Here is a 64267-nt window from a genome sequence, read left to right as displayed (position 1 = left end):
TCTGGGAGGAGATCCCTCAGGAGACCATCCGCCACCTCATCAGGAGCATGCCCAGGCGTTGTAGGGAGGTCATACAGGCACGTGGAGGCCACACACACTACTGAGCCTCATTTTGACTTGTTTTAAGGACATTACATCAAAGTTGGATCAGCATGTAGTGTGGTTTTCCACTTTAATTTTGAGTGTGACTCCAAATCCAGACCTCCATGGGTTGATAAATTGGATTTCCATTGATTATTTTTGTGTGATTTTGTTGTCAGCACATTCAACTATGTAACGAAAAAAGTATTTAATAAGATTATTTCATTCATTCAGATCTAGGATGTGTTATTTTAGTGTTCCCTTTATTTTTTTGAGCAGTGTATAAAGAGTTTCATTCCAAAATCCTATACACTGACTGTACAAAACCTTAGGAACACCTTCCTAATAGTTGCACCCCATTTTTCCCTCAGAACAGCCTCAATTCATCAGGGCATTGACTCTACGAGGTTTATAAAGCATTCTACAGGGATGCTGGCCCATGTTATCTCCCATGCTTCCCACAGTTGTGTCAAGTTGGCTGGGTGTTTGTCACGCCCTGACTTGAGAGAGACGGTTTAATTCTATATTTTGTTAGGTCAGGGTGTGAGGTGGGCATTCTATGTTTTGTATTTCTTTGTTTTGGGCCGAGTATGGTTCCTAATCAGAGGCAGCTGTCTATCGTTGTCTCTGATTAGGAATCATACTTAGGCAGCCTTTTCCCACCTGTGTTTGTGGGTAGTTGTTTTCTGTTTTGTGATCTGTTACCTGACAGAACTGTTGGCTTTTCATTGTTGTTATTTTTGTTCTAGTGTTCTCAGTATTAAATAATTATGAACACTTACCATGCTGCGCTTTGGTCCCCTCTCTACGACAGCCATTACAGAACTACCCATCACAACTGGATCAAGCAGCGTGCCCGGGAGGAGATGGATTCCTGGTCTCTGGAGGAGTTGCGAGAGAGGATAGACTGGACTTGGGGGCAAGTATTGGAGAGATACAGAAGCCTGCCGGGGAAGCAGGAGAGGCAGCCCCCCCAAAAAATGTGGGGGGGGGGGCACACGGGTAGATTGGCGGAGTCAGGGTTGAGACCTGAACCAACTCCCCGTGCTTATCGTGGTGAGCATGTGCCTGCTCCTCCAGTGCGCCTCTACAGCCCAGTACGTCCTGTGCCTGCTCCTCGCACTCTCCCTCCAGTGCGCCTCCACAGCCCCGTACGTCCTGTGCCTGCTCCACGTACCAGGCTGTCAGTACGTCGCCTCAGTCCGGTGAGACCCATTCCTGCTCCACGTACGAAGCCTCCAGTGATGATCCATGGTCCGAAGCCTCCAGTGATAATCCATGGCACGAAGCCTCCAGTGATGATCCATGGCACGAAGCCTCCAGTGATGATCCATGGCCCGGAGTCTGTAGGGATGATCCATGGCACGAAGCCTCCAGTGATAATTCATGGCCCGGAGCCTCCAGCGACGCTCTCCAGTCCGGAGCCTCCAGCGACGCTCTCCAGTCCGGAGCCTCCAGCGACGCTCTCCAGTCCGGAGCCTCCAGCGACGCTCTCCAGTCCGGAGCCTCCAGCGACGCTCTCCAGTCCGGAGCCTCCAGCGACGCCCTCCAGTCCGGAACCTCCAGCGACACCCTGCAGCCCGGAACCTCCAGCGACGGCCTGCAGCCCGGAACCTCCTGAGACGGCCTGCAGCCCGGAACCTCCTGAGACGGCCTGCAGCCCAGAGTCTTCGGCGATGATCCACGGTCTGGTTCCTCCGGCGACACAGGAGCGGGGGATCAGCGGCGGAGTGGGGGCTACGCCCCGAACCAGAGCCGCCGCCAAGAATAGATGCCCACCCGGACCCTCCCCTATAGGTTCAGGTTTGCGGCCGGGAGTCCGCACCTTTTGGGGGGGGAGGGGGAGGTACTGTCATGCCCTGACCTGAGAGAGATGGTTTATTTCTCTATTTTGTTAGGTCAGGGTGTGGGGTGGGCATTCTATGTTTTGTATTTCTTTGTTTTGGGCCGAGTATGGTTCCTAATCAGAGGCAGCTGTCTATCGTTGTCTCTGATTAGGAATCATACTTAGGCAGCCTTTTCCCAGCTGTTTGTGATCTGTTACCTGACAGAACTGTTGGCTTTTTGTTGTTTTTGTTCTAGTGTTCTCAGTATTAAATAATTAAGAACACTTACCACGCTGCGCTTTGGTCCCCTTCTAGTGTTCTTTGGTTGGTGGACCATTCTTGATATACATGGGAAACTGTTGAGTGTGAAAAACACAGCAGCATTGCAGTTCTTCGCACATTCAAAACTGTGCACCTGGCACCTACTACCATACCCCGTTCAAAGGCACTTCAATATTTTTCCTTGCCTATTCACCCTCTGAATGGCATGCATGCACAATTCATGTCTCAATTGTCCCAAGGATTTTAGATCCTCCTTTAAAATGTCTCCTCCCATTCATCTACCTTGATTGAAGTGGATTTAACATCAATATGGGATCATAGCTTTCACCTGGTGAGTCTGTCATGGTAAGACCCAGTGTTCCTAATGTTTTGTACACTCAGTGTATCTACATTTTCAGAAATCTTGGCAAAATAGTTTTTATTGCTTAAAGAAATTATAAAAGAGGTTGGTGTGTTTTTCATTATCTAATCATGGCATGGTTGTTGAATGACAGACATGCATTTGTTTAAAATCTGTCACTTGATGGTTTTATTTCAGAGAGACTAATAGTCATGGTAATGTTTTTTTTGTTGCTAAATGCTATATATCCGCCTCACTTGCAGATAAATTAGTACTGCTAGGTTTTACACAGTAAAATGTAACAAATAACTACATTTTTAATAAAGAACTGTACAAATTGCCTCCCAAATGGCACAGCGGTCTAAGGCAGTGTTTGAGGCGTCACTACAGACCCGGGTTTGATCCCAGGCTGTGTCACAACCGGCTGTGACCGGGAGTCCCATTGGACGGTGCACAATTGGCCCAGCATTCTTTACTTGGCTCCTGGCGCTCTAGTGAGTCCTTGTGGTGGGCCCGGGGCCTGCAGGCTGACTTCAGTTGTCAGTTGAAAGGTGTTTCCTCTGACACATTGGTGCGCCTGGCTTCTGGGTTAAGTGGGTAGGTGTAAAGGACCGCGGTTTGGCGGGTCATGTTTCAGAAGATGCATTACTCAACCTTCATTTGTGACATTAATATTTAGTGAATGAAATTACGTTTAAGTTATTTATCAGATGCTCTTATCCAGAGCGACTTATAATAAGTGCATTCATAGCTAGGTGAGACAACCACATATCACAGTCAAACATACTGTATACGAACACGCCATTCCAGCTAAACAATGGATATATAGCGTTTAGCAAAAAAATACATTTTCATACACATCTAAAAATCTATGAATAAAAATTTGAGAACCGTAATATTATACACATAAGCAATAATTTCTCATGAATAAACACAAATCTGAAAAATTGGTGGATATAGCATTTTGGAAATAAACTTCATATCTCATTGAAAACTCAGTGCTACTACATCTATTCAATTCCCCTGTCACAGAAAGAGAGAGCAAGAGAAGGAGAGAGAGGGGGGGGTTTGACAGAGACAGATAGATAGACAGACAGACAAAGAGTAATCTGATCAAATACATCAAATCTTAGTTCATAACAATCTACTTCACTTCAAAGGAGTAGTTCAGTTAGACTCAAAGTCCCACAAATGCAGAGGAGCCAAAATGCAGCCAAAATGCCTGTCTATTGCATTTTCCCTACTGCTGCCAGTGCCTAATGGTGAGAAGGAACCTTTTATTACCTGACAGCAGTGACGTGTGTGTGCTCTCCCACAGGTGTACAAACAGTCAGCGGCTTTGTATGCAAACACAGTGTATATTGAGACTGTCGACTCGGATACACTTGGTCTCACACCACAGGAGGAGCTCCAATGCTGATGATACAACTCCTGGCTCTAGTGCAGCGAGCACACTGTGCTTTTTGTACTGGAGCTAGCCTGTTTTTTCAGACTACCTAAAAAGACTTCTGTCTACCTGTACCAGATGTTTTCTTTCAGCACCGAGTAGTGGTTCCTTCTTCTTGAGTTTCCAAGTTCTTTATCATGTGGCAAATGTATTGAGGCATGTAGTTGAAATCCATGATTTCTCAAAGGCCCAGATATAGCACATTTTGAGTACAGAGGAATAAGCAGAGCAATCTAAGGTTTCTAATAGGCTTTGATTTATCAATTAGAACAGCTGTTGGTCAAGCAATTGAATGCTCGGGAATGCTCTGGAACCTACTGAAATGTAATTCAATGCCATGTATGCTTTACGAATCCGGCAAGAGAACAGGCCCATGTATCATTTCAACACAATTACATTTTAAGGGACCCTAAGTCCGATCATACACTATATATAATATAATATAATTTAGCCCAAACAACTACCTCTTCCCCTACTGTATTTATTTATTTATTTTGCTCCTTTGCACCCCATTATTTCTATTTCTACTTTGCACTTTCTTCCACTGCAAATCTATCATTCCAGTGTTCTACTTGCTATATTGTATGTACTTCGCCACCATGGCCTTTTTTTGCCTTTACCTCCCTTGTCTCACCTCATTTGCTCACATTGTATATAGACTTATTTTTCGACTGTATTATTGACTGTATGTTTGTTTTACTCCATGTGTAACTCTGTGTTGTTGTATGTGTCAAACTGCTTTGCTTTATCTTGGCCAGGTCGCAATTGTAAATGAGAACTTGTTCTCAACTTGCCTACCTGGTTAAATAAAGGTGAAAAAAAAAAAAGTCAATTAAAAAAAATATACAAAAGTATGTGGACACCCATTCAAATGAGTGGATTCGGCTATTTCAGCCCCACTCGTTACTGACAGGTGTATAAAATTGAGCACACAGCTATGCAATCTCTATAAACAAAATATTGGCAGAAGAATGGCCTTACTGAAGAGCTCAGTGACTTTCAACGTGGCACCGTCATATGATGCCACCTTTCCAACAAGTCAGTTCGTCAAAATTCTGCCCTGCTAAAGCTGCAAGTGTAAGTGTTGTTATTGTGAAGAGAAACGGTTAGGAGCAACAACGGCTCAGCCGCTCACAGAACAGAACCGCCGAGTGCTGAAGCATGTAACGCGTAAAAATTGTCTGTCCTCAGTTGCAACACTCATTACCTAGTTCCAAACTACCTCTGAAAGCAACGTCAGCACAATAACTGTTGGGAGCTTCATGAAATGGGTTTCCATGGCCGAGCAGCCACACGAAATCCTAAGATCACCTTGCGCAATGCCAAGCGCCGGTTGGAGTGGTGTAAAGCTCACAACCATTGGGCTCTGGAGTAGTGGAAACACGTTCTCTGGAGTGATGAATCACACTTCATCATCCGACAGTCTGACGGACAAATCTGGGTTTGGCGGATGCCAGGTGAACGCTACCTGCCCGAATGCATAGTGCCAACTGTAAAGTTTGGTGGAGGAGGAATAATGGTCTGGGGCTGTTTTTCATGGTTTGGGCTAGGCCCCTTAGTTCCAGTAAAGGGAAATCTTAACACTACAGCATACAATGACATTCTAGACGATTCTGTGCTTCCAACTTTGTGGCAACAGTTTGGGGAAGGCCTTTTCCTGTTTCAGCATGACAATGCCACGTGCACAAAGTGAGATCCATCAGAATTTGTTTGTCCAGATCCGTGCGGAAGAATTGGATTGGCCTGCACAGAGCCCTGACCTCAACCCGATCGAACACCTTTGGGATGAATTGGAACGCAGACCGCGAGGCAGGCCTAATCGCACAACATCAGTGCCCGACCTCACTAATGCTCTTGTGGCTGAATGGAAGCAAGTCCCCGCAGCAATGTTCCAACATCCAGTGGAAAGCCTTCACAGAAGAGTGGAGGTTGTTATAGCAGCAAAGGGTGACAAACTCCATATTAACGCCCATGATTTTGGAATGAGATGTTCGACGAGCAGGTGTCCACATACTTTTGGTAATGTAGCGTATTTTTCACTCATACAAGTCAAATGGTTTTTCCCACTATTTAAATGTTTTGTAATTCCTGAGATCTGATAGGACAGCCATGACTGCAGGGGCCCCTGGAGGCTCCTAGGGCCCCACGATCCAAGAGCTGCTGGCAAGGCTGAAAAATGCAGATCAAATAAATAACTCCATTGGTGATTGTCTTCTCACAGCTTTCCAAAGATTTATATAATGCTTTTCATAAAGCACATACCATGTCAATGTGTCTATGCTTATCCTACAAGGGCTAATATTCAATGTACAACTACATTTTCAGTCATCAGTCATGGTGTCACATCCTGACCAGTAAAGGGGTTATTTGTTATTGTAGTTTGGTCAGGACGTGGCAGGGGGGTGTTTGTTTTATGTGGTTCGGGGTTTGTTGGGATATGTGTTTATGTAGAGGGGTGTTTGTTTAGAGTATTCCGGGGTTTTTGGTCATGTTCTATGTTTTGTATTTCTATGCTCTGTCAATGTTGTGTATTTCTTTGTGTTGGCCTGGTATGGCTCTCAATCAGGAACAGCTGTACATCGTTGTTGCTGATTGGGAGTCATACTTAGGTAGCCCTGTTTTTACCTGTCCAATACTGTGCGTTTGTTCGTTTTCTTGTTTTGTTGTTACGTGTCTCAAATAAAGTTTAAAATGAGCCCTCAACCCGCTGCGCCTTGGTCCACTATATACGACTACCGTTACACATGGTTAGAAAATAAATAGTTGATTTCAAACACAAACCATCAATGTGCCTACATAGCAAGATGCCTTATAGCAAGATGTGATTTGCATAATTGTCAATTACCCAAATAATTCACATTTCAGATGAAGACAATGAAGATATTTAGGGGTTCACAGTGAAGCTTTGAAACCTATTGTTATTGTCTGAATTTGTATTAGTATTATTTTTCCTTGACTTGGTCAAATAACTCAAGCGTTGAGTAACTTGATAAAAAGAATGGCACCGATTGGACTATTATAAGCAGTTATAAGCAGTCTCAGTTATAAGCAGCCTAGAGACTTGAAACTTTGTATGTAGGTATCTTTCCTCCTGCTGAACAAATTTGCCTCAAGGGTCCACCAGGATAGATTTTCCTCCATCTTGGACATTTTTGAAAACTTTGAAAAATATATTTTTCATGAACCATAAATCAAAATAACAAAATTGGATTAAGTGATGGCTGAATTATTGATAAATAAGGAAATCTGATTTTACGTGTCCATTTAAATCCATTGTAAATCCACTCCACAATTAACTGTCAACTTTAAACTTTTTAGGGTCATCAAATACATTACCATGATGAACCATATTAAGTTTGGCATATCTTTAAAAAATTATGAAACTATTAACAATTCACTTTCTTGACTATGTAACGCTAATACTTATTATAATAATAACATTCAGATTCACTCCAAATTTGGTCATTGAACTAATCACAATAATCCATAAGAAGCATTGTCTGATGTGAACCATGCCTCGAACAAAAGAGATCTCAGAAGACCTAAGTTCACATACTTTCCCCACCCTGCACTGTGAATGTTTACACAGTTTGTTCAATAAAGGCATGGAAATGTATAATTGTTTATGTGTTATTAGTTTAAATAGACTGTGTTTGTCTATTGTTGTGACCTAGATGACGATCAGATCAAATTTTATGACCAATTTATGCAGAAATCCAGGTATTTCCAAAGGATTCACATACTTTTTCTTGCCACTGTAGATATAATTGGCACCAGTGGCACCATAAGATACTAGAGCAATAACTAGTGATCAAGTGGACTTTGTCTCTTGCAAATGAATGTCAGACTTAAATTATGCAGACAAACAATGTGAAAAATTGTGATTAGTATATCTGTATAATCACATATTTTTGCCCTATTATGTGGTCTGAATGTGGTGAAAAGTGGATATTTTATTCGGGAAAATTAGAAACCGGAAGTCCTGCCGCTTGCGCAGTCAGCGTATTACAGCTGTGAGAGTGTATTGAAGTACTTTGGAATGCTAAAATGGAGTGTACTTAGTGAGATTTAAATAATTTACACAAACAGATTTCAACAAACTAAAGTCCCAGATTTCAAAGATGACGGCAATATACAAATAAACTAACGCTGAAAATATTTCACATATCTTAACATTAGTCAAATTGACCCGAGAATTGGTATATAAATTCAACAGTGTTGGGGAGAAGTGAATTACACGTAGTTCAACTCGTTATTTAACTACATTTTGCAGTAAGCTTGGTCATAGTTTAACTAAATTCAAATCTAGGTATTGTTTTCAGTAGTTAATTAACTTTTTGCCATGTAGTGGTGTAGCTAACTACTGAAACTACACAATCCTTTTTTGCAAATAGAAAATAGAAAATAAAATTCCTAATTCTCACTTGAAACATAGTTTTGTGTTTAATATGCTACATTACACATTCTGTTGACATCTTACTTCAGAGTGATTTGTTCTTGCAATTTCAAGTCTATGACATTTATATTTAGATATGATAATTTATGAAGTAGTTTGGATGTAGTGAACTACTTTTTCAAAGTAATTTTAGTTAAGTAAACTATATTTTTCTTAAGGGTAGCTTTAGTTTAGCTTAACTTCTTCCAGTGTGAAGTAATTGGTACCTTGGTAAACTAGATTTCTAGAGTAGCTTCCCCATCACTGAAACTCAATACATTAAGTATTGAGTGCTTGCTTTGTTATCCAACTGATCTTGTGTACCCCGTTCATTGCTGCTCGCAGCTATATTTTATATTCTATTATATTCCATTCTAAACAATCAAGGAACCCTTGTACCAAACCATGTTATCATTAAGGCTACCTGTTCAGAAAGATTAGGCTACTGACTGTACTGAGCTCTCTCCCCTACAAGTTCCTCCTACCAACTGCACTGTCCCTCTCGACCATATCTGCACCCAGTTCTCTTGCCTCTCTCGCACCCTGCGTCTGTCTAGCAGTTTTCCAGCATCGTCCAGCCGTCACACTCACTCTCAGGACGACACTGGGCAGAAGCAACAACATGGCTTTACAAATGAAGTCTTCCATGTTCGTGGGACTTTTCCTGCTTTCTCTGGCCTGGAAAGGTATGTGACCTAATACAGATATAACCTCTTGAAAACACTGCCTAGGACGCGGTTTTCTGCGGTCTATCGTTTTGTGACTACTGTACTGTACATTGGAAACTTTGCGGGGTTGCTTGTCAACTGGAGGCTGGCTTCTTGATGGAACGCTTCTCTGCTCTGCTCCGCTCCGAATAAGGCTGCGTAGACTCAGCAAACTGCAAATATGTGATGTTGCTACCTTTATTCGGTCGTTTTTTCTGGTCAATTGTTTCAGAAAGCTGAAAAGCAAATGGTAGCTTATTTTCACAAATGATGAATATAGCTGCCTAGGATGTTTAAAGCATATCAGTTTACTACTATCAGTTAAAGTTAAATGATACTGTAGGTAACCTAGTTACAATAATTCAAGTAATAGAAGTATTTGAGATTTACACATGTGCATGTCTAATGTGTATAAAGTAGTTATTTATTTGTCATCATATAAATAGTAGTAGTAAGTGGATAGAATAAGTGGATTGAATTAGTCACCGCTATACAGCAAATTCTGTCTTGAAAGATGGTCATTAGATTGTCACTTAGCCTATGCATATGAACAAAAAGGTATGTTGTATGCATGCCCTCACTATTACTGTATATGAGTCATTATGTTGTTTTGACTGAATACCCAAATACTGTAATTTTAGGTATGTGTGACTCTTGAGGAATGCAATCTGTAACTGGCCATGACAAAGATGAAAGTTGTCCAAAGAGACCACTTTTCTAGTCTGTCCTATAGCTTACTTCTTTTAGATCAAAAACTATGTATTCACATAACTGCAATTGTGAAAAGCATTCCACTGATGCGATTGTATTTTTGTCCATAATGAAATAGCTCAATTATTTCTGATTTTATGGAGCCTACTCTAAGGTCTATGAATGTTTGTGCAGTAAACCCATCAAATACAGCTATGTTTTTGTTGTATGCTTCGCAGATACTGGTTGTTACAAATGTTTTTTTGGTCATTTGGTCGAATAGCTGCTTACTGTCAGGTCATGTCTTCCTACCAGGGTTAATCTTGGTCATGTTCTGACATTTACATTTACGCCATTTAGCAGACGTTCTTATCCAGGGCGACATCCAGTACAGTAGTGAGTGCGTAAATTTTCATACTGAGTCAAATATGATCACCGTGTGATGGATGCAGTATGCATGCTCTTACCAAATCTACACAGAACGATTCCTAGGGGAAAAGGTAAGGGGAAATGAAGGTGTTTTAAGTAACATGATGTTTTAAGTAACAAGAACATTTCCTAGGACATAGACATATCTGATATGGGCAGAAAGCTTCAATTGTTGTTAATCTAACTGCACTGTCCAATTTACAGTAGCTATTACAGTGAAAGAATACCATTGCTATTGTTTGAGGAGAGTGCACAGTTATGAACGTGAAAATGTATTAATAAACCAATTAGGCACATTTGGGCAGTCTTGATACAACATTGTGAACAGAAATGCAACGGTTCATTGGATCAGTCTAAAACTTTGCACATACACTGCTGCCATCTAGTGGCCAACATCTAAATTGCGCCTAAGCTAAAATAATACATTGTGGCCTTTCTCTTGCAAGATGATGGAACAAAAGAAATACAAAAAACTCATGTTTTTTTCTTTGTATTATCTTTTACCAGATCTAATGTGTTATATTCCCCTACATTAATTTTACATTTACACAAACGTCAAAGTGTTTCATTTCAAATGGTATCAAGAATATGCATATCCTTGCATCAGGTCCTTAGATACAGGCAGTTAGATTTGGGTATGTCATTTAAGGCGAAGATTGAAAAAAAGGATCCGATCCTTAAGATGTGGAATGATGGCTTATAAGTGTATTTTAGGGTGTGCTGCCTGGGTGGGTTGGGAGGATGAGGGGAGGGGCATGTTGTTGGAAGCGTGCTGCAGCCTGGTGGTGCGTATAATATCCTATTTTACAGCTCAGTCATTTCAAAGCATTTTTTCATCATATTTGTCTGTGTCTGTTTATTTAGACAGGTGTCTCCGGTCTTTCCCTTATAACCCGTCCTTTGCGTATCTGACTTCCCTTCCCTCTTACCCCTTTACATCCCTGGTCGCCTTCTCTCCCCTCCTGTTTGGACCCCCGTCTCGCAAACTCCCTCTCTTTATTGTACTTGTCTCCTGTTTTAGCTCACGCTCGGCTATTGTTCCTAATCTCATCTTTTCCTTGACCTCCCTGCTTCTGGTGAGCATACTTCCTAAACCCCTGCCTTACTTCTTGGGCTCGGAGGACCAATTGTGGTGTTTTCCCACCGCCCCTGTTTTCCCACACTCCTTGTTTCTCAGGAAGTAGATGCTAGTTTTGGACTACAGTGGAAATGCCATAGCTATCATGTTGAACATACATATAGCAGGGATTGATAGAGCAGGTTACATCATATGACTTTATAGGCTACGTCTTCAGACTTTACTGTTGGGCATGTTCTTGATTTCTTACTATGGGGTTGTCTGATGTCTATCTGGTCTATTCTTTGATGGGCATCTTTCACATTCACATTTGACAGCCGCATAAAAAGTCAGATGCGTTCATTCTGGGAAAAAATAAACCAGGTCAAGTCTTGTCTTGCTGTGTTTGGATTTCATATTAGCCTCAATTGATTTCTATGCCAGAGTGATCAGAAGGGTTTGCCCTCATCTGGTTGCTATCGAGGCCAAGTGTCATATTGGACACAGACTTCAAAGATATCTTTGTGCCAGAATGCCAGCATGCCAGCTTGTTATTGACCACAAGGCCCCAGCAAATACTTTGACATTTACCGTCAAAGGAGCAACATCACTTTAATAACTTATCTAAATACATTAATCAAGCTGCTTACAGTAATATCTAAATAAACCTTCACAATAGAGAAGGCATCAAAGGAGTGATGGTATCATCAGGGATTCCAATAACGACCCTTTGATAATGATAGAATGTACTTCCTGTAACACCAGTAAAATACAGGGGAAACGGCATGCTCATCACAAAGACATCTCCCATTAAAAGGACATCTTTTTTGTTGTTGTTGAGGGATGCTGTTGAGAGGGGCTGCTAATCAATGTACACAATAAAAGTCCTTGTGCCCAACCTCACAGCTTTGACATAATGAAGTGTAGATCTGGGCAGCAAATCAGCAGAGAGCTGTGATTGAAACAGAAGTCCCTAAATTCGGGCCTCTGGCAAAGGGGATAGAGTGCGGAATGCCACTGTTTCACTTCCAAGCCCCACTTTAATTTTCACGGTGACAGAGTTCTTACACTGTAAAGCCTTGTTCATCTTAGCCTTCTGATAAGAGCAACCGGTTACAGCCAGTGGCACACATTGTCCATCCTCATCCTGTTTATGTAACAGTTCAGTTTTTAGGTAAAATCCTCCTACAGTCAAATGTATCCAGGAATTCAAAGTAGTAGCCTGGGACGTGATCCTGAATAGTTCATATCTTTCTTCACACTGCTTGGAGTCCTTGTGAATGAAGCCTCACCACAGACACTTGCTTGATGTCTTTAATTACCACAGTACTAGCAGATATGGTGGCTGGGGAGCGTAAACTGGCTAGGTGCAATAATGAACATTTAGTGATAGATCGGCGGGCGCCATCATAAATGTATCATAAAATCTCAATATTCCCCATATTTATCGTTACCTCTTTTATAAATCATTAATGCATGTGTAACGACAACATGTACGTCGTCAATCAAATGTGCGATGTAACAAATGTGACAGATCTTATTATGTCATTTGGAAGACGTTAGGAATGTGTCATATTGTGTTTATGTTATGCAGGTCTAACCCTATACAAATGCTTTATCGTTTTACGTTTGAAAGCAAGCCATAACCAATGCTTTTGAGAACAGTGTGGTAGGTGTATATGTTTGATGAATAGCAGCTGGTTAGCCACCCTGCTCAGAAATGTAGCTGTGGTTGTTTTTTTTGAATGCCGTAATGTCCTGTGCTGTACACAGATTAGGCCACATTGCCCCTTATCATCATAGTCCAGAAATAAACTTTAGCTCAGCTCTCCAAACATTGTTTACATATTCCCATTCAACACAAAGTCCTTGTGACAAAGTCAAGAAGCAGGCCACCTCCGCTTTTTGATATTGTTGGGCTGTTACTGTGAAACATCCATCAGAAATGCTTTGTGTAATGTAAATTCATTCTTTGCACAATGGTCATCCATCGGTTTTAGACCTGTGTGAAAATGTCCAGATCTCTGTGCGAAATCAACGGGAAAAGTTATAAACTCAAAGGATAAGCCTTTCCGATTTATGCCTGAAGAGGAAGTTAGTATCACACCCCTAGCAATGCTATACATTTAAATCAAACTGGCAAATACAAGGTCCTGTGAAATTGTTTTTATAGAAATATAAAAAATAAACACACATTCCTCGTAAATTGTATACATCTTGCAAAGCATAATCATTTCTAAGAATTAGCAGGACGGTACAGGAAGATGGAAGGAGATCAGGAACAGAAACATGAATGATTTCTTTTTCAGCATTTAGCATCTTGCACCGTCTTGGATCCTACTTGGAATCTGACTCGAAAAGAGGACAGTGAGGCTGAGTTGTGACGATGTTGCTCGGTTGCTGGTATGGTGCTCTGAAGTCTGAAGACACATCAAAGCTAACTGGGAAATTACCTGATTGATCAGATAGTCACAATTTTGTAAAAACATGCTGTCCTCAGCTCTAAACGGCTAGAGGCCATTGTCAGGGGTCTGGTTTTGAGGGAAGTTATGGGTCGTTCAGGAAACTTGGGGGCTTTTCGAAATCAACCCTATGATTGAATTAGGTTAGAACAACAACCACAGTCAGTTAGGGATCTGCTAGCGTAATATTAGTTTAATCGGACCCCAAAGGAGCTCTCCTGCAACTGGATTTCTGCTGTATCTGGCTAGCTAGAAAGGAGCACACTTTCTTTATCTTGAGCGGCCTGTCAAAGCTCTTGAACAAAGCCAGGCTTCCTGAATGAAGTACCCTCTCTCAGTAGTCTGCAGCCACGCTGGTGTAAGGATTCAGGAACGTTTCACAAGCCAAGCTTAGTGATTATAAATAGAATTTGAAAAAGAATCAATCTTCCAAACCATTAACTTTGATTCTTGCTCGTTAAGTTGGAGAGGACACCATCTGAAGTTAGAGAGTATAGCAGCGGCTACCAGGGCATTGTGTTTGCTGTGCTGTCAGGATGAAATGGCCTAATGGTTTTAGGCTGTAGGGAATGACTTTCAATACTAGAGATGGCACGAGTAGAGACAACAATGGACAGAAGCCAGGAAGGGAAATGTCCTGTGTAAAGTACAGATCGGAGGGTATGAATCTGCCCCCACAGACAGGCATTACCACAATCAATACATGGTGTGCTGGATCAGACTGGAGAAATTAAAGGAGCAGTCCATTGAGTTGTTTGTTTGTGTGGAGGCTCCCTCCCAGGCCCCTCCACTGTTGACGTCAGGGCATTGTTGACACGTTGTTAGCACTGGCTATCTCGCTTAAGCTAATTGGTAGCACACAACCACTGCTCGATCAATTAAGCAATCAGGCTCGTTGAGTGAAATCTCTGTCGTCAATTAATGTTTTAAACAGCCATACAAATGTTTTTTTATGATAAAGACAATTCTTGTGTCTTTTTTGTATTATTTCCAGGTGTAAAGGATCTGGTTCCGATCTGGTTTTGATTTTGATTGGTTCAATGCTGCGTTCAGTAATGCATTTACAGATTGGCTTGATGTGAAATTGCCATTGCAGTCTTTCAATGTCTCCAGCTGTGCAATGAGGCAGGCCATATGTAAGACACCTGCAACATATTGCATTAATATGTGTTCTCCATCGGGGCTGTAGGACAGTCCATTGATCCATGAATGTTTAGTGTGTCTTGCCACTATCTTGCCCTTATACCTTAGCTCTTTTGATTCCCGTGGAACTGATCTCTAGACAGATGCACACACAGCTGCATACACCAGGCGCCAAAACAGTCTGAGAGAACCCAGACGGAGGTTCAGGTTACTGAAGTCTTCATTATCCAGTAGCCTGTCTGTCCGCATCCCCCTGGGGTCATGTCTCAAGCACGGCTGCTACTTGATTCCTCTGAAGTCCTCCAGCCTCTGGAATCCTCCTTTATTGGCCACCCACTCCCACACCTCCTCCTACCTCATTTCACTACACTTGCAATAACATCTGCTAACCATGTGTATGTGACCAATACGATTTGATTTGATTTGATCTCTTGTCGTTTGCTTCGACACGGACCAAGTGTTCTGTCATTGGAGCCGAATAAGTGTCAGACTGGCGTCATTGACATAATGCTTGACCGCATTGGATGTAATTACCTGCCAATTACCTACCTTACGTTTATCTAGCCCAGAGGAGGCTGGTGGGAGGCGCTATATGAGGACGGGCTCATTGTAATGGATGGAATGGAATTAATGGAGCGGAGTCAAACATGTGGTTTCCATATGTGTGATGTGTTTCATACCGTTCCATTCAGTCAATGGCAGCCATTACAATGAGCCCGTCCTCCTATAGCTCCTCCCAATGGCCTCCTCTGATCTAGCCTAACAATTTAGTGGAAAATGCTAAATATATTACTGCGAGACTTGCTGCACTGCCCACACATGTTACATGCTTGGGCCTTCTTGGTTCTGTCTGTTGATGCCTGTTGATGATGTGATCTCGCCATCAGAACAACAGTCATGTAAAGCCCCCTTCATCAAACTCTCAGAACAAGAGATTACAGAGACATTTGATTCACTGTTTCGAATCACTGAACGTTGTGTCGTCTTGGATGTTTTAACTGCAGGAATAACAAATAGCTAGCCTGCTTTGTAAGAGAGGGTGGACATCTATTAGGGTACACATCCTTTGATTGGTTATTAGTAGCTTTTCACACAGAATACACGTTTACCCCGAGAAGTTGCCTGGGTGGTCCGCATCACGTTTAAATTCATCATGAACACTCTGATTGCCTGTTGCTGCAGTGCTCTTGAACAGTGTAAACAAAGCCGCCTCCATTCAACTCCTCCCCAGCTTTACCAGAGCACTTTCGCATTGTGTTTATCTCAATGGAAACTGCCCCCACTGAGGCACCGTAGGAGGAGCTAATATGGACATTAAGGGACTAACCACCTCTTCACCTCTTGCTGTTATTCTCCTGTCGCTGAGGGGCGTTGGCTAGTAGATCTCAATCCTTCGCTTTCCCTCCACACAAAAAATAACCCCTCATTGACTTGCTGCTGTGTCATCAACACTTTAGTATGAGTCTTCTCCTGAGATCCTGAGAAGAAACCTAGTTTTTAGGAAGTGTTCCTTTTGGTGGCTGTGGTAGCTAGGTGTTTCTGGTATGAGGTCAGAAAAAGTGTTATCGCAGTAGAGTCATTTTACTCCCCTGAATAGCTTGTGTGCTTGCTAAGCCAGTCTTGGGTCTGGGTTAAAGCAACAAACCAAACCAAGTCAAACTCTGTATGCCACTACTGGTCAGCCATAAACTGATGCTTTGTCCACTGAGGAAAAGTAATTTTGTTTTTTCTTTGACAAATAGAGAGCTCTCTTCCTGGCCAAAAACATCAGCGGTCACTTAAAATGTTGCTCTGCTCTTGGTCATTATTAAACAGGAGTTTGATCAAGGTCTGAAATAAAAATCTGAGAACTGAATTTCTGTTCAATTTCTTTCATATCAGTCAGTTAGCTCTACAGTTTTGGCAGTAAGTATCCAAAGTTGGTTTTGGATTGTTGGTTTTGACCTCTAGTAAACCTTGATTCTCAAAACTAACAATCACTGAGAATGTTTGACTATGCAAAACATTTTTTCACTTTTATGGGCCTTGTGAAAAACTATTGCCCATATTTAAGCAATAAGGCACGAGGGGGTGTGGTATATGTCCAATATACAACGGCTAAGGGCTGTTCTAAAGCATGACGCAACGTGGAGTGCCTGGATATAGCCCTTAGCCGTGATATATTGGAAATATACCACAAACCCCAGAGGTGTCTTATTGCTATTATAAACTGGTTACCAATGTAATTAGAGCAGTAAAAATAAATGTTTTGCCACACCCGGGGTATATGGTCTGATACCATGGCTTTCAGCCAATCAGCATTCAGGCCATTATAAACTGTCTGGTTTGAGCCCTGAGTGCTGATTGGCTGACATTTCTTTTTAATGCACTAATTACTTTGGTAACCATTTTATAATAGCAATAAGGCATCTCGGGGCATTGTGGTATATGGCCAACATACACTATATATTCAAAGGTATGTGGACACCCCTTCAAATGAGTGGATTCATCTATTTCAGATCAACTATAAGTGCTGTTATTGTGAAGAGGAAACGTCTAGGAGCAACAACGGCTCAGCCGCAAAGTGGTAGGCCACACAAGCTCACAGAACGGGACCGCTGAGTACTGAAGCGTATAGCGTGTAAAAATAGTATTTTCTCGGTTGCAATCACATACACTACCGAGTTTCAAACTGCCTCTGGAAGCAACGCCAGTACAAGAATTGTTCGTCGGTAGCTTCATGAAATGGATTTCAATGGCCGAGCAGCCACACTCAAGCCTAAGATCACCATGCGCAATGCCAAGCGCCACCATTGGAAACGCATTCTCTGGAGTGATGAATCACGCTTCACCATCCGGCATTCCGATGGAAGAATCTGGGTTTGGCGGATGCTGGGAGAACACTACCTGCCTGAATGCATAGTGCTAACTGTAAAGTTTGGTGGTGGAGAAATAATGGGCTGGGGCTGTTTTTCATGGTTCGGACTAGACCCTTAGTTCAAGTAAAGGGAAAACTTAACACTACAGCATACATTCTAGACGATTCTGTGCTTCCAACATTGTGGTAACAGTTTGAGGAAGGCCTTTTCCTGTTTCAGCATGACAATGCCCCGTGCACAAAGTGAGATCCATACAGAAATGGTTTGTCGAGATTGTGTGGAAGAACTTGACTGGCCTGCACAGAGCCCTGACCTCAACCCCATCGAACACCTTTGGGATGAATTGGAACGCAGACTGCAAGCCAGGCCTAATCGCACAACATCAGTGCCCGACCCCACTAATGCTCTTGTGGCTGAATGGAAGCAAGTCCGCGCAGCAATGTTCCAACATCTAGTGGAAAGCCTTCTCAGAAGAGTGGAGGCTGTTATGGAAGCAAACGGGGGACCAACTCAATATTAATCCCCATGATTTTGGAAAAAGATTTTCAAGCATACTTTTGGTCATGTAGTGTACCACGGCTAAGGGCAGGAACCCAGGTACTCCGCTTTGCGTCATTGGCCATATACCACACCCCCTCTGGCATCCAGGACTACCCTGTTTATAATTAAGCAATAAGGCCCGAGGAGGTGTGGTATATGGCCAATATACCACGGCTTAGGGCTGTTCTTAAGCACGACACAACGCAGAGTGCCTGTATACAGCCCTTAGCCGTGGTATATTGGCCATATATCACAAACCCCCGAGGTGCCTTATTGCTATTATAAACTGTTTACCAACATAATTAGAGCAGTAAAAATAACAGTTTTGTCATACCCGTGGTATACAATCTAATATAACACGGCTGTCAGCCAATCAGCACTCAGGGCTCTAACCACCCAGTTTATAATTACAAATATTATGCACTAGCCTGTTATGACTGCACCTTCATCAGACTGTCTTCCTGTATCAGTCTATGATTTTATTTCACACCTACACAATTAGTAGTGACTCTCAGTTTGTTTTGCTGTCTGGCGTTTTCTCAGAGGACAAGGCATGATACCATAGAAGGACATTATTTAATGTTTGTATGCTTTTGGATACAATAACCAAACAAATATTTCGGGACAAAGCCCAGTCGGCATGTAAACAGTTGCTTTAATACTCGACTCATCACCTGGTTGTGAAAGAGTATTGTTGTTTTCTCCAGATTTCTCATTTATTAAGATGTTATACGTGCCAATTCTTGCTGTCTCTGCCTATTTTAGTATTAAAATGTTGGGAGACAAACGCTGAGAGCTAAATTAAACCAGGCTAGCTTTTATTTCCTCTTTGCCCCTCAGGAGCAGTTGAGGTCATTTGTTTCAGTAATTGGCATATTTTGTGGCTAAGCACCTCTCAATGTATTCATGTGGTTAATATAGCTCTACTCATTACAGTAGTATGATGATAACGGATCGGAGAGAGTCAGGCATGACAGCTGTGCTGTGTGAGTCTGTGTGAACCAATGGAGTGACATTTGTTTCAACTTTTCAACCCCTCAGCTGACACACAGACACACATGAACAGAGAAGTAGAAAGGCACGCATGCACACACACTTTGATCTTATAGACAACTAAGTTACAGCCTGTTTGTGCCATGAATGAAAGAGGCTTGTTCTGTTCTGTGTTCTTCACTGTCCAGTGTCCACTGTCACATGAATTGTGTTGTGTGGAAGCCACGTCTAAAGCCCGGAGCTCATTACGTGATTTGCTGGAATCTGAGGCCACTCGACGGCTTTGTGTTTAGTAAAATGGTCCTTCTGCACTGTCTCTGTCTAAGCATTAAGCTCTTGGAGCCAGATCAAATAGAAGGATGCTCTTACATAGAGTAGACGATGGGCTAAATGAGTGAGATTGCATTTATTTTGACCACAATTGTCCTTTTATACTCTGAATATGTGTTTGTTTGAGTTTGGCACTTTTCAAGAATCACCATACAAAGTGGTATAGGAAATGTAGGTGATATTGCTGAGTATCAACTGATGGCATTGCAAACACAAACACAGCGGGATCATACCAGCTAACAGCAAACGTTCCCACGACTTTAGACAACGTTTCCTTAAGAGTCTCTTTAGGTTATTAACTAACGTTTTGATAGGAATGTTCCTGTGATGTGCAAGGAATGTTTTCAAGAGACCATTCCGTTAATGTCAAATATAACTTGCGGTTATCATGTTCTCAGGACTTAAGATATTAATGTTCTAGACATGTTTCATGGGAACGTTGCAAGAACATTCATGTGTCCAATTGTCTTTGGGTTAGGAGAATATTCTATCAACGTCCCACCAAACATACACAGAACATGGTTGCCATGTGTCAGAAAACAATGTATTCATGTTCTAGACACGTTTCATGGGAACGTTGCAAGAACATTCATTCGTCCAAAGAAAAATATATTACACATCACATCTTTTTACCGAGCCAATCAAAACTCTGAGTGGTGAACCACCGATCCATGTATAACTCTTTGTCTGTTGGCAAGGTTATGGATCCTCACCAGCAGCGGCTCCTCATAGGAGGAAATTCAGTGAACTTCATAAAAATAAAAATAGTGAAACATTTAAAAAGTTATCCTTTTTAGATAAAACTATGCTATATATATTCACATCACCAAATAATTGATTAAAACACACGGTTTTGCAATGAATGTCTAGAGTAGCCTCAACAGCCCTTTGTAGGGTAGCACCGTGGTATAGCCGGAGGACAGCTAGCTTCCGTCCTCCTCTGGGTACATTGACTTCAATACAATACGACCTTAGCACACAGCCAAGACAACGCAGCAGTGGCTTTGGGACAAGTCTCTGAATGTCCTTGAGTGGCCGAGCCAGAGCCCAGACTTTAACCCGATCGAGAGACCTGAAAATAGTTGTGCAGCGACAGTCCCCATCCAACCTGACAGAGAATGAGAGGATCTGCAAAGAAGAATGGGAGAAACTCCCCAAATACAGGTGTGCCAAGCTTGTGTAGGTTGATGAGGGGGGAAAACGATTCAATCCATTTTAGAATAAGGCTCTAATGTAACTAAACAAGGGGTCTGAATACTTAACGAATGCACTGTATTTAACACATGATTGCATTGTGCATGTTCATTTATACAGTCATTATTATTCATCATGTCCGCACTTGGGATTTGAATTCACAACCTCTTTGTCACAACTTCCGCCGAAGTCGGTCCCTCTCCTTGTTCGGGCGGTGTTCAGCGGTCGACATCACCGACCTTCTAGCCATCATTGTTCCATTTTTCATTTTCCATTGGTTTTGTCTTGTCTTCCTTCACACCTGGTTCCAATCCCATCAATTACATGTTGTGTATTTTGTTGTGTACATGTTTCCCCTCATGTCCTTGTCGGAGATTGTTTTATTGTATGTGATTGTGCTAGTATGTGTTGGTGTGCGACGGGTTTTGTTCCCACTTTGTTATCTTTGTATATTTTGTTTTTTGGAGTTTGGTCAGCACTTATTAAACAACTCCGTTAATACCAAGTTCGTTCTCCTGCGCCTGACTTCCCTGCCACCAACACGCACCCATTACACTCTTGGTTCACGGTATTCTGATCTTCCTGCTATGCCAGCGTGTCTGTCACGTCCTGACCAGTAAAAGGGGTTGTTTGTTATTGTAGTTTGGTCAGGGCGTGGCAGGGGGTGTTTGTTTTATGTGTTTCGTTTTTTTGGGGTTTATGTTCTATGTTAGTCTTTTTCTATGTTAGTTCTAGTTTTTCTATTTCTATGTTTAGTTTATTGGGTTGACCTTCAATTGGAGGCAGCTTTTCCTCATTGCCTCTAATTGAAGGTCCTATTTAATAGGGGTGTTTTTTCATGTGTTTTTGTGGGTAGTAGTTCCATGTGTAGCTGTGTGCCTTACAGGACTGTTTTTTCGTCGTTGTTTTCATTAAGTGTTTGTTTTGGTTTTCTTCTAAATAAAGAAGATGAGTTTACACATTCCCGCTGCGTTTTGGTCCCATTCCTACGACGAACGTGACAGTATCAGTTAATCTGACTATTCTCATCATTGATTTTATTGACTTATTTCAGAAGTTTAAGGGCTTTCTGTATAGTTGCCTAATGTTGGTGGGGCATATTAACCTGTTTTAATGTTACTCCTGAATTACTATAATCAATCAAATATTCTTTAGCTCAATTACTGGAAGTCTATGGTATCTACTAGCATGCTAGGAGTTATCATAGGCTTCCAGTCATTGCGTTAAACACTAGTTAGCAATTGTGCTAACGCTAGTTAGCAACTTCCTTCAAACTTCACGCAGAAGCATAAACATTTTATCCACGGGTTCATCTGGGGAATTAGATAAATGGCTTCATTGCCAAAATCCTGAAGTATCCCTTTAAAACTTGGAGCTGGAACTCTGTGCTGTGTATTGTTTTGGTATAACAGCAGGCTGCATCACATCCGGCCGTGATTGGGAGTCCTATAGGGCGGCGCACAATTGACCCAGCGTCATCTGTGTTTGACCGGGGTAGGCCGTCATTGTAAATAAGAATTTGTTCTTAATTGACTTACCTAGTTAAATAAAGGTTAAATAAATAAAATAACTGTCATCATCATTGCTTAAATGTCAAATGTGAGAAAGTACAGACATGCTACTGTAAACAGACACATTTCTGATATTCTGAGAATATGGCAACCATGTTCTGGGCATGTTTCTATCAGAAGCAACACTATGACCTGGTCCATGTTTTGTCAACAAATTAGCATTGTTCCAGATAGAAATGCAACGACGAGAGCTGATGTGATTCTTTATCAGAGAGACCGTTTGTTCCAAATGTTATATGTGCTGTGGATTTGAAAAAGACTACAGAGTTCTCTTTGAGATGCTCAGCTATCTTATAATTCTACATTCTTTCAAGGAGAAACACATTTAAATTAGAACAGATAGGTGTGTTGTAACTGTTGCCAAGTAATGACATTAACATACTGTGTGTTGCTAAGAATGTGAGAGTAGGGTGACTCCCCTTTCAGGTCTCAAACCTAGGCCCCAGCACCAATGACGAACACTCTCACTACTGTCCCAAGAACGTATATATCTCTAGGGCATGTGCTTATTGGGCCAGTACCACCCTATCCCCTCCTCCCTACTCACGTGTGTACATTTGAAACAACTTGATAGGTGCAAGCAATAGGATGAATGCACGTTGAAGTAAATCTCAGCTCTGTTAAAAGTACACTCGAGAAAAAAAACTTTTATTGATCATAGTGACTCAGGAGTATCATTAAAACAGGTTAATATGCCCCAACAACATTAGACACCTATACAGAAAGACCATCAATTGTTTAAATAAGGAAATAAAATCAATGATAGTCCAAATTAGCTGATAACTGACACAGATCTGGTGGCGTAGCAGGAAGATCTAAATACCGTGAACCAAGTGAGTTCAAATCCCAGGTGAGAACATATTGAACAATAATTACTGTATAAATGAACATGCTCCATGTAGTCAAATATGTAAGTTGAAAACACTATGTTAAAAGCAGTGTGTGAGTATCCCTAACCTTGCCAACAGACAAAAAGATCTGTGAAAGGATCAGTGGTTCACCAATCAGGGCCTGACGTCCTGACAAATGATACACAGAAATGTTGCTGCCATGTTCCCATGAAAAGTGTCTAGAACATCAACATCTAATATTGCGAGAACATGGCAACCATGTTCTGTGTATGTTTGGTGGAAAGTTGATGGAATATTCTCCTAACCCTCATAAAACTGGACACATGAATGTTCTTGCAACGCCCCATCAAACGCATCTTGAACATTAATGTTGCATGTATACTCGGAGAACATTGTAACCACGTTCTAGATAAGTTCTGCTTGACATTACGGGAATGTTCTCCTGACTTTAACACCAAAACTTGCTCAAAAGGTTCTCAGAAGGTTTGCTAACGTAGATAGAATGCTGCCCTAAAAAAAGGCATGTGCTTCTGATTTGCGAGGTAAAACAAACTACAGCATCTCAATGCGAAGGCAGAAAATGACTTTAGACCATGTGAGTTTAGAAGGCTGTTTTGGTTCTAGAACATATGTTCTAGTGAAGATGTTATTTTCCAGGAAGAAGCTAAGATATACTATTTGTGTGGATTTTCATCATTGTGTGGAGAATCTGTTGAATCTTCTATGTGGAGAATATTGTAGATCAGTAATATGAAGTATATCATGAACTTACTGTGTACTACAGAAAGCTAACTGTTATTACTCTTATTGAACTGTGGTTTTTCATGTCATGACAGTGGTCATTTCTATAGCTTTCTCGCTCTAGCTAGGCCAATGTGATTGTGGTTCTCAACCCCTTGACTTCTGCTCTGGGGTCAAACGCACACTGCTCTCTGTTCCTGTGGTGAGGATTAATGACCTGAGAGAAAACACAACACCAGCCAGTCACCATCGAGCAGTAGAGGAGGAGGAGGATAAGGAAGAGGAGGCCCTTCCTGGTACTACCACTCCTTGTGCTTTCTCCTTGACTCCTATAGACACGGTGGCCAATCGCTGTGGAGTGCTCGCCCCTGTCTCACAGTCAAGTAGCTAGACACTTCTGGACAGTGGTCCGTTAACTGGGTTTGGTACTGTGAGTTTTCTGAGAAAGTGTGTGCGTGCGTGTGTGTGCGTGTGTGTGTGTGTGTGTGTGTGTGTGTGTGTGTGTGTGCGTGTGTGTGTGTGTGTGCATGCATGCATGCGTGTGCACATGTGGTTGGGCCCTTCCAATAACCAAGGCAGCCATGATGGACTGAGATGCCGAGCATTCCTCAGACATTTCTCCCCCTGCCTGCCTGCTTCTCTTCTCTCTTCTCTTCTGTTCCCCCGCCAGATTCAGGGGCAGAGTGCCTCCGACCCCTCAGACCAGCCCTGGATTCCTGCCACGGTTCTCAATTCAAACCAATCAGAATGAGTTTCCCCCCACAAAAGGGCTTTATTACAGATATATATAGTAAATACTCCTCGGTTTCATCAGCTGTCCAGGTGGCTGGTCTCAGACGATCCCGCAAGTGAAGAAGCCGGATGCGGAAGTCCTGGGTTGGCGTGGTTACATGACCCGGTTGGACGTACTGCCAAATTCTCTAAAACGACATTGGAGGCGGCTTATGGTAGAGAAATTAACATTCAATTCTGTGGCAACAGCTCTGGTGGATATTCCTGCAGTCAGCATCCCAATTGCACGCTCCCTCAAACCATGAGACATCTGTGGCATTGTGTTGTGTGACAAAACTGCCCATATTAGAGTGGCCTTTTATTGTACCCAGCACAAGGTGCACCTGTGTAATGATCATGTTGTTTAATCAGCTTCTCGATAAGCCACACCTGTCAGGTGGATGGATTATTTTGGCAAAGGAGAACTGCTCACTAATGTAAACAAGTTTGTGCACAAAATTTGAGAGAAATAAGCTTTTTGTGTGTATGGAAAATTTCGGGATCTTTTATTTCAGTTCATGAAACTTGGTGCCAACACTTTACATGTTGCGTTTATATTTTTGTTTGCTATATTTGATTCAGCAGATGTGATTGAATGCCGTTATAGATGAATCACAGAGCCAGACTAGCCAGACAAGGAGAGAAGTTCAATTTCTGTAGTTGCTGGTGAACATGACACACATTGAATTTGACAGTTAAACCAAGTGAAATATTTAGACATAATATTTTACAGAGGGCTACATTTGAGAAAACTCAGATGTACAGTAGTTACTGTATTATATCAAACAACCGTATATATGTTTTCTCTCTCTGGGAGATAAGACTCATATGGTAGGCCTGCTAAACTGGCGCTGGCTCTGAGAGATGTAAAGGGCTGATGGGACAGCAGTGTCAAATATTGTCTTTGGCCTCAGCCACGTCCGTTTGCATCTCGGATCTCGGATCAGAAGTGAGGGAACACCGGAGTCCCTCTTGCAGAGCCTCAAAGAGCCCTGCTTTTAGCTGACGGCCTGTATAGGTATTGGAGAGTACTGGAGTGGCCCTCGGGGGTGCTCATTTGATTGGTTGAAATGTGGGAGCGGGGGAGATCGCTCAGCCCATGTCAGAAGCAGTGTCTCGTCCACTGCCGTCAGTACACACTGCTGCTTAATAATGAATGCTGTTTTCTGAAAGATCAAACGTCTCCCAGCTCATCTAAGGCACATTAGGCATTTTAACCCTAATGCCTAATGCAGACCACACTACTGACTCCCTTACTGTGTTTGTGCGTGCGTGTGCGCGTGTGTTTGTGCTGCTTCATGGAACATACAGTAGAGCACTCTGGTAGTGTCTGTTTACATTCCAGACAATTTCCTTCTCTCTGGCCTTACTGTACAGTAGCCATTAGCTACTGTACAAGATCCTATCGCAATTATATGTTGTATGGCTCCTCCATATAGAGCTGTATTATTGGGTGAGGTAATTTACATCTTAGCATCGTTCATGAAGAAGCGCATGAAATAATACACAGTGGACACTACATTATTTTATTCTATCTTTGCGGTAGCCATTTAGCTAATCTAAGACGCTTTCAAGTGTAAAATGTTTAGTCCTTCAGAGTCTGTTGTTGAATCCATGCGTCAATCTAAGTAACATAATACCAAAAATCCCCATCAAAATCCGTCAGTTTAAGCTTGCATGGGCCGCATCTCAATCCACCGCATACGTCTATGTCGGCCTTCCGCATCTGCGGTGGAAGGTGGCCGAGCTACAGCCGTGTTTGTCAGACCATGAGACCCCCACTAATGTCAGAGTAATGGAAGTATGGAGGTAGTTTTGTGTCAACAGAATAAAGGGTTAAATATGTGTAAAAAATATATATATATATTTCCCGAGCTTTCTTATATCTCTTAGATATCGGACAGGCACTTCAAAACCTTATTCCTTATTAGCAATTTTTTAAATGTATTTTTTGCCGTTTATGAATGTGTTATTCATGCGTTTCTATGGGCTATAGTAGTAAAGGCCACATTCAATATTTTATCCTCCCCTCAAAAAATATATTGATACCTAAAGGAGTCCTTAAATTCACAATCAAATAACTAAATGATCCATGGTATGACCATCTTAAAACAATTCCATATGTTAGCTTAGTACCTTCTTTATAAGATCACTTACATTGCACCTATTTTCAGGACTAGCATACTACGATAAAGCCCTTGTAAAAGATGCTACATTCGTTTTAATTTAATTTATTAATTTATTGCTCTGCAAGACGTTGAAGTAAAACTGATTCGCCCCATACTTTTTAATAGAGAACAGCTCTTTCTGTATTATTGGCTCCAAATTATTTTTGTTTTATCTCCACATAAAGGCTTTTTTTCACTGCATGGATATCGAATGCCCTTAAAACAGGGACCATCAACTAGATTCAGCCGCGGGCTGATTTTTTTCTTGAGCGGATGGGCGGGGGGCCGGAATATAATTACAAATAATTTGTAGACCGCAAATTGACAGCAAGAAGCCCAAATAGATATAATATTTGACTAAAACATAATCATTTAATACCTTGCTTACATTTGTATACAATCTATAATGCGTGGGAATACTTTGGAACAGTTTTCCAAAATTAAAATCAATTGGAGCTGATTTCCCTGTGTTTTAACAATCTTTTATGACCAATAATGAAACATATTAATAAAGTTGGGGGGGGGGCAAATAAACCCAACTATTTCTTATGGGGGGCTTCTGTGTTCCAAAGGGTGAACGGCTGCTTCTCTGGCACACTCAACCCCTTGTATAGTACTGTGTACTACCTGGCATTGATTCACGCCACTTTTAGGGTACACCAAAAAAGGAGAGAGCCGCTCTCGAATACTTCCAAAGGTGGCTATCTTTAGAATTGCCACTGAGAGAGAGACAATGCGAGAGAGAGAGAGTTCCAGCATACATCTCATATTTCTGAAGGCATGTCATGGGGTTTGCTCTGTCGTCACAGTCAATGCGGCACGAAAATAAGATTGTCCCTAATGGCCTTTCCCATACTTTTGTGCTTCAGTGTTATTTTTGCCTTTTCCTGAGTACACAAATCCTTTTGGAGGCCACTTTTTCTCTGAAATGTGGGAAAGAGGATGGAAGGGGACATTTGTACCACCATGGGATAAGGCAAAAAGGCGGGAACCCTCTGAGTTTGCAGTTAAAATGCAGCTGTGAGATAGTGTCCATTTTGTTATGATTTCACTTGTATTTTTGGGGGGTGGGAGTCAGAGCTGGACATGGGAAGCTGACCGCATCCCACATAATGTCAGAAGTCATGTAAAACACATACTTTTATGCAGAGGTTATCCAAACAGTGAGTATTGGAGAGTGTGCGTGGAAGAGAGCAATATGTTGCCAAGTTATCAAAGCAGGAGAACACAGTGAACTCCCTTTGGTGTTCATCTTTTGAGACAATGCCAAAGAAATAACAAATATTCCAAGAGCGATGAGCCAGTGAACCTGCTGAATCTGCAGTAGTAGTCTTCAGTCTCTCCACAGTGGGAGCCGGAGAATGTTCTAGACTGGGTCGTGTTCATTAGGGTACATCGTTGAAAAACAGTGCAACAGAAAACAAAAAACCTGTAACCTCATTGGACAGGTTCAGGTAGTACTTCCTTGTTTCACAACCTTTTCTCCCTATGGAACATGTAATTCAAGACAACATCCAGATGGGCCAATAGAAGAGGAATGTTAAGTGTTTAAAAAATCTGCGCCTGAGGTGATTTTAGGAACAGGTGTGCTGCTGAAAGAGTAAGAAGGGATCGGATTCACTGAGAAAAAAATCGGATGACATTCTTTTCTGTTGCGTGTGTGGTCCCATTTATCCATCTTAGGTTTACTTTCTGCTCATCCTCCTACTCCTCTCTCTTATACATCATTGGACTGTAATGGTATGTTGACTGGCCCCTAGAGTAGGCATTAGACGACGGCCCAGGGAAAAGCATTTGGGTCATGGTGACCAAGCACCACACCTTCTCCTAAAATGGATTTTATTTTTTATTTTTTTACTTATAACACTCCTCTTCTATTGGTCTATCTGGATGTTGTCTTGAATTTTGGCACAGAAATGTGCCTATTGTAGCTGCCCATGTCAGTACTATCGCTCAGCATGTAAAGTATCAGCTGAGTCACAGCTTCTTGCAGCGCAAGATAGCTACTGTAGCTAACTTAGTACAGTGAAGTTGGAGTTAGCCTTTCTAATGCTAACTGGCTAACAGCTAACTCAGCACAGTGAAGTTGGAACCATAGCAGGTGGCACCATAACTCAGGCCTTTCCTTCTGGGCCTTATCCTCTCCCAGTATTGGGAAATTGCCTTTATTTTGTTACGTTCATTACATCTATTTTTAAATCACTTTACAATAGACATTTTTCTACATTTTTCTACTATTTTTCTACTCTACTCTAGCGCTATCCCAAGGTTACGCCACTACTGTACCTAGCACAGTGTCAATAAATGATGGCTGGAATTGAGAACTGTACATATTGTTGTTAGGTCTCAAGAGATTTCAGAATATACCCAATGTTTTAGTGATGGCATAGAAAAACAGTTCTGTGTCTCTCGGTTATGTTTTTCTTTTTTAAGGTTTCTGCTGGTGTTTATTCTGTAGCCACTGTGTATCAAATACCAAGTTTAGTGAGAAAACATGTCTTATTCATGGCCATTTATACTGAGTCCATTACGCCCAAGGCCAAGGGCTTTGCCTGTTCGCCATTCCTATTCAGACAGGGGCAACTCTATTGATGAACACATCATTTAACACTTTTGTTCTAACTTGTTGGAATTTAATGCAAAGGGCAGACATTTACAGAACTACTGCCGTTACAATAATTGTTGACGTGGTATTTCAGTTTTGATATGTCACAATCTACAGTAAGGTAATGTGAATGTGTATTTCGTGCACTGATGCTGATTTATGTTGTTGTATTTTTACAATGAAAGTACCATGTTATACGGTACTGCATATGTATCAATGGGAGCCCATGCAGTCGTCCCACCAGTGAAATGTGGGTTGTTCTTCGCCACAGTGCCAATGAGATACAGTATGTATGTGTTTTTAAGTTCTCTATAGCGGGGTTTTCCAAACTCGGTCCTATAGCAGGGTTTTCCAAACTCGGTTTAGTTTTTTGCCTTAGCAGTACACAGCTGATTCAAATAATCAAAGGTTGATGATGAGTTGGTTATTTGAATCAGCTGTGTAGTGCTAGGGCAAAAAAACTAAACGTGCCCCCAGGGGGAGGCCCCAGGAACTGGTTTGTGAAAACCCGGGTTATAGCTAGTAGTGATACATGTTTTTCAGGTAATAAGCGTTGGCATCCTGCTGTTGCTATTCAAAACCTAGCAGGAAGTTGTAGGAACCCCAACCCTAATTAAATGCTCTGGGGTGAAGTTTCCCGCTAGGTACATATCAAGGATCAGCTACCCCTCCCCCCAATCCTACCTAATCTTACCAATTAGTGGGAAAAATCCAAAATTGACTCAAGACCGGTGTCTAGGGGGCAACTTCACTCTGCTCCTAATAAAACAGACTCCCAAAAGAGGATATTGAAAGTTAATGAGCCAGGCAATAATTAGGGCACGGGCAGAGTCCTAGTGTTTGATGCTTCATAGTGGGCCTCTTCTCATTCGCTCTGAAGCACACACACCTGTGATCACTTTTTCCATTCTCTTTGAAGGTCTAGTCCCAAAGCATATTTGATGATATGACTTTTAACATGTTCTGTGTATGCAGACATGCTTGACCGACTGCGAATTGTACGCCTGCACAGCGTAACCTGTGAGGATCAGTGTTTTTGACAGATAAAAGAGCATTTGATGGTTCTGATGATTAAAGGGGAGCTCTTTCTTTGGTGCCTGTTGGAACAGACAGAGGGTAAAGCAGCAGAACTAATTTGATTGACGAGCTCTTGACAAGGTCCTCATATTTGCATCTTTGGGAATGCCTCAGAGAGAGACCTACTCTCGTAAGGATTTTTTAGACCTCTAGGCAACAAGGGAAACTAGTGGTACAAGAAGGCCGTTCTGTGTTGGGTTGACACGGTCTTGAACTTTGTTGCCCTCTCAGGAGGTTACTCCACCGCTTGCCATCCAGTATATTTCTCCTGTCGAAGAATTACACCAAAATGTAAGAATCTAGGCTACAGCACCTCTCTGTGCCAACTCTCAATGCCAGGTCCAGTGCCAACTCTCTCCTGGTCTAGAGCCAAACAAACCCAGCCATGTTGTTCCTAGGTTCTCACGAACACTGACACGGCACAAAAGTAGGGGGTCTATTTATGACGCTTAGGGGGTCAACACATTGTACAGTGTCTACCGAATCGTGTAAGCAAACACACATGATATGGTATTGTTATTCTTAGAGGTGACAGAGAACTGTCATTATGAACCATGAGTGGTGTATATGTGTATATGTATGGAAACATATTCAGTGCATTCGGAAAGTATTCAGACCCCTTCCCTTTTCCACATTTTGTTATGTTACAGCCTTATTCTAAATAGATCAAATGAATAAAAATCCTCAACAATCTACACACAATACCACATACCACAAAGCAAAATCACTTTTTTAGAAATGTTTGACATTTATTTTAAAAACTATATTAAAAAACACCTTACTTACTTAAGTATTCAGGCCCTTTGCTATGAGACTCGAAATTGATCTTAGGTGCATCCTGTTTCTGTTTAAGGCTGTAAAGTAACAAAATGTGATGTGGAAAAAGTGAAGGGGTCTGAATACTTTCCAAATGCACTGTATCGTGCAGTGATCAAATTCTATAACAAACATCTACGGGGAAAAGGACGAGAAAGCATGGAATAGCTGCTTTCTGTCCTCCTGGTTCCTAAACTGTACTGTTCATCCTAACTAATCATTTTAGCTTTGTGAAATGTCAGTTTACCGAAGACCAGGGTAAAGCCCACTATAAATAAAGAATGGATTTATTTTTAGTGGGGAGAATCCACAGCTTACATCTAAATATTTGAAAGAATATTTAGATGTAGCCCTAGTCTTGTTTAGAATAGAATTAATCTAGCGTGCCAGACTTTACAGCTACACAGAGACACACTCACCTGACTGGAAGATCAATCCACCCTCCCCCTCGCAGGGATTTGTACCACTCCATAGCCCTCCAAGCCAGACGATAGGGATGAGCAGTCTTGTCAGATGACAGGTCTCTCAGTTCGGAAATCACAAGGACATCCTCCATAATAATTGATTTTAAATCATCATTAACCTCAGTGGCGGCATTAATTGAATCGCAAAGATGACTGCTGAGACTCTGATGGTATGTAATTAACAATGCAGGTCTTTGGCTAGTGTGGTTGAAACCCATATATCCTGTCAAGGTCCAGTGGTTATGCTAGTTGAAAGGTGAGACCTTGAAGCGGATGAGGTGGGGAGATACAGTATATGAAGAGATAAGAGGTGGTGTGTGTGTTTGTGTGTGAGGGGTCCTCACCTGCTCCCCTCAAGCCAGTCTAGCTAGCTAGCTAGACAGACAGACAGATGGACAGAGTGAGGGAGGGAGGCGGGAAGGGCATGTCCCTCCATCCATACCTTTTGAGTCAAAACACATTCCAGGCTTTGAAAAGCCAGTGCCGTGTCTCATCTACCTGTCTGGGGCTTCTGTTTTTTTGCACTTGCAGGTTAGGGGAAGAAAATTAAAAAAAAAGCTTTATAGTATGTGAAATCTCGAAAATATTACTCAGAGTGCATGATCTAGTGCGTGATTGTTGACTCCCGCCATAGTTCATTTAAGTACAGCGCGTCAATTATCAGCTGTTGTCAAACACGTGAGCTGGAAAAGACGAGTGAACGCCGAAATGAGTATACCGGTTGTATGTAGTACGCTAGTATGGGTATTCGTGTGTATTGTTTGTGGGGATGTGTGGGTGCTTGCATATGCGTATGTGGGTGCGTATGTGGGTGCTTTCGTGTGTGTTTGAGTGTGTATGTGTAGAGCAGCTGGTGGGCTGATTGGGTTCAGCTGGGCCAGAGAGAAAGAGAAAGAGGGGAACATTGTCATGGTGTAAAGATTAAATGCACAACACATAATACAACAATTAATAAAAGTCCCATGATGGTAGTGACTGCCCTTTACTGCTTATCACTTGTTAACCCTCATGTATTCACTTTACTTTATTAAACATTTCAGTTGTTGTGTATCTTTGTTTTATTCGATGACTATTATATCATTCCAAGTCATCATCTCATCTCTATAGAGCTGATGCCTATGCTGTCTGACAAAATCACACCCAAAAATATATATACACAGACCGACAAATGATGCGCAGTGGATTATGGTCATTGTAGTTAATTACCACGTTTTATGCGCTAAACTATGTAGAATATTGGCATGTTGGAAACTACAACTCCGGACTATAGGTTGGATGTGATTTATCTCTAGAAACTGTACGATGTGCGCATTGCAGTTACAGAAAAAACCAGAACCAAATGGAATTCAAATAATTGAACCTATGTCATCAATTAGTTGTTTAAAAACCGAGAAATAACCTACATTTCAGATAATAGCTCAGCACTAGGTGTTTGCAGGCAGGAGTTATGTCTACAAATACATCAAAGTCCGGTGTGCAGATATGCAAAATATTTGATATAATATGGCCTGAAAAAGATGGCTCCGCCTTTACATGTCTTTGAAAGCAGTAACAATATTGAAGAGTTAACCTGAAAATGCTTGTTTCTGTTATCTGGTGTAATTATGCCACGCTTTGTTGGCAAGCCCACTGATCTCACATGATTGAGCATGGACAGCTGGAACACTTCCGGTTCCTCACTTTAACTGTCAACAGTGACTTCCTTGTTAAGTGCATTGTAATGACACTCCTTTTAGTCTCTCGACTTCTGTCAGAGAGCATGTCAACACCTAGAAATAATCAGAGTTGTCAGCCCGCTCCAGACGTGTCTCAGACTCGTTTGTTGTAATTAGACTCAATTATGATGTTCAAGGTGGTTGATTCTTAGGTATGCAGACAACTGCCTCCAGCTAAAGTCTGACTGCATTGAACAATGCTGTGTTTGAAGCCAAGTTTTTTCATTAAACTTTTTTCAAGACATTAATCCTCTTTAAACTTTTTTTAAGACATTAATCCTCTTTGGCTGCCTGCTACTCAGGCCCAGAAGCTAGGATATGCATATTATTAGTAGATTTGGATAGAAAACACTGAAGTTTCTAAAACTGTTTGAATGATGTCTGTGAGTATAACAGAACTCATATGGCAGGAAAAAATCGGAGAAAAATCCAACCAGGAAGTGGGAAACTGAGGCTTGTAGTTTTTCAAGTGATTGCCACTTCCTAAGGCTTCCACTAGATGTCAACAGTCTTTAGAACGTTGTTTCAGGCTTCTACTGTGAATGGGAAGAGAATAAGAGCTAATGGAATCAGGTGTCTGAGAAAAAGGCATGAGCTCAGTCACGCGAGCAGCCTTGGGAGCGAACTGAGTTCCTCTTCATTCCTAAAGACAAAGGAATTGTTCAGTTGGAATTTTATTGAAGATTTATGATAAAAACATCCTAAAGATTGATTCTATACATCGTTTGACATGTTTCTACAAACTGTAGTATAACTTTTTTGACATTTCATCTGGACTTAGTAAGCCCGGGCCTTGCATTTGGAATAGTGAACCTAACGCGCAAACAAAATGGAGGAATTTGGGCATAAAGATGAACTTTATCGAACAAAATGAAAATTTATTGTGGAACTGGGATTCCTGGGAGTGCATTCCAATGAAGATCATCAAAGGTAAGTGAATATTTATAATGTTATTTCTGACTTCTGTTGGCTCCAACATGGCGGGTATTTGTATGGCTTGTTTTGGTGTCTGAGTGCTGTACTCAGATTATTGCAACGTGTGCTTTCGCCGTGAAGCTTTTTTGAAATCTGACACAGCGGTTGCATTAAGGAGAAGTGTATCTGTAATTCTGTGCATAACACTTGTATATTTTATCAAAGTTTATGATAAGTATTTCTGTAAATTGATGTGGCTCTCTGCAAAGTCACCGAAGGTTTTGGAGGCAAAACATTACTGAACATAACGCACCAATGTAAACTGATTTTTGGATATAAATATGAACTTTATCGAACAAAACATACATGTATTGTGTAACATGAAGTCCTATGAGTGCCATCTGATGAAGATCATCAAAGGTTAGTGATTCATTTTATCTCTATTTCTGCTTTTTGTGACTCCTCTCTGGCTGGAAAATGGCTGTATGTTTGTTTGTGACTAGGTGCTGACCTAACATAATCGTTTGGTGTGCTTTCGCTGTAAAGCCTTTTTGAGATCGGACACTGTGGTTCGATTAACGAGAATCTTATCTTTAAAATGGTGTATAATACTTGTATGTTTGAGGAATTTTAATTATGAGATTTTTGTTGTTTTGAATTTGGCGCCCTGCACTTTCACTGGCTGTTGTCAAATCGATCCCGCTAAAGGGATTTGATCCGCAAGAACTTTGCGTCCAGTCTAGTCTACTAGGTAATCACATTTAAAAACCTGCAAAGCATTTCATGTCATAATGATGAAAGGATGTTTTCAACTGCTGATATCAAGCATTTTGTTTATTTGCGAGATAATGCTATACCATGTGATAATTATCTTCAATGTTAGGTAAGATAATGCCTAATACCATGGGAGAAAGGTCTTGGTAACACCTTACAGTAGGCTGCATTCATAAAGCCTTAATAAGGGCTACATAATGTTTGAACGTATCTCTTCTGCACGTGAAGGTACTCACCTCACATGTGCACAGTGTGGACAAGGGGCACAGCTCCTCTCACATTCTGGCCTCCCGACCACCAATAACTCGTTATACAGCACCTGTCAAAAGTTTGGCAACACCTACTCATTCAAGGGTTTTTCTTTATTTTTACTATTTTCTACATTGTAGAATAATAGTGAAGACATCAAAACTATGAAATAAAACATATGTAGTAACCCAAAAAATGTTAAACAAATCTAAATATATTTTATATTGAGATTCTTCAAAGTAGCCACCCTTTGCCTTGATGACTGCTTTGCACACTCTTGGCATTCTTTCAACCAGCTTCACCTGGAACGCTTTTCCAACAGTCTTGAAGGAGTTCCCACATATGCTGAGCTGCTTTTCCTTCACTCTGTGGTCCAACTCATCCCAAATATTCTCAATTGGGTTGAGGTTGGGTGATTGTGGAGGCCAGGTCATCTCATACAGCACTCGATCATTCTCCTTCTTGGTCAAATAGCCCTTACACTGGAGGTGTGTTGGGTCATTGTCCTGTTGAAAAACAAATGATAGTCCCAATTAGCGCAAACCAAATGGGAGTGCGTATCCCTGCAGAATGCTGTGGTAGCCATGCTGGTTAAGTGTGCCTGAATTATAAATAAATCACTGACAGTGTCACCAGCAAAGCACCCCCACACCATCACACCACCTCCTCCATGCTTCAGGGTGGGAACCACACATGCGGAGATCAAAAATCTCAAATTTGGACTCATCAGACCAAAGGACAGATTTCCACCGGTCTAATGTCCATTGCTCGTGTTTCTTGGCCCAAGCAAGTCTCTTCTTCTTATTGATGTCCTTTAGTATTGGTTTCTTTGCAGCAATTCAACCATGAAGGCCTGATTCACACAGTCTCCTCTGAACAGTTGATGTTGAGATGTGCCTGTTACTTGAACTCTGTGAAGCATTTATTTGGGCTGCAATTTCTGAGGCTGGTAACTCTAATGAGCTTATCCCCTGTAGCAGAGGTAACTCTGGGTCTTTCTTTCCTGTGGCGTTCCTCATGAGAGCCAGTTTCATCATAGTGCTTGGTGGTTTTTGCTACTGCACTTGAAGAAACTTTCAAAGTTCTTGACATTTTCCGCATTGACTGACCTTCACGTCTTAAAGTAATGATGGACTGTCATTTCTCTTAGCTTTTTTTTTTATAGCTGTTCTTGACATAATATGGACTTGGTCTTTTACCAAATAGGGCTATATTCTGTATACCACCTCGACCTTGTCACATCACAACTGATTGGCCCAAACGCATTAAGAAGGAAAGAAATTCCCCAAATTAACTTTTATCAAGGCACACCTGTTAATTGAAATGCATTCCAGCTGACTACCCCATGAAGCTGGTTGAGAGAATGCCAAGAGTGTGCAAAGCTGTCAAGGCAAAGGGTGGCTACTTTGAAGAATCTCAAATATCAAATATATTTTTATTTGATTAACACTTTTTTGGGGGGTTACTACATATGTATTATTTCATAGTTGTAACGTCTTCACTATTATAGTACAAATACCCTGGAATGAGTAGTAGTGTCCGTACTTTAGAATGGTGCTGTAGATCTTGTAAGTACGGAGACCAATGTGTAGCACCCACCCCCTGTTCAGAGTGAGTCAGCGTTGGCCTGTTGTTACGTTGCTAATGCACAGGAAATGTTTTTGTGGGGATACCTAATTGAATCACTGTAATAACACAACATCCTTCTTCCTCCATTAGCCTCTGGTGTGTGTGTGTGATGTGGGTTTGCTGCTGTTGGTGCAGGACAGGACGGAGAGATAATAACCTGGCTGTCACTGTGTTGTTGAGGTCAAACATGCTCAGTGAGTATTAATGTGCCCTCCATGAACTGTCTCACCTGTTAAAGGGAAAAGGAAGACACGCGCATGTACATACAGTACATGTACGTAGACCATGCATCTAATAAGACACACAAAGACACACTGTCCACCCCCCTTCACACACACACACACACACACACACACACACACACACACACACACACACACACACACACACACACACACACACACACACACACACACACACACACACACACACACACACACACACACACACACACACACCATGTCCACATCAACAAACCACCCCTGATTGAGTTGCCACATTTCTTTCTTAACTCGTAACTCACAGCATGCTACTGAACAATGGATCTGGGCAGACAAGTCTATAGGCACAGCAAGGGGTCATTGCCAACCTAGAGGCTATAGGAAGGAGTCTGCTTTCATATTGTGTGTAAAGTGCATAATGGCCCTTCTGGCCTGTGTGTCGTCCTAGACACGCTTGGAGGGAAAAACCACTCATTCCTCTGTGAGAGAGCCGAACACTGGCTCACTATGCTGTCTGTAAATTGAGTCTTTCTTCCCTCCTAAACGGTGACACACTGGAATGTAGAACATTAATATGGACATGGGTGGGCTCCCAGAATTCCTGTCATTGCTTCTTTTTTCTTTGACCATTATGAGCTTTTTGTTGCTTTCCTTCAGCTCCGACCATATCAGGCCAGGCAGATGTGTGTGTGCGTGTGTGTGATTGTGCAATGCGTGTCAGTGTGTGTGTGTGTGTGTGTGTGTGTTAATGGTGAAACAGCAATGTCCGTTTGTGATATTACAACAACAAAGAGGTTACTGCAAACAACAAACACAGTTTTTTCATTGATAGAAGACGGTGGTGGGGCGGCCATCGGTGCTGTTTCCCCCTGCTGCGGATTCCATCTTTAATGTTGGTACAGAAATTATTACTTCGTATGATCAAAACGACAAACTTTCACATCATCGTGAAAAGGGTCTTTAAACGTGACTGATTCTGCACACTCTGCCTGCTGTAAATGATCTCGAACATGTGGCTTGTTTCTCTGTGTCTCTACAGCAGCCTGGGCCAAGGTGCAGGTGAACATGGAGGACAGAGTGGAGGTGTTTCTGGGGGACACGGCTCAGATCACATGCATGTTCACGGTCTCAGACAGCCCCGACAACGTCATTATCCAGTGGTACATGGTGAGTAGTAGAACATGGACACTAGCGCACACACACGCACGTTAGCCTGGTTCCAAAAGCTGTTCGTGCTTTAGCTAGCTCTGTTAGCAGTTGGCTAAAGGACCAACAGATCTGACAACCAGGCTAACACATCCCTTCCATCTCAGATCCCTGTTTCACAAATGAACACATGCTCTCTTAGCTCTCTGGGCTGATTCCTAACCTACATCTGTACATTTATGCATCAGCTAACATTGATGTAAATGGGAGATTTACATGGGCACAAATATTTACTTTACACCCACGGATCTCAAGGATTCGTCCCTCTGTCTCTGCCCTGTTTTCCAATTGACTTTGACAATGATCTTCGACTTGGATCGTAGATTACAAAGACCAATGTCCGCTTGAGGATCTACTATGGAAACAGCACCATGCAGGTAGTCGACCGGGGCGGGCAGTTCACAGACAAGATCAGTGTGAACGGGATGGGGAATAGCAGCGAGGTGGTGCTGACCATCAGGGACGTGAAGGTGGAGGATGAGCTAGAGTTCATCTGCCTCGTCAACGGGACGTCAGCCGGTAGCGATGAGGGACGCACTACGCTCAAGGTGTTCGGTAAGAGTGTGATGCACCCATTCCTAGGGCCAGTTTGCTGGACCCAGATTTAGCCTAGTCCTGGACTAAAAAGCATGTGGCATGCTTATAAAGCTTCAGTATTCTAGCTATTGCTCTCTATTTGATGTCATCCATTGTTCCTCTCTAGCGTCACCTGATCGTCCAATCATCACGGGGGAGGAATCTGGGATCTCTGTCAGCAATGAGAACCCATCTAAGGTAAAAACGAACAAACAAAAACCACATTGTTTGCAATAGACAGAGGACTTCAGGTTATAGCATGGGGATAAGGTAAGGGCTTGTAACTTTTGAGGGCTTGTAACACTGACATTTAGCAAAATGCAAAGTATGTTGGTTTTATTGTAAAAAAAAACAAAAAACATTTGAGCTTTTTATCCCCGAAATCGAGTACATGGTTTTCAGGAGAAAAGGGTTTACACTGACCGTGTAACGTCATTTTTCTCCACAGATAGGGAGCTGTGAGGCTAAGAACGGCTACCCCAGGCCCAACATCACTTGGTACCGTGACCAGAGCTCACTGCAGAACACGCCAGGCGGTGAGTACTACTAAGGCTTCGACAACAGTGTCCATAGACACATTAGTTTCTACGCAATGTGAAACAGAGTTGATAATAACAGATATCAATTCCACATCTGCTTCATGCTCTTCCTGCTTTTTGTGCTGGCAACGTGACAGTAATAAACACATTTAGAATGTTGTAAACATGCCTCGGATCTCACAAGGAATAACAAACATATTTTTTGGGGTTATCAAAGATGAAAAGCAGATTGATGTCAGTCAGGAATTTGACAGTGAAATTGAAGAACAATGATCAGTGATTAGTATGACACAGATCATGCCTGTTGGAAAAATAGATGTCTGTTTCATGTGCCTGAATATGAGATGTGGCTGTGGAAAAGATTAATTAAAAAAAATATATATTTAAAAATAGAAAACAAAAGTAAGTGATAGTAAACCACCCCATGTATTCTCTCCCCAACCTGGCCATTGGGGATACATCAACATGTGCAAGCAGCTACACTTCTACAGTAACTCAAGTTCTCTGTTTTCCATATGTGCTGCATGTCTCACAGAGGTCAGTGTGGTGGCCCTGGTCACTAAGGAGTCCAGTGGTCTGTACACTGTCCAGAGTGACCTTCACCTGAATGTGGTCAAGAAAGACAAGGATTCGTTCTTCTACTGCGAAGTCAGCTACCTTGTCCCTGGTGGAACCAAGAGGACTGAAACCAACAAGATCAACATTACTGTCTACTGTGAGTCTACTGTGCACCCTCTTAATGTGTCCCCCCCCTCATATGGAGACAGTAGAAAACTATACACATGCACAGTCACAGATGTACACAAGTACAGTGCCATCTCAAATCTCGTTCAGTCTCAACGAGAAGCATGAATCATAAATACAAGTAACTATGCTACAGTGCAACGTTTTTATTTTCAGATTGTTTGTGCTGTCGCCACATGTTCCTGTCAAGTTTCTCTTGTCCTGTACTTTATACGGCCATACTTGCCACTTTCCAGGTCATATTTGTCAACGAGAATCAGAATCTTGTTGACTTGCCTGGATAAATAAAGGTTAAATCAAATTAATGTAAAATCTCTTCAGATCCAACCACTTCTCTTGATGTGTGGGTGGAGTCACCGAAGGGTAGTGTCAAAGAAGGAGACACAGTTGAGGTTCATTGCCGTGCCGACGGGAATCCTCAACCACCCTTTACATTCATGCACAATATGGTAAGAAACCCTTGCCTATCTCCTAGTCCCATGTAAAAATGTTAAATAAAATGCTTCCTGTGTCTCCAACTATAACCAGAACTATGTACGTGTATGCATGTGTTTACTGTAAGTGATTGGATGTGCCTAAACCTCTGGATGTGGACTGTGTGTGTGTGTGCGTGTGTGCATGTCTTTGTTCATACACAACACTGTTGATGTATGTTATAAATGCCACTGTCTCTCTTTAGGAGGAGCTGAAATCTGAGCTGAACGTATTGGTCCTGAAAGACGTGACGCGGCAAAGCAACGGCAACATCACGTGTACAGCGCTGGACCTGGACACGTATGCAGAAACCCTTGGGCAAACAGAGCTCTTCGTCAACTGTGAGTGAGACATTACTCTGGTACAACTGTCCTGTACTTCCCGGACATTCCTGGGACGTTAGTCATTATTTGTAGCACCAGGAGTTGTGACATGACCAGGAAAAACTTAGGATCCTCTTTATGGTCTTATTAGTAGCACCAGGAATTATTCCCTGGCTCCAGAAAAACTCCTGGCCTAATTATTGCAGTAGTAGTGTAATGTAGTGTAATGTAGTGCACTGGTTCTCAAACTGTGGGTCGCGAATGTGAAACTGAATGTGAACAATGTATACCATTGCCCCTTCGATTTGGTTACTAACATTGGCCTACTGTATATAGAGTGGTGTAGCAGTGTTCTTAACATTGGATGTTGTGTGTCCATAGATCTGGACCCGGTTGTGTTGATTCCCAAAGACACCCATGTCATAGCCCAGGGAGAGGAGCTGATGGCCACATGCAACGCTCAGTCCTCCCTGCCCACACACACTGTATGGTTCAAGGTAAATTACAGTAGCCCACTGAGTCAAACGCTATACTCCTTCCTACACAGTTATATTAGACTATGTTACTGTATATTTCATTTTTAGAGGCGAAAATATCTATGCTGATATTTAGTATTTATTAGGATCCCCATACTCTTCCTAGGGTCAAAACAGGGTTAAATCAATTACCTTACAACAAAACACAACAGCCTACATCTTAAATAAAACAGTACATCATACAATATATTATTACATTATTACTCTCTTAATACAAATGTACAATATAAAATACACAATACCTCAACATTAAAATGTGTGTGTGTGTGTGTGTGTGTTTTAGAGTGTGTGTGTGTGCATGTGTTTGTGTGTCTCTTCACATTCCATGTTGTGCCATGAGGTGTTGTTTTTATACATTTTTTACATTTGATTTTACTGCTTGCTTGAGTTACTTGATGTGGAAGAGTTCCATGTAGCTATATGTAGTTCTGTGCGTTTCCCATTGTCTGTTCTGGACTTTGGGACTGTGAAGAGACCCCTGGTGGCATGTCTTGTGGGTATATATGGGTGTCAGAGCTGTGTATTAGCTACTTTCAACATGGCAATACCTCTCACAAAGACAAGTAGTGATGCAGTCAATTTGCCTATGTTCTTCTTTGTGGCATTGACCATATAACTGTGCAGTAGTTCATCTGTGATAAAACTAAAGCCTGTTGGACTTGTTTTGTTGATTGTGATGTCAAGAAATAAGAGCAGTGCTTTATCACGGACAGACCTCTCCCCATCTTAGCTACCGTTGCATCAATATGTTGTGACCATGTCAGTTTACAATCTAGGGTTACACCAAGCAGTTCCTCAACTTGATCAATTGCCACATTATTCATGACAATATTAGGTTTAGTGTAGCTCTCTTCACGACAACAGACACAGGTTGGTTCCTTGAAACGGGCGTTTATTGCATTGCAGGTCTTTTTCTCCGATGCATCCACGTCACGCCGTGAGAACTCGTTGGCTGCTTGTCCTGAAAAGAGGTTCTTGAATCCTTAGTCCCTTGAAAGTCCCTTTACTGTCTTTCTTAGCCTCTGCCATCAACAATTATGACTCAGACTAAGATCTGCTTAAGTTAGATTGCACACAGTCAATTAACAAATTCCATAACAGTAACACAACAGAGAACGTTAGTTCCGGGATGGAACATAAAAACACAGACAATGGCCTAACGTTAATTTACATGTTACATCACATTTAAATTCTTATCTATACATCAATAAATCATTTATTTATTTACTACATCAAATAAACCTTGAATTGTGTATTAATCATGCATCGTGAACACAGCATCTATGTAACAACACTTACACTCCCACCAAATCACTCATTAACTTGGAATGTGGGATTTTCTTTTAAACAAAATTATGAAAATAATTAATAAAATGTTTTAAGTCTGAATGAACGTATGTGATTTAGTTAGCCTCTAGTAAGGTAACTAACTACCTTGTGAATAGGCCTTTCAAGGTGGACTGATCTAGTGTGTGGTTTTTCTTTACCAAGTGTAGTGTCACTGACTAGTAGCTTCAGCTTTCACACCATGCCGTCTGCACTAGGATGAGCTTCTACAACCCTGGAAAGCTTCCACTAGTTTCTTGGTGAGTCCTTTGAATTCCCTGACAAATTTCTGGAGCCTGGCGATGGCTCTCACTGCTCTGGACCAGTCAGAAAACTTAATGAAGCGATTCACTATTGAATTCACTTCTTTCATCTTGACTGCGTGGACATGGGCCTTGCGAAGCTCAGGGTCGGTTGTTTCTACTTCTCCCACCATTTCCTCTTCACGTGGAAGACTCCTCTGCCAAAGAAAGTTGGGTCCTTTCAGCCAGTTAGACTCTTTCAGCTGAACTGCACTTCGTTTATTGTCTGGGAGATTAGGTTTGTCCGTCTTGAAAGGAAGTGGGAGTTCATAGTGGCAGTCTTCCTTCTGCCTTATACTTTCTTTCACTTTAAACAAAAAGAGAAGGTCTTCCTGAGAAACTGGGTTGTCATCTGCAGTGTGATCTGCGAAATCAGATTCGAGGACCTTGATTATGTCTGTCGGATTGATCTCTTTGACTTGAGTTTTGCACACAAAGTGTACGTCTCTCTTCAGCTCAACTGATGGCTGCATGGCAGGTGTCTCTTGTCGCACTATGATTCTGTGACTGGTTCCTATTGCATCACCGTAGTCACTTGCTTGAGTCGAGCAGCCAACAATGCTCCAGCCGAGATCAGTTCGTTGTGCATATGGATGATTTTCTTCACCGGAAAGGATCTCCCTTGGAAGAAGGGCTTGTTGACAGTTATAGCCGATCAGAAGGCCTACTTCGCAATCCAGTGGTGGTGGAATCTTGTCTGCCAATTGTTCCAGATGAGGCCATTTTAGAGCTGTTTCAGCAGTTGGAATGTGCGACCTGTCTGCTGGAATGAATTCTCGTGTGAAAAGTGGTGGCAATGGGATCCTTTTCTTTAAGTTGTACCCTCTCTGTTGTAGACTTGTCAGTTTCTGGCAGGGTATGACTGTTGACCTTGTAGACATTGTGGACAGCCGCAAACTGACATTCTCTTTGTTTGTGTTGAGGTCTTGGGCTACTTCATCTAGGATGAAAGTCGTATCGCTTTGTGTGTCTAAGAGAGCGTAGACAAGAACTTCTTGATCTGGCTGTTTTGTGGACGAGACCCAGACTGGTATGATTGAGGATGTTTGTGTGCTTAGGCCTTCTTGTATGACTCTGTTGGTAATTGCTGCTGCAGCTATTTCCTTGGTGTCTGCCCTGTGCTTTGAGTAGTCGTCTACCTTTGGAGGTGTCAACCTTTGATGTTCCTTGAACTTGTCATCATGCAAACATGTCGGGTGTCTCTTCTGACATCTTTCACACGTACTCTTGTTATCACACGTTCTTGAGTGATGACCGGTCTTCAAACATCCAAAGCAAAGTTTTTCTGCTTGCACAAACTTGACACGATCTTGAACTGTCTGTTCACTGAACTTTCTGCACTTGACGAGGACATGTCCTGTTCTTTTGCAAAAAATGCATGAAGGGATGTTGCTCTGTGTTGTGTTTGTGGACAGTGTCTTTGCTTGAATGGTTTGACTTCGTGGATGCTTTGGTTTCTCGCTTTCCATACTCTTGAGCGCTTGTATTGAGGATATAGGATTGCAAGCGAGATCTGCTTCCTTTGATAGAAAGTCTACAAACACCTTGAATGGTGGGTACCCAGTGTTTGCTTGTCTGACTTCCATCGTTTTGCGGTTCCAACTGGATACCAGCCAATCTGGCAACTTCAGCAGAATCTTTTGACTCTCATTGCAGTCATTGAGAACTTCCAATGTCTTAATGTGGGGCATTGCAGCCTCACAGCTCTTGAGGAAGTCTGCAAAGTCTCTTAGTTCACAACCATCCTTAGAGCTTATCTTTGGCCATCCATGCAGCTTGTCTCTGAAGGACTTCCCAATTATGAATGGGTCTCCGAAACGTTTTTGCAACAGCTGCCAGGCTGAGTCGTATGCTGCTTCAGTGCCTAGTAGGAAAAATCCTTCAACAACTTTCTTTGCGGCACCACCTAAGTACTTCCTTAGGTAATACAGTTTTTCATTCTTTGGAATGTTTTTCCTGTCTATCAATGTTTCGAAAGATAGCTGCCAGTCTTTGAATTTCAAAAGGATCTCCAGTGAATAATGCAGGCTCTGGTGTTGGGAGACGATTGGCACTTATAGCTTCTGCTAGCATGTTGACCAGATCAAAGCTGTTCTGCACTTGATGCATGGACACTGAAGTTGGTGGAGCTTGAGGTACCAATTGTGGACTTTGGGAACTAAGAGCTTGACTTGTAACTGGTAGAGGTTGAGGAATGAATGAGGGACTTGAGGCATATAGGGCTTGCGTTGTGACTGGTAGAGATTGAAGGCGGTCTGGAGGAACTGTGAGGTTAAGAACTTGAAGTTCTCCTGCTGGTTCAACATCATGCAGAAAGTCAGTGGTCTCAAAATTGTCTTCGACTTGATCGTTGACCTTTACTCGAGCTCTTGCAGCGTTCAACTTCTTCACTTCCTCTAGACGTTCAAGCTTTCTACGCTTGTCTTGCATTGCCTGTTGTCTGGCTAGGTTCTCAGATTCAAATTGTGTCAGCCGCTGTTTTCCTTCAGCCTCTAGCCTTTGAAGTTCTATCGCTTCCCTTTCTTGTTCATCCAACACTGCCAAAGTCTCCTTGGATGCGGCAGCTTCAGCTGCAGCCTCATTTCTTTTAACTGAGTGGATGCTAGAGTGGATAGAAACACATTTTGATCGACGAGACGGTGGCCTTGATAGAGAACCTGTTGAGTCTAGGATCGAGCCAACATCGGGCGAAGGTTCTTCCTCCTCATCTGATGTATGCCCTTTAAGTTGCCTTTCTGCCTTTTGAATGATAAATCCTGAAAGCGAAATGCACGTGTCAATTCTGCGTCGCAGGTTTGGTTCAGGAGTTTGCATTCTACGTAACTCTTCATAAATGACCTGTACATCAGAACAGGTGCTTTTCATGTTCTCAATCAGCTCATTTAATTCGTCCTCGGAGGCTGAATCAGTCAATATTTCCTTGCCTATTCTTGCATGATACTTCCACTTCTCATGGATGATCCTGTACCGACGTTGTACACTCTTCAGCCTTTCTTCTTGAAGTTCTTTTCCTTTCTCTGTTAGGGATCGGGTTCTTTCACTTCTTCGTAGCCTTTCCACTTCTTCTGCAGACTCTGTGTCTGTCGCGTCGGGTTGAGCAGGTGATTTGGTAATTTCACGGCATGTCTCAGTGTTTGTGTCTGACATTTTGAGATGGATGTGGTATGTGTGTCTCAACTATTGAGCTTGAATTGGATTTATATTAGGCTATGGGTGAATGTAGGCTACAGTAGGCCTAAATGTGATTAGCCAGGAAGGTTAATAACTATATGAATTCCTTAACTGTGTGAAGACTAGGTGGGTAGCCTAACTTCTAAATATAAACTTCAGTATTGCATCAAGATAACTATCAGCATTTAAACTTAGCTAGACTTCAAGTTGACTTCAATTTCAAAATAAGATTGAAAATTACTTTGGTACAAATAAACTTAGTATAAACCTTAATCACAGAATGAATATGCATATAATGCATTAAATCACATATCACTTCACATAATAAAAGAATTTCACATCAGCGGAGGTACCTTTTAAACTTTGCTTAATTTGCTCTTTAAGCTTGGCTAACACCACTTTTCATAAAACACTAATCTTAATTTCAATGTATGATTATCTTTTATCTTTACTCAAAACGTGTTCACTTGCTTATGGAGTTAAGTTTCCCTTTAAATCTCGTAACACGTAACAACCACAAACACCAGCACATTCGATTTATCCCCAAAACATGTAGGCTAAGCACAGTATGTACGATTCATAGAGCTGAGTCCTTAGTTGCAATTTCCAAGTAGAACCACTTCTCATCCCACCTTAACTTGAATGTTGTGGTAGAGTGCTTTTGGCCTGAAAAGTTGCGCTTTCAACACAGTCCAATCACCGTTGCTTGCTGTCGCTAAACCGACACTGTCATGGGCTTTGCTTATCTGATCTGCTGGATCTTCGTTGCGTCGTTACCCGCGGCGATCTTGTTGTCTCTCCTACCCGTGTTGAGCAGGCGAGTTCTCACTGTAGCTCTCTTCACGACAACAGACACAGGTTGGTTCCTTGAAAAGGGCGTTTATTGCATTGCAGGTCTTTTTCTCCGATGCATCCACGTCACGCCGTGAGAACTCGTTGGCTGCTTGTCCTGAAAAGAGGTTCTTGAATCCTTAGTCCCTTGAAAGTCCCTTTACTGTCTTTCTTAGCCTCTGCCATCAACAATTATGACTCAGACTAAGATCTGCTTAAGTTAGATTGCACACAGTCAATTAACAAATTCCGTAGCAGTAACACAACAGAGAACGTTAGTTCCGGGATGGAACATAAAAACACAGACAATGGCCTAACGTTAATTTACATGTTACATCACATTTAAATTCTTATCTATACATCAATAAATCATTTATTTATTTACTACATCAAATAAACCTTGAATTATGTATTAATCATGCATCGTGAACACAGCATCTATGTAACAACACTTACATTTAGGGTTTAGCTAATGTTTGGCCACAAATACAAAGCTTTTAGTTTTGATATATTTAGGACTAGCTTATTACTTGCCACCCATTCTAGAACTGACTGCAGCTCTTTGTTCACTTGCTGTGGTAGCTGATGTGAGTCATCAACATACATCAAGATACATAGACACACAGGCTTTACTCAATACTGGTGGTAGGTCAAAAGACAGCTATCTAGACATATGCCAAACTCTACCTGGTTTATGTTAGAGAGGCTTCCATGAAATAAGTCCTGCTGTGTTCTGTTAGATAGGTAACTCTCAATCCACGATATGGCAGAGAAAGGAAAGCCATGTTTTTTCAGCAGAAGACAATGATCGATTATGTCTAACTAAACAGCTCCCATAACCCCCTGATATCTAACTCAAGTATGTCTTTCGAATCTCCCTGTGTCTTTCGAATCTCCCTGTGTCTTTCGAATCTCCCTGTGTCTTTTGATTCTCTCTGTGTCTTTCGAATCTCTCTGTGTCTTCGAATCTCCCTGTGTCTTTCGAATCTGCCTGTGTCTTTCGAATCTGCCTGTGTCTTTCGAATCTGCCTGTGTCTTTCGAATCTCTCTGTCTTTCGAATCTCTCTGTGCCTTTTGAATCTCTCTGTGTCTTTCGAATCTCTCTGTCTTTCGAATCTCTCTGTCTTTCAAATCTCCCTGTGTCTTTCGAATCTCCCTGTGTCTTTCAAATCTCCTAAAAGAGGTGTAGCTGTGCTTGATTGGCGCCGGAGGGGATGGCTGCCGTTTTACGGGCTCCTAACCAACTGTGCTATTTTGTTTGTTTTTTCGCATTGTTTGTAACTTGTTTTTGTTAACTTATTTTGTACATAATGTTGCTGCTACCATCTCATGCTGCTACCATGACCGAAAATAACTTCTGGACATCAGAAAAGCGATTACTCACCTCGAACTGGACAAAGATTTTTTCTTTAATGAGTCCGACGCGAAGGATATACTGCTTTCTTGGGAACGGGCCCAAATTCCTGTAATTTGCGTGAAGAAAAGACAGAAAAAAAGGGGGTGGAGATCGGGCTGCCTTCTGAGAATTTGAGTGAGTAAACCTCCACTACCATCCGTTCTATTGGCCAATGTGCAATCATTGGAAAACAAAATGGATGATATAAGATCAAGACTATCCTACCAACGGGACATTAAAAACTGTAATATCTTATGTTTCACTGAGTCGTGGCTGAACGACGACACAGATAATATAGAGCTGGTGGGATTTTCCATGCATCGGCCGGACAGAGAAGCTACGTCTGGTAAGACGAGGGGCTGGGGTGTGTGTCTATTTGTCAATAACAGCTGGTGCGCAATGTTTAATATTAAAGAAGTCTCAAGGTATTGCTCGCCTAAGGTAGAGTACCTTATGATAAGCTGTAGACCACACTCTCTACCAAGAGAGTTCTCATCTATATTATTTGTAACCGTCTATTTATCACCACAAACCGATACTGGCACTATGACCGCACTCAACCAGCTGTATAAGGCCATAAGCAAACAAGAAAATACTCATCCAGAAGCAGCACTCCTAGTGGCTGGGGACTTTAATGCAGGCAAACTTAAATCAGTTTTACCTAATGTCTACCAGCATGTCACATGTGCAACCAGAGGGAAAAAAAACTCTAGACCACCTTTACTCCACACACAGAGACACATACAAAGCTGTCCCTTACCCTCCATTTGGCAAATCTGACCACAATTCTATCCTCCTGATTCCTGCTTACAAGCAAAAACTAAAGCAGGAAGTACCAGTGACTTGCTCAATACGGAAGTGGTCAGATGACGCAAATGCTACGCTACAGGACTGTTTTGCTAGCACAGACTGGGATATGTTCCGTGATTCATCCAATGGCATTGAGGAGTATACCACCTCAGTCATCGGCTTTATTAATAAGTGCATTGACGACGTCGCCCAACAGTGACCGTACGTACATATCCCAACCAGAAGCCATGGATTACAGGCAACATCCGCATCGAGCTAAAGGCTAGAGCTGCCGCTTTCAAGGAGTGGGACACTAATCCGGACGCTTATAAGAAATCCCGATACGAACCATCAAACAGGCAAAGAGTCAATACAGGATTAAGATTGAATCCTACTACACCGACTCTGACGCTCGTCAGATGTGGCAGGACTTGAAAACTATTACGGACTACAAAGGCAAACCCAGCTGCAAGCTGCCCAGTGACACGAGCCTACCAGACGAGCTAAATGTCTTTCATGCTCGCTTCGAGGCAAGCAACACGGAAGCATGTATGAGAGCTCCAGCTGTTCCGGACGACTGTGTGATAACGCTCTTGGTAGCCGATGTGAGCAAGACCTTTAAACAGGTCAACATTCACAAAGCCACAGGGCCAGACAGATTTCCAGGACATGTACTCAGAGCATGCGAGGACCAACTGGCAAGTTTCTTCACTGACATTTTCAACCTCTCCCTGACCGAGTTTGTAATACCTACATGTTTCAAGCAGACCGCCATAGTCCCTGTGCCCAAAAAAGCGAAGGTAACCTGCCTAAATTATTACCGCCCCGTAGCACTCACGTCGGTAGCCATTAAGTGCTTTGAAAGGCTGGTCATGGATCACATCAACAGCATCATCCCGGATATCGTAGACCCACTCCAATTTGCATACCGCCCCAACAGATCCATAGATGACGCAATCTCAATCGCACTCCACACTGCCCTTTCCAACCTAGTCCCCTCCTGTGCTCCCTGTTCACCCACGACTGCGTAGCCAAACACAACTCCAACACCATCATTAAGTTTGCTGATGACACAACAGATGATTACCGACATCGATGAAACAACCTATAGGGAGGAGGTCAGAGACCTGGCAGTGTGGTGCCAGGACAACAACCTCTCCCTCAATGTGCGCAAGACAAAGGAGCAGATCGTGGTGGGCTGAACAGGCCCCCATTAACATCGACGGGGCTGTTGTGGAGCGGGTCGAGAGTTTCAAGTTCCTTGGTGTCCACATCACCAACAAGCTACCATGGTCCAAACACACCAAGACAGCCGTGAAGAGGGCATGACAACACCTATTCCCCCTCAGGAGACTGAAAAGATTTGGCATGGGTCCCCAGATCCTCAGAAAGTTCTACAGCTGCACCATCGAGAGCATCCTGACCGGTTGCATCACCGCCTGGTATGGCAAGTGCTCGGCATCTGACCGTAAGGCGCTACAGAGGGTAGTGCGTACGGCCCAGTACATCACTGGGGCTAAGCTTCCTGCCATGAAGGACCTATATACCAGGCTGTGTCAGAGGAATGCCCAAAAATTGTCAGACTCCAGTCACCCAAGTCATAGACTGTTCTCTCTGCTACCGTCTGGCAAGCGGTACAGGAGTGCCAAGTCTAGGACCAAAAGGCTCCTTAACAGCTTCTACCCCCAAGCCATAAGACTGCTGAACATTTAATCAAATGGCCACCAAGACTATTTACAGTTGAAGCCAGAAGTTTACATACACTTATAAAAAATGTTTTTTTACCTTTATTTAACTTGGCAAATCAGTTAAGAATAAATTCTTATTTTCAATGATGGCCTAGGAACAGTGGCAGAACAACAGATTTTTACCTTGTCGGCTCTGGGATTCGATCTTGCAACCTTTCGTTACTAGTCCAACGCTCTAACCACTTGGCTACCTGCCGCCCCTGTTGGAGTCATTAAAACTTGTTTTTCAACCACTCTACAAATTTCTTGTTAACAAACGATAGTTTTGGCAAGTCGGTTAGGACATCTACTTTGTGCATGACACAAATACTTTTTCCAACAATTGTTTACAGACAGATTATTTCAACTAAGGACATTGTGACCTCTGGTGGACAACCAGAACCTTACACCCATCGAGACATTCCCCATAGAAGGATCGATTGGTTTCAACAGAGAGACGAAGAACAAAGACATCTACAAATAAATACAGTTGAAGTCAGAAGTTTACATACACTTAGGTTGGAGTCATTAAAACTTGTTTTTCAACCACTCCACAAATTTCTTCTTAACAAACTATCATTTTGGCAAGTTGGTTAGGACATTACTTTGTTCAGTGGGTCAGACGTTTACATACACTAAGTTGACTGTGCCTTTAAACAGCTTGGAAAATTCCAGAAAATGATGTCATGGCTTTAGAAGCTTCTGTTAGTCTAATTGACATAATTTCAGTCAATTGGAGGTGAACCTGTGTATGTATTTCAAGGCCTACCTTTAAACTCAGTGCCTTTGCTTGACATCATGGGAAAATCAAAAGAAATCAGCCAAGACCTCAGAAAACAAATTGTAGACCTCCACAAGTCTGGTTCATCCTTGGGAGCAATTTCCAAACGCCTGAAGGTACCACATTCACCTGTACAAACAATAGTATGCAAGTATTAACACCATGGGACCATGCAGCCGTCATACCGCTCAGGAAGGAGACGCGTTCTGTCTCCTAGAGATGAATGTACTTTGTTGCGAAAAGTGCAAATCAATCCCAGAACAACAGCAAAGGACCTTGTGAAGATGCTGGAGGAAACAGGTACAAAAGTATCTATATCTACAGCAAAACGAGTCCTATATCGACATAACCTGAAAGTCCGCTCAGCAAGGAAGAAGCCACTGCTCCATAACCGCCATAAAAAAGCCAGACTACGGTTTGCATCTGCACATGGGGACGAAGAGTTTTGAGAAATGTCCTCTGGTCTGATGAAACAAAAATAGAACTGTTTGGCCATAATGACCATTATGTTTGGAGGAAAAAGGGGGAGGCTTGCAAGTCGAAGAACGCAATCCCAACCGTGAAGCACGGGGTGGCAACATCATGTTGTGGGGGTCCTTTGCTGCAGGATGGACTGGTGCACTTCACAAAATAGATGGCATCATGAGGAAGTAAAATTTTGTGGATATATTGAAGCAACATCTCAAGATATCAGTCAGAAAGTTAAAGCTTGGTCGCAAATGGGTCTTCCAAATGGACAATGACCCCAAGCATACTTCCAAAGATGTGGCAAATTGGCTTAAGGACAACAAAGTCAAGGTATTGGAGTGGCCATCACAAAGCCCTGACCTCAATCCTATAGAACATTTGTGGGCAGAACTGAAAAAGCGTGTGCGAGCAAGGTGGCCTACCAACCTGACTCAGTTACACCAGCTCTGTCAGGAGGAATGGGCCAAAATTCACCCAACTTATTGTGGTAAGCTTGTGGAAGGCTACCCAAAATGTTTGACCCAAGTTAAACAATTTAAAGGCAATGCTACCAAATACTAATTGAGTGTATGTAAACTTCTGACCCACTGGGAATGTGATGAAAGAAATAAAAGCTGAAATAAATCCCTCTCCACTATTATTCTGACATTTCACATTCTTAAAATAAAGTGGTGATCCTAACTGACCTAAGACAATGATTTTTTACTAGGATTAAATGTCAGAAATTGTGAAAAACAGAGTTTAAATGTCTTTGGCTAAGGTCTATGTAAACTTCCGACCTCAACTGAACATTGACCCCCCCATTTGTTTTTACACTGCTGGTACTCACTATTTATTATCTATGCATAGTCACTTTACCCCTACCTACATGTACAAATTACCTCGACTAACCCGTACCCCCGCACATTGACTCGGTACCGGTACCTCCTGTATATATCCTCGTTATTGTTATTTTATTGTGTTACTTTTTATTATTATTTACTTCAGTTTATTTCTTGAGCTGAATTGTTGGTTAAGGGCTTGTAAGTAATTATTTCATTGCGCATGTGACAAATAAAGTTTGATTTGATTTAGATGTGTGTGTGTGTGTCTAGAAAGGAAAGAAAGTTGCAGAGGGCCACACACTGACCCTGAAGGACGCTGTGTTTGACATGGCGGGGACGTACGTGTGTGTGGTGAAGGTGCCTTCACTGGAAGGACTGGAGACCACTGGCTCTTTACGTGTCTTCGTACAGGGTGAGCCCACAAACACAAACACACACACACACATATATATATACACACACACACACACACACACACACACACACACACACACACACACACACACACACACACACACACACACACACACACACACACACACACACACACACACACACACACACACACACACACACACACACAACTAACCCCCCTCCTCTCCCATGTAGGGCGCCCAGAGATCAAGAAGTCAGCAGACCCAGTCCAGGAGGTGAGCCCAGAGAAGCCCCAGAAGCTGAGCTGCCACGCTAGAGGATACCCAACCCCTGTTATCACCTGGAGCTCCTCTGACGAATCACAGGTAGACAGAAAGACAGACAGGCCAGCAGGAAAAGAGGGCTTCTCTGAGGGCTTCTCTGGGATGACTAGCTTTTGATCTATTTATGCACAGATCTGTTCCAATCCTGGCTACCTGGGTCATTTCCTGTAACAATGTTAATAGACAAAGCAACTCACGTTCAACATTCCTTTCTTAACTGACATCTCTACATTTGTCAATAATGTTTATTGATCTTCTCAAATGACCGTCTTTTCCCATTGTAGTGCACTGCTTTTGACCGGGGGCCCATAGGATGACATTTGGGACATACCCGCTGTTCGGTTTCTGGTCTTATCTGTGCTTTATTTCCCTGTTTGTGCTAGATCCTGAAGGTGTCCCAAAGAGAGACAGAGGACGAGGTTCTCAGTGTGGTGAGCGTCAAGGTGACCTCTGACATCACAGCCTACTGCAACGCCTCCAACGACCATGGCACAGTCTCCATCTCCTTCAACCTCAAAGCCAGTAAGTTCTGTCTGTCCACTTTCTTACTTGTCATCTCGTGTCTATTTTATGTCAACTCGTCCGGTTTGACTGTTAAGAGAAAATCAACAGGCAGAATATACTAACGACCGAAGGATTTAATTCATGGCCACATAACAGAAAACTTGAACCTGAGCTTCAAATCATCTTTAGTAAAGCTTCTCTTAGTTTCCCTCAAACTCAGTGTGCTAACAGTAGAGTGTCACTCTCCCTTTGCCTGTTTTCAGTTGTCCAAACGACCTCGTCAGCTCCCAGTACTTCAGGTAAGTGTACCACTCTTTCAGTAGATAACACTCGCTGTCATCACTGCTATGGCATTGGTTGCGTTCCATGTTGTCTTTATTGCGGTCACGCTGCACATTCCAGAAGATCACTATATCACGTCAATGGGGTGTTTAACATTTGCCAAGCATTTGTGCGATCTGATCACCTGCGCAGCGCGAATGCAATAAAAATGACCATGGTGTTGCAACAAGGAACTTTATCAATCAAGCGTGCAGCCTATGCTCAATCATATTTTCCCAATATTGTGTTTGAACGGTTTATGGTCTAGTTTAGCTTTCTATGTGAGTCAGGCAGATTTTTTTTTTAAAGAAAAGAAAAAAAACGCGACAGGTGCTTTTAGAAATGACCAAAATCTGAATTAAAACCCATAATTAAATGGTCTTTATGGCTGCACTAAGGTTTCTACTGATGAGGACGGTCATGGTTGAGAAACCTTTTATTGACATATTGGTGTGCGAGAGCTGTTTCTTTTCCATATGTTGCGCCGTCATATAATACGAACATATCCTGATCTGTTCTTTGATAACTATCATAATTAGATGTTCGATTAAATTAAATCCTCATGGCCCGGCTTCCCAGACACGGATAGATTAAACCTTGTCCTGAGCTGGACTAAAAATCTATTTCATTGGAGATTCTGGGCTGTCATTGAGCACGCTTTTTAGTCCAGGATTAGGCTCAATCTGGGTCCAGGAAACCAAGCCATAGAACTCTTACTACGCTGTCGTCCTATTTCGGACTATGTTCACTAAATGGCTGCATATCGCCCTAGTGCATAAAGATAGCCTATAGCTGTCTTGTTTGCAAACAGATCAGGATCGAGGCTGAAACTGTAGCCGTGCGCTGATGGTAAAGTGCCCTCAACACAGTCTCCTGACTCCCATTACCTCAGCGGACCGCTCACGTCATGCCAGGAAATCTTTTGCCTACGTCCCTCTGAGGGAAAATCCTGTTTGTTGTTTTATTTGCAGACAAAATTGGATTAAATAGCCAGCGCTGCCGCTCCTGGAAATGATTAGGACATTTTTTTTGGGGGGGGGGGGGGGGGGGGGAGTGCAGAGCCTTTCCTGGTTCATGTCTCCTGCCTATCTGTGTGTGTAACACGGAGCTAAGTGATTAGGGCTATGCTAAGTAGACAAGGCGGTTGTTGCGCAATGGTTAACAGTGTTAGGTTGCCGTAGAGCCTGCTGTATTATGGTGATAACTGTGTCCATGTGGTTTGTCCAGTAACAACTCCATTAGTTCCAGTAACAGTGGTAGCTCCAGTGACAGTAACAACAGTAACCCCAGTAACTCCTCCGAAGAGAGTCAAGAAAGGTTTGTGACTTCTGATCCTGGGTGTTGATGCTGCCACCCACCTAATGCGCTTAGAAGGCTGCCCTGCCCACCCCTCGCTCCACCCAGCTCACACTGCCTAGACTGAACCCCCCCACCACCACCATCACCCTCCACAACCTGCACACTCTCTCTTTCTCAACACAGGAACCTCGTTCTCTATGCAGGGGAGGGCTTTGTACTCACTACTCAGGAGGCAACACCTGTGACATATGGAATAATTCATAATTGAATAGGATCTCTCTGTTTGTGACTTTGTAATACTGTGTGGAAATGTACCGTATTTATCTATATGGAGAGATACTTATAAATGATAAAGTGGAATATTATGAAATCTAGATTTTTTTAAACATTTTTATCATCATACATTGTTAGTTACAATGTTATCATTTGTATATTTTCTCTGTATGATGCTTCATGAATCATCGGAAACATAATCAGAAAAAACTAAGTTAAACCAGGCTGAAAAGTTCAATTTGCACATTGAGCATTTTGAGTACAACCCCCCCTCCTGAGAATGGAGTGGTATCACCCATTCTCTCCCTTGATGATGGATCCATCCATCTACATCTGCATCCTTCCTCCAGGGGAGGTCCATCCCCAAGTGCACCCATCCGCCTCTTTACCTTCCTTCACTTTTTCTCTCTCCCTTTGTCCTGCTACCTCCTACTGTAGTTCTGGCTGGTATTCTCTGACAGAGAAACCAAGCAGCACAACTCTGGAAAGTGTTCCTTCTGACTGATCTTTAGTCCTCAATTAAGAATTTCTTCCATGATGAACAACCTGGTTCAGAGACTGTACACCTGTTCATCACCACCACCAACTGTGCATGCTGTTGTCTCTGAATGATGCAAGCGACCGCGTGCACGCACGCACGCACACACGCACACACACACAGCACAAGCATCATCAGAAACTCCTTAAGAGGACGATGTTATCGTAAAGCAATTACCGGACAGGAAATGACCCGTGGTTCCGCCTCTTCTTCTTTGTCCCACAAGAGGGCAGCGGTGTGATCATAGCTGTCATCATCATCTGTATTCTCCTGCTGGCTATCCTTGGCAGTGTGCTGTACTTCCTGTACAAGAAGGGCAAGCTCCCATGTGGGCGTTCGGGCAAGCAGGATCTGTAAGTGTGTTTTACACATTTTTTATTTATTTAAGGTTTGCAAAATTCCAGAAGCATTCTCAAAATTCCCAGGTTTTCCAGGAATCCTCCAACCAGGATTGCTGGAAGAGCTGTGCATTTTGGGGAAAGTTTTTTTTTTAATCAGAGCGCTTAATTTGTTGGATATGCCTCAGACGATATCTCTACAATAGCTCACCTTTTTTATTTCTCCATGATTTTACCTGATGTGTCATTATAGTTGCTATCAGATACCCTTTTCACACTATCGTGCTAACCCGAACCGTACTGTGGTGGCTGGGATAGTTTCTTGTCCTTTTTAGTATGGCAACTATGGTGGAGGCATAAACAGGCCAGCTCGTAGTAGTGTGAAAAGGGTAATATATTGATCATGCTGGTGATTACGAGCTGTCCTTCTAGTACCAAACCGAATAAGGGCGGCATAGTGGTGGAGATGAAGAGTGACAACACAGAGGAGGCCGTGCTTTTAAGTGTCAACGGAGACAAGAAACCTCCTAGTGACCAGGTAACTATGGACACTGGCTATTTTTTACCATCCTTATAAATTGTACAACTACTCATCAAAATTGTAGTTAAAATTGTATTTTTTAGTATCTGAACTTTAGTGGTTAATACAATGTAATGTGTTGGTGTTGAATGTTCCTTACCAGCTGTCCTATGATACAGTCCATTAGCACATTTACACATTGTGTGTGTGTGTGTGTGTGTGTGTGTGTGTGTGTGTGTGTGTGTGTGTGTGTGTGTGTGTGTGTGTGTGTGTGTGTGTGTGTGTGTGTGTGTGTGTGTGTGTGTGTGTGTTTGTCCTCTGGAGTAAAGGGTGATAAGTATATGTACGTGCAGAAGTGAGCGTAGGTGTGTGAGGGGGCGACTGCTGCAGCTGCTCCCAGTCCAGTTCACTCTCTCAGGGTGGGATGGATCCTTTGATGCCTCATAGCCTACAACTTCCAGGAGAACTCATCTGATATGTGCTGCAGTTCTCTAACCTGATCCCAGATTCGTAGTTCTTTAGCATGGCAGTGGCTAACAAAAGACGTGGCTATGTTCTCTTAAGTCATGCTATTTCATACTTTATCATGTTTTTCCTATGCATAACGAAGAACAGGACAGAGATGCTGGCCTAAGCACATACAGATCTGGGATCAGCCTAGCAATTTTAATGAATGTGGTTATTCTTTGCACCCATAAAATCCAGTTAGAGCATAAAATAAGAGGGGCTGTTTGTTATATATTTTCCTTAATCGAAATGCCAACTCGGGCAACCAATCACTGAAGAACAGCCTGGAACTGCTCTTCATGAAGAGTATTATATTATGTATATATTCTTTATTTAAAATACCCTGAGACAAACCTTTTAAAAAGACATGGCTAGGAGTTGTTTTGGGTTTGTTGCTTTTTGATGGAGGGACGTCTTGTGTAGGCTTTGCACTAGCTCTTGTCCAGGGCGTTAGTGCGCGTTCCTCGGCAGCATAGTGGAGGAACGTGAACTAACGCCCTGGACCAGAGCTAGCTTTACTCTAGAGGTCCACCTGCTGTTGTTCTGCGTGTGATTGGCTGCATTCACTTCCTACTTTGTAGGAAGTACACTGAAACCATGGGGCCATGGGTGCATAATGACGGTCTTACCAACCATGTCTACATGTATACAGCCTGCTTCATCTACCCATGTAAACCAACATCCAACCTTTAGAGCTATGTTCTCAAAATGGACTCCAGTATGGGTCATGATTCCGTTTTAGTTTATTTGTATTTTTTTGTTGTTGTAGCTTTTACTTACCACTGAAACTAATCTTAGACGTATTTTCCCTTTGTTTTTGGCTTTGTGAATGAACATGTAAGGCCTTATCTCATCCTCTGTTATCTTTTGAGAGATGGGCCCTGTTTGAATATGTTGGAATACATCCTTTCTTCTTTCCTTCATTGGAGTAATCAATGAGCTGACATGACTTGGATAGGTGAAGGCCTATCCAATCAGGTCAAATCAGTGATTTCTTCGTGGAAGGAAGGATATGTGGTGAAATATCCATGGATAAGGGGTCCCCATTCCTATCTGTTCAGGATTGGGTTATTTTGTACTACAATAGCCAATAGCAGAGCTCCGATGAAGCCAAAGTGTCATTGGTTACTTTTTCTTCTTCCATAGTTCTTGTACTCTTTGTAAATAAGAGGTTAGAATCACGCTATGTTTCCAGTTTCTGTTCGTAAACTTCTGTCTGCCTTATACATTCAGCCTCTTATTCTACAAATCACAGCTAGCAGTATAGCTAACTTTCTTTCACACTTGTTTTGTCGTTATTCGTGAATGTCAAGTGCACTGATTTTGTTTTGTTTATGATTTTTTTGTCATGTTTTGTCTGTGAATCTCTGGTTTAAGTTGGGTGAAGGAGTGTTTGCGTGTGTAATGCGAGTGAAATGTCAGCTAGTTTTTTTATGAAAGTGAAGGTAAAATGGCTCTTTGACCTAGGGGAGAGGGGTAAGTTGAGCCACCCTTGTTTCTAGGAAACCATTCACAAAATTAATAATTTGACCAAATATTTAGGAAGAGGTCATCATTTCATGAAGTCTGTGAAGGAAGAAACCACATGTCAAAAGTGGTAAGCAAGTTAGGTCCAAAAAACAGATTTTCACCAAGTCAAATGAATTTATGTTAGAGGTTTCATGTATCTAAACCAAAGTATATAATTTTAAGATTGTTTTATACATTGGTTGAGGTCTCTATAAGCTTCAATATGAATTCCTAAACATACCATGAAAGTGCCTCCTTGTAGCTGTGTGGGCTAATAAAGTCAAAATGTTGGCCATTGGGTAAGTTGAGGAAATGCCAAGTTGAGCAAAGTTGTGTTGTGTTTTCTTCCCAGGCTTAATGCAAGGCATTATCACTGAGATATGAGGTAACAGGATAAAGATAGATATTGTTTTTGAAAAGGTAGTGGTCATATTTAATTCAGTAAAGAAATGTGTAGGTAGCTCAACTTGTAAGTTGTGCCAAGACACCACTTTTTTTGGACAAGCTATGTTTTCAAAACTGTAACATTTATATGAATTCTGATTATTTCCAGGGATACACAACATCCGGACATATGTAGATATCTTTGTTAGAAAGAATACTACATTTCCCTTGATGGCTTGATGCTGAAAGTAAATAATCTCATATTTACACTATATGAAAGTCATCTGAACAGGGACTAAAATGTTCAACTCTGAACTCCTCTGAAATGTTATGCGTATATGTGTATACTGTATAGATATATGTACATACACATACCTAGTGGTTTTCATTCTACAAACAAAATGGCAAGAATCCATTTTATCTGTTGGTCAGACTGCTACCATTTCTACAGGAGAATGACTTGATAACAATACACTCCTTAGCTTGAGCTTTCTTAATCACAAGTAAGAGCCGAAGAGCTCGGTCATGGCCATGTTAAAACACATACCCCAGAATTTCCTCTCATGACACTACAGGTTAAAAGCTGGTTTGCTTAAGTCTGCATCAATCATTAGGGCCACCATTTTTATTTACTCATGGTCCTCCCAATCATATGTTCAGTCAGAGGAGAAAAGTATGACAATCATCGATCTTTGATAGTATGAGGTAAAATGTATGTTTGGTTCTTTTTACTTACACCCTTCAATATCTCCCCCTAAAGAATTGTTTGTTAATATTTTGGACAAGAACTATCAGTGTTAATTTTGATTATTTAAAAAAAAAATAGATTTGTAATATCTGAGTTGCAAAGACAGATTAACTTCAGGACAGGTGAATGGATTCCTTTTGTTTGCAATTTATTTGTATTAAGTAAATGCCAAATAAAAATGACTGTTAAAATGAAAAACGTGTGTCCTTAAGCCTGAAAAGATTGTACATCATGACGACCTTCCGCTTTCCATTTTTGACAGGACTAGCCATCCATTGATAGAAAGAATACTGTATAGTATGTACTCCAAATATAAACACCGGTGGAAGAGAAGACAGGAATGTATACTGTACTACAATAGCTGAGGCAGTGTTTTGGTCATCTCCCATGTTTCCCCACGTTGCTTCCCAAGAGTACTAGAATATATTTAGATAATTATCCCATTTTTAATTGATACCAAGATGAGGGGGAACAGGAGTGAGTTGGTTGTACTGGGTCTATATTCATAAAGGATCTTAGACCTTTCTTAAGAACACTAAAATGGTGCTAACAATTCTTACCAAGGAGTTTTACTTAAGATTCAGATAAAAGGCACAAATGACAAGTAAGCAAGTAAGACCTCGATCGTCCCTTAGTGATCACTGCGGGGATGATTGTTGTAGTTGGACAGGAAGGTGGACTGGCAGAGCATCCGCTTATCACTGGGAGATTCAATGGAGGACAACCGCGCCCCAATGTGGATAATTGAGTCATGTTCAAGTTCAGTGTAGAAACTATAGTCCAAGGTTTCCGATTTTCCACCCTTCTCCCAAAGCGTGCATGTGCAGAGTGCACACTGCCCGTCATGGATTTAAATGCATTGAGTGTAAGCGTTTGAGGTAGTTTCCACCATTGTTAAATCCGCGACTGCATGTTTCTGGACTCGGGAGAAGGGTGGAGAATCAGGACATAACCCTAGTTGGTCTTTTCTTTGTGATTCAAGTGACAAGACAGGATTGCATCAAATTGATGGATGTCTATGATAATGGATAAATAGCAGAAATAAAAAAAAACAGGATAAATGATTATGGACAAAATAAATGCAGCATAGCAATGTATATATATATATTTTTCAAGACATGAAAAAATGCTTCAAATTCCAGAAAAAAAACATGATTTTATGAAGTTTTGGAGGAGCAGTAAAGCATTAAATTAATAAATAGGTTTATAATGGAAAATGCATAACAAAGAACAATGGACTCTGAAAGGCCCCGTAATCAGACAATCCACATGCATTGACTTACAGACAGATGTTTTAAACCAAAGCGGACGTGGTGGCACTGATGGCAGTTCACACTTGGTAGTGAGAAAAGCTGAAGCAGTAAGGCAGCGAGAGAGAGGTGGACACTTCCCCAATCCCAAATCCACCCATAACCCCTATGCACTTACGGAGGTCTCAGGAGCAATTACCATATTACTTCTCAAGGTACATAGGGTCAAGGGCCTGATTTGGGATTGGACAAGTGTCTTCCAAAAGCCCAAGCCTGGGGCACAATCAGCAGTCAATAACATGTTATGTATAAAACATGGGGATTTAAAAACTAGACGGATGAAGAAAATATTTTGCTGCGGCACAGGTGTGAACCAGAGCAGAGAGCTGAACACAGTCCTTGAGCAATGCATAAGTACCGTTAAACAGAGACCCGAGACAAGACGTCTTACTATTTTCATTTAATAAACAGTACAGCACTGTGCATACTTCCAAAGTGATATGAGCATTAAAAAACATCAAAAAGTTAAAACGCCTTGACTGTTGAAGAGAAACATTGCAATGTGGACAGACAGCTCCCTCTTCTGGTAAAAAGTTGAACAATTCCAATTGAGAAAAGGAGGTTTGGTGTGTAACGTGGTGACGCCATCCAATAGGCAGAGAGGGCATATAGGAACTGTAAGGAGAACACTGGACTATCTGAGACCTAAGGGTTGAAACCACGTTCTCTCGTCATACAATGCCTTATTCTAGTCATCAGTAGGACATTACCGACACTTCTAAACATATGGCACTGCTCACAGAATTATTCACAAAAGTAAACAAAAAAACGTTGGGGGGAAAAATACAAAATAGAATTCTGACATATACAGGAATGCTAAATAAAATAAAACATAGCAATTTCCGCACATTATTTTAAAATCAGTAAGTATACACTTCATTTTTAAAGTGACAGTATCGTAGCACAAATTGGTATAGTATGCAGAAAAAGCCAAAATACACTTACAGTGCCTTCAGAAAGTTCACACCATTTGACTTTATCCACATTTTGTTGTTGTGTTACAGCCTGAAGTTAAATGTAGATTGTCACTGGCCTACATACAATACCCCATAATGTCAAAGTGGAAAATATTTTTCTACATTTTTACAAATTCATAAAAAATGAAAAGCTGAATCGTCTTGAGTCAATAAGTATTCAACCCTTTTGTTATGGCAAACCTAAATAAGTTCAGGAGTAAAAATGTGCTTAAGTCACAAATTGCATTGACTCATTCTGTGTGCAATAAGTGTTTAACATGATTTTTGAATGACTACCTCATCTCTGTACCCCAGACATACAATTATCTGCAAGGTCCCTAAGTTGAGCAGTGAATTTCAAAGACAGATTCAACCACAAAGACCCAGAAGGTTTTCCAATGCTTTGCGAAGAAGAGCACCTATTGGTAGATGGGTAAAAATAAAAGCTGACATTCAACTTCCCTTTGAGCATGGTGAAGTTATAAATTACATTTTGGATAGTGTATCCATACACCCAGTCATTACAAAGATACAGGTGTCCTTCCTAACTCAGTTGACGGAGAGGAAGGAACCCGCTCAGTGATTTCAACATGAGACTTTAAAACAGTTTGAGAGTTTAATGGCTGTATAGGAGGAACTGAGGATGGATCAACAACATTGTAGTTGCTCCACAATACTAACTCATTGACAGAGTGAAAAGAAGGAAGACTGTGCAGAATAAAACATATTCCAAAACATGCCTCCTGTTTGCAACAAGGCACTAAAGTAAAATCACCAAAAATCATTTTTTGTCCTGAATACAAAGTGTTATATTTGGGGCAAATCCAGTACAACACATTACTGAGTACAACTCTCCATATTTTCAAGCTAAGTGGTGGCTGCATCATGTTATGGGTATGCTTGTAATCGTTAAGGACTGGGGAGTTTTCAGGATAAAAAATAAACGTAACGGAGCTAAGTACAGGCAA

The 64267-nt window shown here is 41.9% G+C and overlaps 1 protein-coding gene across 6 annotated transcripts; it reads left to right on the top strand.

Annotated features, from left to right (window-relative positions):
• The first annotated feature begins 8921 nt into the window (after positions 1 to 8921).
• Positions 8922 to 61231, top strand: LOC115162942 (cell surface glycoprotein MUC18). 6 transcript variants are annotated; one of them, XM_029714478.1, is made up of 17 exons: positions 8922 to 9097; positions 38424 to 38548; positions 38911 to 39142; positions 39291 to 39361; positions 39612 to 39699; positions 40238 to 40417; positions 40768 to 40895; positions 41126 to 41261; positions 41625 to 41740; positions 53665 to 53806; positions 54004 to 54134; positions 54476 to 54614; positions 54860 to 54895; positions 56145 to 56234; positions 57254 to 57380; positions 57798 to 57903; positions 58215 to 61231. In XM_029714478.1, exons 1-17 carry the CDS (start codon positions 9034 to 9036, stop codon positions 58242 to 58244), a joined length of 1941 nt encoding a protein of 646 aa, XP_029570338.1. In that variant the 5' UTR covers positions 8922 to 9033; the 3' UTR covers positions 58245 to 61231. The 6 variants fall into 6 exon arrangements, with proteins under 6 accessions (XP_029570338.1, XP_029570337.1, XP_029570336.1 ...); XM_029714477.1 differs by having other exon boundaries at positions 38421 to 38548; XM_029714476.1 differs by lacking the exon at positions 8922 to 9097 and adding an exon at positions 37333 to 37354 and having other exon boundaries at positions 38421 to 38548; positions 58974 to 61231.
• Positions 61232 to 64267: the final 3036 nt, after the last annotated feature.

This window comes from Salmo trutta, chromosome 26 (assembly GCF_901001165.1).
Source record: "Salmo trutta chromosome 26, fSalTru1.1, whole genome shotgun sequence".
NCBI classification, from domain to species: Eukaryota; Metazoa; Chordata; class Actinopteri; order Salmoniformes; family Salmonidae; genus Salmo; species Salmo trutta.
The sequence above is the reverse complement of the archived record's forward strand: the minus strand, read 5'-3'. Positions and strand labels throughout refer to the sequence as shown.

Excerpts from the sequence above, each read along its gene's own strand:
- LOC115162942 (XM_029714477.1), top strand. The coding sequence starts at position 9,034 with ATGGCTTTACAAATGAAGTCTTCCATGTTCGTGGGACTTTTCCTGCTT. Across the intron at positions 54,135-54,475 it reads GCTCCTCTGACGAATCACAG|ATCCTGAAGGTGTCCCAAAG; the intron begins GTAGACAGAAAG and ends TGTTTGTGCTAG. Across the intron at positions 54,615-54,859 it reads CTCCTTCAACCTCAAAGCCA|TTGTCCAAACGACCTCGTCA; the intron begins GTAAGTTCTGTC and ends GCCTGTTTTCAG.